Below are 60948 nucleotides of genomic sequence, written 5' to 3'. Positions count from 1 at the left end.
GAACACCATCAGAAAACCAGAAATGGTGCTGTGGCTCAAGTGGTACAGCTGTAGTCTTGAGCACAGAGAGCCTCCGGGATAGAGCCCAGGCCCTGAGTCCAAGCCCCAGGATTGGTGGAAAAAGAAAAATACTAAACATAGATAAAACCTAGGCTGTTTTTTGTTTTGTGCCAGTGTTGGGGCTTGAATTCAGAGCCTGGAATCTATCACGGAGCTTTTTTTTCTCAAGTGTAATGCTCTACCACTTGAGCCACAGCACCACTTGTGGGTTTTGGTGGTTAATTGGACATGAGAGCCCATGGACTTTCTAGTCCTGATTGGTTTCCACTCTCATTTCTTAGATCTCAGATTCCTGAGCTCCTGGATTAAAGATGTGAGCCACCAGCAGCTAGCTGGCTATTAGTACATTTTTACATGTCAGATATTATGCTCCATGTCCTTGTGTACTACGTATATGAGAAGTTCATTTGGAAATACACAATACCAAACCAAAAATTCCCCTAGTCTGTACTGTTCAGTCAGTCATTTTCTTCAATTATTGGTGACATATTTTACATCTTTAATTAGCTTATATTAATTCTACAAGCGGATTTCAGTGGCTGAGGTCTGTAATTCTAGCTTTGCAAGAGGCTGCCATCATAGCACTTCACAGTCTAACTGGGCAGAGGAGCCCATGAGACTGAATCTCCAGTTAATGAACCACAAATTCTGGACTGAAGGCATGGCAAAGCACCACTCCCTGAAGCATCCAAGTGAGAGAACAACCCCTAAACTTAAGCCCCAGGGCCATCACTTACGCACACTTACACACACACACATGCATGCTTGCTCGCACCCACGGACACACATACCTGATGCAGCTTTTACTTTCATTTAATTTTCTTTGCACAGTAGTTGTGTTATTTTTTCTTTTTATACATTTACTTGTGTAAGGTTTCTGCAGCAGCATTTTCACATGCACAGCTTATCGCATCTGTGTTGTGACGCTGAGAGGGAGTTGATTGGGCAGAGACCGATTTGTTTTATGTTCAGTGCGTAACCACCCAGTGGAAGTTTAGGTACATGAGAGGGTATGACCTTTACAGTCATGCCACCCAGTCTCTTTTGCTTTAAAAGGTGCTTGCTGTGTGTTAATAAATGAGTTTGAGTTCCTGCTTGACTCCCTCCTGCATCTGATTGTCTCCCGTGCTCTAAGGGAGGCTGGGGAACAGTCAAGCTGCTGCACTTACCTTTCCACTGACCCCATCTGTTTTCTTTGAATGGATGACCTGACAGTATACTGAGTGCTTCATCTATTCCCTTATGGGGAAAATTACACTAAGTTCAAGCCCTTGGCTCCAAATCATTTATCTTTTAGAGTTTGGGCCACCTACTTGGATCCTTAATTATGTAGGCCAGGAAATTGACATACAGACAAACACATAAACACACACACACACACACACACACACACACACACACACACACACACACACACACACACACACACACACACACACACACACACACACACACACACACACACACACACACACACACACACACACACACACACACACACACACACCACAGAGCATTAGTATAGAAGCTTCCCAGCAAAACAGCCCCACTATGCGTATTGTGAGTGAGAGTGAGAATGGGTGCATCCCCTCTGCTAGCTGTTGAGGGCCTTCTCTGTGTGCCTGTGAACACTGCCCGATCAGAAACCAGCCTCTCCCCACAGTCACCAACAGCCACCAGCATGCGTGGAGAAGTGGAATGAGTGATGATCACAGGATCCTTGGTAAAGTAAGCTTTACAACATCATTTGACACATTTTTCTATTCCATCTCTGTTACATGTCTGCCTCAAGTGGAGTCGGGATGTGTGGCAGAGATGAATTTAGTAGTTTGGTGAACAAAGGGATCATGTAACAATGGTTACTGTTTTCCATGTACTATTTTTTTCTTTTTTTATTGTGAAAATAGTGTACAGAGGGGTTACAATTACATAGTACATGGACAAGGTAACTAGTACATTCTTATCAAGCATTGTTGCCTCCTCCTTTGTTTCCCCTTCCTATCTCTTCCCATCTTCCCGGTCCTACCCACCCACCCCCAACACGTGCCCCCCTCTCCCTCCCGCCACCCCCGTCAAACTTGTAAAGTTCATTTTTCGACCTAACATATTTTACATCTCATTGTTGCAATGGGTCTACCTGTATCCCTATATAAACAATATTTTTTGCCTTCTCTTCCACAGATTATACCAACATCAAATACAGTGAAAACAGGTTATCCCATGGGGGAGGGACATACAAAGCAACAAAGATATCATCTTATACATTTGTTAAAACAAATAGTAAGAAAGAAAAATAACTTTGAGTCCTTAGTACAGGGTACCAAGAACTGTGGGAGCACATCCTGTTGATGCTTAGTTTGTCTCCTATATTGTTCATGTATTTTGTACTGGCACTGATGAAATCAGGGCTAAATACTGTCCCTTACCTTTTTCATTCAAGGCTACTGTTCTATCCCGATCTGCTTCCGGCTTCTTGGGGTTAATTGGATAAAAGAGTGCCTTGAAAGCCAGGAGCTCATTTGGTTTACACGTGTGAACTGAAATACTTAGAAGACAGAGATTGAGGGTCGAGTTTTAAAGCGAGCATGGAGTGAGAAAGATGTTCTCATGTTGTCTTGGAAGCTCAGGAGAGCAAGGTTGGAAAAGCGAGGGGTGGGTGCTTCATTTGAGCCTGGACAGGCTGGTCCCGTGTACAGCTCAAGTCCAACCCCTTAGCCCATTTTACAACAAGGAATCAATGGAAACACCAGCCGACTCAGGCGAGGTATAGTCAGGAGGCCTTCTTGTGTGCTTTTAAGTGTCCATCATGGTATATCACTTTGTCTGTGGTTTTTATTCCAATCAATGGCAGTTACTCAACTTGAAGTGTGGTTCCATTTCCATGTTTGAAAGATCCATTCTCTTTACCATCTTAGGGATACAGTGATGGAGCCCCGAACCTGAATGTGTCCTATAATGTGGAGAGCCTGGAGGCAGGCCTGCTGGAGATGCTGGCAATGAACCTGGTCCCTGTCCACCACAAAGGCTATCTCTTCCCACATAATGACAGATTGTGTGGGATAATAGAGCAAGTGCTGGCTATTCTGTTCAAACAGTGAGTGTCCCCCTTGAGGCCCTGGGCTGCTCAGCCCCTCCTGGCTGCGTGTTGGGAACACTTGGCACCTGTCTGGGCCAGTTGGTTTCCCTGGGGTCTTCTCATGGGAAGGGACAGAAAGTGGGACACACTCTGGCTAATTTCTTAGGACTAGAACATACAGGATTCTGTGGCTCCATTGGAAACATTTTATTTGCCACTCTCTGTGGCACATTTCTCTTTTCCTGAGAAGGCTGACACTCTACATGCATTTCTAGAATTTTCCTATTTTACTAAAGAAGATCGTGTCTAGGAGTTGTCTATAGAGGTTGAGTGCAACCCAGGAACCTCAGCAGCCTCCTTACTGAGCGGCTAGGATTACAGGCATGAACCAAAGGCAGCCAACTTCAGACCTCACATAGTTGAGGCCCTGGGAAAGCACATTTATCATTGGTAAATAAGGCTTCAGAAGCTGTATTGGAGGTCTTGTGGTAACTTACCCAGAAGAGGGATGGGAGGGGTGGCCTGAGCACCCTGTGCCTACTGAGCCATGAGCAAAGGATTATATTGGGTTTGCTCATTTACAAACCCCTGAAGTACTTCTTTATTTTTAGTTTTAGTTTTTGAGCGCTGATCCTACAACTTCAATTCAGAATATAGGATTTGTCTTGATTTTTGTGGGCAAAGTTAGCACTCTATCACTTGAGCCAGAGCTCCATGTCTGGCTTTTTAATGGTGAATGGATATAACAATTTCTTAGCTATTTCCTGCCCAGTCTGGCTTTGAACTGTGCTGCTCAGATCTCAGCTTCCCAAGTAGCTAGGATTAGAGGTGTGTGGCACTGCCACCTGGGCTCTCTCATTCAAGCCTCTTATAATTTTCACAGGACTGTATAGACATATCTCACCTGACTTCTATTTTTATATTCAGAGCTGGGCATTATCCAAACCCATAAGCCTCTCCTAGTTCTGAACAAGAGAGTCATAGAGCCAGGTGATGGTGCTTCACGTCTGTAATCCTAGCTCCTCAGGAGGCTGAGATTGAGGATGGTGGTTCAAACCAGCCCAGGTAGGAAAGTCAGTGAGACTTTTATCTCCAGTAAACCACTAGAACACCAGAAGTGGCTCTGTAGCTCAAGCAGTAGAGCACTTGCCTTGAGCTGAAGAGCTCCGGGACAGCGCACAAGCCCAGAGTTCAAGCCCCACGACCAAACAAAGAAAATAGAGAGAGTCATAGAGCTGAATTCCTCCTCTCTTCCCTCAGGTTGAGATCCCTCTGCCCTAACTGTGCGGAAGATGAGCAAGTGAGGAAGTAAGTGGCCTTTGGCAGAAAGGGAAGGGCTGTCCTCCAAACTGGGATATTTTGAGCTTCTGACTCAAAGTGCAAAGTTTTCCTTTGCACACCCCTTGTGTTTTCACCAGGAAGCTGAGGCTTGGGATGTGAGTGGATGGCAGAGGACAGAGCAGTGGTGTGGTTGTGGACTCTCAGGCATGACAAGGAGGGCTGTGTGTACGAAGTCAGATCCTGTAGGTAAACCACCTTCTCATTGCCTATCACAGTGAGAATTGTGGAGAATTGTCCTTTAGAAGTTTCTAGAAGTGGATTGTGAGGAGCATCCTGCTTACAGGAGTTTCCTCCTCCTTCCCTAAATGCAAGTCTGGGTATAGGATGAACAGCTACAGCATGGGAGTCCTGGCAGAAAGGATCTGTGGCAGGCTCAGGATGGGGAAGGTGGCCTCTGATTCTCCTTGTCCCCAATCTGCCCACAGCACCCTTTGTTCTGTCTTCACCATGTGGATGGAATTTGCCCCGATGACTTTTATGAAAACTAGAATAGAGACACTCTAAATGAACTTATGCACTATCTAATGCACAACATGCCCATCTCTGACCAGCTTCTCCACTTACTAGCTCTTCCAGAGCAGTTGGAGGAGCCCGTGACTAATCAGAACAAGCCATCATTGCACTGCACCAAGTGTGTGGATGGAATGTGGTGACTTATTTCTTTTTTTTATGGTGAAAATACTGTACAGAGGGGTTACAATTACGTGGGCAAGATAATGAGTACATTTCTTATCAAGCATTGTAGCCTCCTCCTTTGTTTCCCCTTCCTATACCATTCTCCCCCTACCTTCCCACCGAACCCTCCTCTCTCCCCACCAAAGTTGTAAAGTTCGTTTTCAACATAATGATTTGTATATCTGGTTGTTGCAATGGGTCCACCCATATCCCTATTTAAACAATTTGTTTTTTCCCTTCCCCTCCGCAAATTATAACAACATCAAATACAGTGAAAGCAGGGGTTATACCATGGGGAAGGGACACACAAAGAATCAAAGAAATAATCTTATAGATGTGTTAGAAACAATCGCATAAAAGAAAACACACATTTGAAGACAGATCTAAGGGTTCATTTCCCTAAATCAACTTAACTGACCTTTTCTGCTTGAGTCAGACATATACTAGTTCTTGCAAATAAGGGAAACCATGGACCTATGTTTCTTTGGGCCTGGCTTACTTCACTTAATATGATTTTTTCCAAGTCTTTCCATTTCCTAACAAATGGGGCAATGTCATTCTTTCTGCTGGAGCCATAGAATTCCATTGTGTAGATATACCACATTTTCTTGATCCATTCATCTACTGAAGGGCATCTGGGTTGGTTCCATATCTTAGCTATGGTCAATAAGGCTGCAATAAACATAGTCGTGCTGATAGCCTTAGTGTGGTCTTTTTTGTGAACATTTAGGTAAATGCCAAAAAGGGGGATTGCTGGGTCATAGGAGAGCTCTAGGTGGAGTCTTTTGAGGAACCTCCATACTACTTTCCAAAGTGGTTGAACAAGTTTACAGTCCCACCAACAATGCACTAATGTTCCCTTCTGTCCACATCCCCTCCAGCATTTGTTATTATTAGAGTTCTTGATTATAGCCATTCTAACTGGGGTGAGGTGGTATCTCAATATTGTTTTGATTTGCATTTCTTTTATGGCTAGAGAGGTTGAGCATTTCTTCAGGTGCCTATTGGTCATACTTCTTTCTTCTTCAGAGAAGTTTCTCTTTAAGTCTTTAGCCCACTTATTTATTGGGCAGTTGTTTCTTTAAGGATTTGTTGTGGGGGATTTAATTTTTTGAATTCCAGGTATACTTTAGATATGAGACCCTTTTCTGTTGTATGGCTAGTGAAGATCTTTTCCCAATTCGTGGGCTTTCTATTAATCTTGCTAGCTATGTCCTTTGCCATGCAGAAGCTCTGCAATTTCATGCAATCCCATTTGTCGAACCTTTCTTTGATTTGTTGTGTTTCTGGGTCTCTATTAAGAAAATTGTGTTTAAAAAGTGAGTGTTCCCCCTTCAAAACCAGGGATGTTCAGCTATTCCTGGCTGAGTTGTGGAATACTTGGCACCCCTCTGAATCTGTTGACTTCATGGCGGTCTACTCACAGGAGCTTGGCATGAAACAAAAAGTGCATACCCTGCGTAGTTTCTTAGTAGCGGTCTGCCCAGGACAATTCCCAGAAAAGCTACTGGAACCTCAGAAGCTTGCATACTGAGGGGCTGGGATTATAGGCATGTGCCCCTGGCACCCAACTTCTGCCCTCACCTAGGTGAGGTTCTAGGAAATCACATTTCCCATGAGTAAATAAGGTTTCATTAGCAATTGGATGTCTGTGAATAATGTAGAACCAGGTAAGGCTGGGGTGTTGGGGAGGTGGGTGAACTGGAGGCTGAATCAACTCAGAGACCACAGGGAGGGATTCTATTGGCTTTACATATATATAACTCCTGAAGCTTTTATGTTTTTGTGTGTGTGCCAGTCCTGCAACCTGAACTCAGGGCCTGAGTGCTGTTTCTTTGGTGCTCAGAGCTACCACTACAGCCTTTGAACTATAGGTGCAATTCTGGTCTTTTAAAAATTAGTTTTTTAGACTTTTACTGACTAATGTCTGATTTGAGTGTGCACCTCAGATCTCATGTTCCTGATGAGCTAGAATTTGAGGTATTAGCCACTGGCACATTTTCCTTGGACCAAATGCATATACCTCTCATAGAAGAATTTTCACTGAACTGTATAGACATATCTCACTTGTTTATGTGTCAGATTCCATTCCCGTCTGGGAATGAGCCCATCCTATATGTGTCCTGTGTGGGCAGAAAAGGAGAAGCGGAGAGGTGACTTCCTCCTGTGCTCCCATAGGTACAGATTCCCGGGCTGTAACTCCGAGGAAGATGAACAAGTAAAGAAGTAAGTGGACTGTGGCACAAAGAAAAGGCCCCTTCTTGCAAAATGGTATCTTTGAGGCTTCTGATTCATAGTGCAGATTTCTCCTTTGCACACCACTTGTGCTTTCCACTAGGGGGCAGAGGCTTGGGATTAGAGTGGTGGCAGAGGACACAGCTGTGGTGTGGTTGTGGACTCTCAGGGATGACAGGGAGGGCTGTGTGTACAAAATGACTTCCTTCTTGTTACCTATCACACTGTGAATATTGGAGATTTACCTATCAGAAGCTTCTAGAAGTGCCTTGAGAAGATAAACCTGCTTGCAGGATTCTCCTCCTGCTTCCCAACATGCAAGTGTGCATATAGCAGCCTTGCAGAAAGGGGCTATGGGAGGCCCAGGAGAGGGAGGGCAGGCACTCACTCTTCTTGTCACCCATCTGCCCACAGCAGCCTTTGTTCCATCTTCACCATGTGGATGGACTGCTATCGTGCTGATTTCCGAGAGCCCCAGAACAGACACCCGGTGAAAGAACTTACCCACTATGCCACGCTCCACATGCCCTCCTCGGACCTGCTGCTCCACCTCCACATTTTTCTGGATGAGCTGGAGGAGATAGGGAAGAATGAAACCAAGAAACAGAGGAAGAAGTCCCTGTGTGGTCACCTCAGAGCGTGTGAGTAGGGATGGCGCCTGGGCCTCTAGGGATGGTCCTAATTGCCTGAGAGCCCTTATTACCCCCCAGGTTGTAAGAATATCTTTGTATGATACTCTCTGCCAGGCAATGTTTGTTCTATTGGTGAAAGCACTTGGGCTTAGCCACTCTTAGGAAAGACCTTACCTTCTCATCAGTGTCCAGTCCAAAGTAAACTTGTACAGCTTCGTCCATTAGAGCCTCATGGAAATTGAACTCTACCTTAGCATTCAGAGACCACTGTCAAAATCGTTTACCTATTTCTCTTTCTCAGGTTTTGGCCTCCATAGAGCAGCTTCTCATGATGTCCAGAGAAAGAAGCCTTCGGTGATGTCAGTGATGGTGATGGATGGAGATCTGGAGCCATCACTGGACTCCACAAAGCATGTGCATGTAGAGGGGGTGCATGCATCCAACTGCACATGTGACACACATGAACCTGGAGGGACCCCAAAGGAAGAAGAAGATAATATGAAATGTCTTCCTCTGACTTTCACAGTCAGTCCAGATCAGCTCAAAAAGGGTCAAATCAGCACTCCTCCTGGGGTGCTGGACGGAGTAGCACACGTGGGGCTGATGGAAAATGTCCCCAGTCTGTGCTCAGGGGAACCAATGAGTGAGGTCCCAACGTTAGATGCAGTTCAGGAAAGTGAATCTCTCCTCCCAGAACATCTGGACAAATCTGTCCTGCTGCAGCAGAACCAATCTCCAACTTGGAAGTTAGAATCTGCCACTCTCTCAACTCCAGGAGCAAATCCTATCTTTCATGAGGAGGTAGATCCCTTAGAGGATTCTGAGGTAGAATTTATGCCTGAAGGCAACTTAGAAGCCGACCTAGACTTAGAGCTTCCCTCCCCTCTCCATGGGGATATCTCTCTTTTTCTTTTTGTCCTAATTGTTGTAAAATGTTCATTCTTTTTATTCTTCTAAATTTATTAAAGGTATATGTTTATGTTGTACAATTTATGGATCCTAAATACTGTGGGTTTTTAAATGTACAATCTGATGTCCCAGACACTTGGGTCCTAAGTGGGGGCAAAACACAGTGACCGGGAGCTGTCCAAGAGAACTTACTGGCTATACAGGGAACTGCTCAAAACACAGGGGATGGCAAGGAACCCAGTCCATGCGTGCATGGGGTGATCAGGCCACTACTAACATTCTAGGACATAGCAAACCAGATGCCCTTGAAAGTTTTTCTGTCTATTGGGACAAATGTCAGACCAAATGTAATTTATGGAGGAATTTTTTGTAACAGTGAATTCAAGTGTTTATGCACACCCATTGTGCTTTGTGCAAATATGTAAGTAAATTTCACCTGAAAATGACATTAAATAGTTCCTTTGGCGGAAAAGTAGTTGACAAAATACATCGGCATTAGGTTTACTGAAAAGTAAAAGCCATCATCAGTGGAAGAAAGAACACTTACTCAGAGGGACTTACTCAGAGGACATGGCAGGTGTCCTGGCTCATCGCAATTATTCTGTCTTCCAGACTGCCCTGTCCTTCCTCAGGAAGGAGGTTCAAATCAACCCCCATAGACAAATGTGAAAGACATTGACTGAGCCAGCAAAATCAGGAACTTGTAGCATGGCTCAAGTTGTATGTTTAAGCACTGAACAAGAAAATAAGCAAGAGCTCAAGGCCCTGAGTTCAAACTCCACTACTGGCACAAAAGATAAAGACATCTAAACCTGAAATGTGTGCAATGGTAGCTTTAATCCAAGGGAAAAGAGATGTATAGAAATGGGAAAATTACATATTAGGTTAAGCAAAAAGGCCAGACTTATACATTAGGTCCAGATATGAAATAGAAAAAAGAAATGTAGTTTCCCCACACACATCAACTCCTGGCCATCAATTTCGTCAAATAGGCACAATACTGGGTTTGAATGATTCATTGCTCTTAATATTAGAAACTCAAAATATCTCTAATTAACCCTCAAAAAGAATGAACTGGGGGCAGCCTCAAGTGGCAGAGCACCAGCCAAGAGCAGAAACAACTGAAGAATAAGAAAACAGCAAAGAAACTTGCAGACCACAGCTGCTATGCTAAGGCTGAGTCTTGTCTCTTTGGGGATCAGGACATGTAGTGTTATTTTTCTATCTCCACCTACTTCAACCTGAACCCTAAAATGAATCACTAAAATGAGCCTCTGTTGAGACTTTGTGTACCTGTCTTTTGTGAAACACCCTATAATGTTAATCCCATGTATCTGAAGGACCAGTGATGTTTGGCTCAATGGGTAGATGCTAGCCTTGAGCAGAAAAGCTCAGCAATAATGCTAAGGCCAGTGCCGACATGCCGAAGAACCTATGCAGTTTGCACACATTTATTTCTCAAGGGCTTAATGAGTTTAAAGGTATGTTTAAAGGTAGGGTTTATTTCTTTTTAGTTAGGTGAGATAATTCCTAGTCATTGTATATTCTGAGTTTCATGGTTCCATTCTGCGTTTTTTTCTTCAAAAATGCTCTGCAGATAAGGACCATTTAGAATATATTTGTTAAAGCAAAGCAGATTTTTTTTTCTTCATGAATCAAAACATTTTATATTTATGCAAATGGTTTAGTAGTGGGTGGTCCATGTGTGCATTATTGAAACCTTATACAGCTATACTTGAAAAGATGATGAAGCTGACCATGGAGATGGTATGGAGATATTATTGGCTTAACTGTAGAATAACCCATTGGTGAGTGGGGGTGTGGCTGTTCATGTTCTATGGGAGCATGTGGAATGATGTATAAAACACCAAATAGATTCCAGCTAGCCAAATGCGGATCAGGATGATGTGGTACTATGTAGTTAATTGTGAAAGAATAGGAAAAACATCTTAGATATCCAGATACATTTTCTGAATGGAGTTATGAGGGATTTCTCTGTCTGTCTGTCTGTCTGTCTGTTTGGTCGTGGAGCTTTAACTCATGAGCCCTTTTTTCCCAAGGCTAATGCTCTTCTACTTTGAGTCACAGCTCCCCTTCCAATTTTCTGGTGACCTGAGTCCTGTGTCACTAGATAAAATAAAGTAGTGTCTAAGGCCTTCCAGAGGGCTTTGTGTTCCCAGGGCTGTGGGAGGAAGAGGGTGGGGCCTCTCCACCCCGCCCCTAACCCCGCCCCCACCCACCCCACGGAGAGGAGCTGGGGAGGACGCCTTCCCTAGTGGCCCAGCCGAGCCACAGCCCCGCCCCTCGCCGCCCAGCCTGAAGTCCCGCCCCTCCCGCCCCTCCTGCCCCGGAAGCCGGGTCTGCTCCTCTCCCGACGCCGATGGTGCTGGGCTCCCTGTGGTCCCGCGGCCCTTATAGTTCCGGTTGTGTCGCCCGGGCGGAAAGTTGAAGCGGACGGACTGTGGCCGGCGATGGGCTTGGGGTGAGTGGAGGCGGCGGCGGCCTGAGGGTCGCGTTTCATCGGTTGTAGGGATACAGGCGAAGGGTGAGGTGAGAAGAGCCGCGCAGGCCCAGCGCCCGGCCATCGCGGCCTCCCCGCGCCGGCTCTGGGGCGCCATTCCCGGGGTCCCTGCGCTCCGCGACCCGGGACTGCCGAGCGCTGTGTGAACAGCCACGTTTCGCCCCGTTTTAGGCCCCTCTCTCCCCGCTTTCCTCAGGAGGGACTTCCCGGTCTCGGATTCTTTTCACTGATTTTAGAGCTTGGTGGTCGGTTGTTTGGGGGGGGGGGAGGGCACCTCCCGTCGCCGTCCGTATGGAAGCACATTTGCAGCCAGACGTCTGCCCGGGAGAAGGCTGACAGGTAGCTGCGGCCTCCGCGGCGGCTGCGACACTCAGACGAGGCCCACGCTTTGAGGCTCGCCCCCTGAGGGGTTTGGTTTTGTTCTAGCGCTGGTTCTGGGGCCTTGAACTCAGGGCCTGAGCCCGTCCCTGAGCTCAAGGCTAGCGCCCTACCACTGGAGCCACACTTGCGCATCCCGTGTTCTTTGGTAGGTTAATGGAGATTAAAAAAAAAGAAAGTCTCAAGGACTAGGATTCCTGGCAGGGCTAGCTTCGAACCACCATCTTCACCTCTCAGCCTCCTGTTGATTACCGACGTGAGCCGCTGATGCAGGCCTTAGCTGCATGGTGTTCTGTAGAGCTGCTTAGACGCTTCAATCACTTTTCTTCAAGCATCCATCCAACACCGTGTTCTGTCACACACAGAGAGAACATGACTGAAGAGCGAAGCAGCGGTGCTGCTACGACATTTTTAACAGGGTTATGTTGAACAAACAACTTTAATAGGCAGAGATGAGGGAGACAAATTTAAATTTGTCTATCAAAGTAGTTAAATATTTGGGACTTCTCAGGAGTGAATTTTTTTTCTGGTTAGTCTATTGATGTGGAAATCTGAACTCCTATTTGAAACATATCTATGTCTATTATGAGGTTTAAAAAAAAAACGCTTTTGCTGTTTAACCTGTGTTCCTAACCCCCTGTTTAAAACATTGTTTTCAGTCAGGTTTAATTCTAGTTACTTAGCAAGCTGAGACTTAGAGGATCACATCTCAAATCCAACCCAGATGGAATCCTAGAGATTCCCATCTTAATACTGGCACACTCACAAAATTTAAAAAAATTCTATGCACAAAAATAAAGAAATAAGAAATACAGAGACCCACTAATGTGGATACAATTTGTTGATCCTCTGTTAAGAAACTATACTGTGCTGGGCACCAGTATCTCAAGCCTATAATCCTAGCTACTTAGGAGGCTGAGATCTGAAGAGTTAAAAGCAGTTAAAAGCCAGCCCTGGAGCTTGGCGCCGGTGGCTCACACTTGTAATCCTAACTACTCAGGAGGCTGAGATCTCATGATCAAGGTTCAAAGTTAGCCCAGGCCGGAAGGTCTGTGAGACTCATCTCCAATGAAGTACCAGAAAACCAGAAGAGTGGCTATGGCTCAAAGTGGTAGAACTCTAGGCTTGAGTGAAAAAGCTCAGGGACAGCGCCAGGCCCTGAGTTCAAGCTCTGTCACGGAAAGGAAAGGAAAGAAGGGGAAAGGGGAAAGGGAAGGAAAGGAGAGAGAAACTGTAGTCTGTTGACACAATGAAATAGCTTGTAGTTACAAATAAATGACCCAGCTAAAAAAAAAAATACATAACTAAGGAAAGTGGGTTACAGGACTATATGTGTATACTTCGTACAACTTCATACTCACATTGCTTGTGTCCTATACAATTGTGGAAGACTTTAGGTAGATGTGAAAACATTATACAAGGTTAATGTTCACTGTTTGTTTTTTGGAATTCACTTCAAAATGTTTAACAATAGCCAGACTGCTTGCTGGTACAATGCCCAAGCACGGATGTGTGAAATTCTAAAATTCAAATTATAAGGGAGCTGTTGGAAACTTAGAACATAGTGGTTCACAGGAGCCAAATTACATTTTATTTATATATATATTTAATTTTACTTCGAGGCTGCTATTGGGGCTTGTATTCAGGGCTTCATGCTTTCCCTCAACTTGCTGGTTCATGACTGATGAGCAGACTGGCTCCAAAGTGAAAGCCTCTGACCTTAGCTTCCTGAGTATCTAGTATTACAGGCCACCAGCATTAAGCTATAGTGTGTGTGTGTGTGTGTGTGTGTGTGTGTGTGTGTGTGTGTGTGTGTGTGTGTGTGTGTATCTCTCTCTTCCCCCCTCTATATATGTATATGTACATAAATGTATATATGTATGTATATATGTATATTTATATAAATAAATACATATTTTATATAAAAATTGAAAGTTGGAAGTAAGGCCTACCTTTAATGCTTTTTCCCACTGGTAATAAGGTAGCCCTTGATTCACAGGTGTAGATAGTGTGTTTTGAGTGTGTCTGGGAGTGGTCTTCCCAGTGAATTAGGCTGCTGTCTTCTTTCTCCCAGAATTCTCTGCAGATTGACCTATATAGGGGTCACCTTGCCTTATTTCTGGAAAATTGGTTACAGTTATGGTGAAAAGATACTGCTTTCCTTCTGTGACACTTCTTTTTTTTTCCCCACAGCATTTCACTATTTGTAGCTTGTTGTCTGCATTCTGACTGGGCTCGCTTGGATTCTGTTCACCATGCCAACAGTGGTGGTGATGGACGTGTCCCTCTCCATGACTCGGCCTGTGTCAATCGAGGGGTCTGAGGAATACCAGCGGAAGCACCTTGCAGCCCATGGGTTGACAATGCTGTTTGAGCACATGGCCACAAACTACAAGCTTGAATTCACAGGATTAGTGGTTTTCTCATCGCTTTGGGAGCTGATGGTCCCCTTCACAAGAGATTATAACACCCTGCAGGTACAAAAAGGAATAAAGACCCAAGTTCATTGGAAAGAAAGCAGTATGATAATAGTGTACTGATTTTAGACCTTAGAATTATTTAATACTAAATATACAGGCACTTAATATGCACAGCTATAAAGCATAATTCATAACCAATAGGTCCTAGGCCTTTCTTTTGTAAAGCTATGAGGTAGAGAAAGTGGTCATGGGTGCTGGGAAGGTGGCTGACTGGTAAAGTGCTTGCCTCGCATTCATGAGGCCCTGGGTTGGATTCCTCAGCACCACATAAGCAGAGAAAGGTCAAGGTCCATTTTCTGGAATTCTTAGGAAAGGTGAAGATTTCAGCATACCATGCTTCAGTCCCTAAATTCAACATTTTTTGCCATTCTGCTGTTTTCTACTTTCTCATACAATTTTAAGGTAATGAAAAATAGCCCTTATTAAAAGACACACACACACACACAAAATTTCTTCTAGAAAGTTCAGAATGATGCTTACTTTCCAACAGATAGTATTCATTTATAGATGCCAAGATATTATTTTTTATCTTTTTCTTCCTTTTTTCCATCCTGGGGCTTGAATTCAGGACCTGGGCGTTATCCTTGAAATTTTTGCTCAAGGTTGGCACTCTACCACTTGAGCCATAGCTCCACTTCCAACTTTTTTGCTGGTTGATTGAGATAAGAGTCTCATGGACTTTCCTGCCCAAGGTGGTGTCAAATGTCGTTAGATCTCAGCCTCCTGAGTAGCTAGGATTACAGGAATGAGCTACTAGTACCCAGCTCAATGTTGTCATTTTAAAATCTTAATAGGTATTGTCTTCCAAAGATATTTTTCTGAGATAAGCCAGATGTCTTTATTTTTTTTTCAAATTCTTTATTGTGATTACATAATTTTCCAAATTTCACTGTATTTCGAGATAGTGATGCTTAGTTAAAATCCCAAACACATTTTAATTTCATGGGGCAAGTTGTCTGTCATGATCTATAATATTTATGAGTTCTATGAGCTAGCCAGATGTCTTTAAACCATTAATATCTCCTATAGTTCTTAGCACAGTGTCTTGGCCAGTGAGTAGACAATAAGTGTTTCTGAAATTAAACTGAGCAATTAAATAATTGTTGGGCGATTTGGAAATGCAGGATTAATGCAGTTTGAATTCTTAGTAATTTTTTTGTTGTTGTCTGTCGTGAGCCTTGAACTCTGGGCCTGAGCACTGTTCCTCAGTTCTTCAGCTCAAGGCTAGTGCTCTACCACTTGAGCTACAGCGCCACTTCTGGTTTTCTGGTGGTTTATTGGAGATAAGAGTTCAGGCCCTATGACCGGCCCTCCCATGCAAAAAAAATTCCTCATTTAAAAGTAGAGTGAACAATGGTAGGATGATTAAATCCATGTAAAGTGCACAGAATGTGTTTAGGAGATTATGGTTAATGGTCCATACATTTTGGTCATTACTTCAAGCTTATTTCATTGTCCTTTACAGTTGAGGAAGTCTGTTTTGCTGTGTTTGTGTGTGTGTATGTGTGTGTGTGTGTGTGTGTGTGTGTGTGTGTGTGTGTGTGTGTGTGTGTCTGTGTGTGTGTGTGTGTCTGTGTGTGTGTGTGTGTGTGTGTGTGTGTGTGTGTGTGTGTGTTTTCTGGAACCTATGCTTTGGGGCTTACAGAAACTCAGTGTTCGCTGTATGATACTCAGACTTCGTACAGTTTATGTTGTTTCTAATAACAAAACAGCAGAGAATAATGAGCAATTTTTTTCTCGCCCAATAAGGAAGCACTGAGTAACATGGACGATTACGACAAGGCATGCTTAGAGTCCGCACTGGTTGGTGTCTGTAACATTGTTAAGCAAGAATGGGGTGGTACTATCCCTTGCCAGGTAATGCTTAGTTTTTTTTCAATGTCCTTAGTTAATATCATTAACGAGCCAGGCACTAGTGGCTCACACCTGTAACCCTAGCTACTAAGGAGGCTGAAATTCAAAGATTGCTGGTCAAAGCCAGTCCAGGCAGGAAAGTATATGAGCCTCTTATCTCCAATTAACCCAAAAAGAAAAAAAAAAAAGTAGAGTTATGACTCAAGTGGTAGAGTGGTAGCCTTGAGCCAAAAAAGCTCAGGGACAATGCACAGGGTCTGAGTTCAAGCTTTAGGACTGGCACCAGCAAGAAAGAAAAAAGGAAGAGAAAATATAGACCCCCCAAACTGGCCTGTAAATCTTAGGTATTCAAGAGGCTGAGATCTGTGGATCTCAGTTTGAAGCTAGCTGAGGCTAGAAAGTCCGTGAGACACTTGTCTCCAGTTAAGTAGCAAAAAGCCAGATGTGGAGCTGTGGCTCAAGTGATGGAGCACTAGCCTTGAATGAAAAAGCTAAAAAAGGGCTAGGAAATGTGGTTTAGTGGAAGAGTGCTTGCCTAGGCTGCATGAAGCCCTGGGGACGATTCCTCAATACCACATCAACAGAAAAAGCCAGAAGTGGTGCTGTGGCTCAAGTGGTAGAGTGCTAGCCTTGAGCACAGAGAGACTCAGGGACAACACCCAGACCCTGAGGTTAAGCTACTAGGAGTGCATGTACACATGCATGAGCACATGTGCAAAACATACAAATCATTAACCACTGTAGTGTTGATTTTCCTCAGGCTCTAACCGCCTACGTTATAACTCCACAAACTACATTTTACACTATTTGTACAGTTTTTAAAGAAGGCATTAAATCACTGTAATCGTATCACACGAATTTACGTCATACTAATGTGTTCAGAAAGCAGACCTATGCCTCGAGGAAAGTATTTTCCTGGTAAATTGATGTACTGAAAATTTATATTGTTTATAGAAAGACAAAAGGCTCACAGTAGAATTTATAACTATTCACTGAAGGACGGATTATAATTTTGTGTGGTAGAATTGTAAACACGGAACAAGAGTGTCTATTCTTCATTATCTCAGTGTAGCAGTTATTCAGCAAATTTCTAACCATCTCAACTGAGTTGTCTAAAAAGTGAAGAGTATCATAAAGACTTGCTCTTGTGGGACACCAGTGGCTCACGCCTGTAATCCTAGCTACTCAGAAGACTAGATTTGCGGATCTCCATTGAAAGCCAACCCAGGCAGGAAAGATGAAACTCTCATCTCCAGTTAAACACTAAAAAGTTGGTAGTAGAATTGTGGGCCAAATGGGAGAGTGCTAGCCTTGAGCAGAAAAAGCTAAGGGACAGTACCCAGGCCCTGAGTTCAAGCTCTAGTACCTGCATTTTTGTCTTAAATGCATAAATTCAAAATACATGATTTGGTCTTGTCTATGAGGATGGATGTTAAGGAGAGCAGAGAGAGAGAGAAAGAATGGTGGACAAAAACAGTCATAATATTCAATGTACGTATTGAAACTGGGACTAGAAAACTTCAGATGGATAAGTTTGGAGTACATGGAAAAATGATAGAAAGGTTGACACTGATCAAAGTGTATTCTACATATCAATTGATGTTGAATTAAAACCCTGTGGTATAACTAGTTAAAAGATAATTTTAGCTGGGGGCTAGTGGCTCACATGTATAATCCAAGTTACTTAGAAGGCTGAGATCTGAGGATCCAGGTTCAAAGTTAGCCGAGCAAGAAAGTCTATGAAGCTCTTATCTCTAATTAACCATCAGAAAACCAGAAGTGCAATTGTGACTCAAAGTGGTAGAATGCTAGCCTTGAGCAAAAAGAGCTCAGGGATAGCACCCAGGCCCTGAGTTCAAGTACCATGACTGACAAGAGAAAATAAAGACAATTAAAAAAAATAAGCCAGGCATCAGGGGCTCATGCTTGTAATCCTACCTACTCAAGAGGCAGAGATCTGAAGCTCATGGTTTGATGCTAGCCTGGGCAAGAAAGTCTGTGAGACTTTTATCTCCAGCTAACCAGTAAAAAGGCAAAAGTAGAGGTGTGGCTCTAGTGGAAGAACACCAGTCTTGAGCAAAATAGTTCACAAATAGAGCCCAGGGCCTGAGGTCAAGCCCCATGACCGGCACATACACAAACAAATAAATCACACAGTTTGCTAGATTTTCACAAATGGAAGCATGTATGTATATCCTTACTACAATTAAGACCCAGAACATACCCATCACCCCACAAAGCTCCCTGCACATTCCTGTGGCAGTGAAAGCAAACCTGGGTGGAGCTGTTGGGCATGTGGCTAATGGATACTTGTCCTCTGCACACAGGTCCTTCTGGTGAGGGACGGCTGTCTTGGCATTGGTAGAGGGTCCCTGCGACGTTCCCTAGTGACACACAATCAAAGGAGCGACAGCAACAGGTTCCCGCTGCCTTTCCCTTTCCCGTCTAAGTTATACATCATGTGCATGGCAAACCTGGAAGAGGTAATGCCTTCTGCTAACTGCTTTGTAGATGGTTTAGGTAAATCCCAGGGCTTGGTTTATTTTTCAGTATATTCAATGAACACTCTTGCGTACGGTATAACATTTAGCTTTGAAAACACTTGATTTCACATGCTCTTTGACATAACAACACTCACCTCTCCGAGAGTATAGCTGGAGATGCCCATTCTGCTGATGACCATGAAGGGTTGAGATGGTCTTTTTGTTTTGTCCGTTCTTCCAGAAATGTTGACAGAGGTATACTTTAGGTTTTTTCTGTTTTGGGGAGGAGGGTTTGGAACGGGGGAACATAGGTTTTTTTGTTTGTTTGTTGTGGTGCTGGTATTGGGGCTTAAAATCAAAGCCTGGATGCTGTCCCTGAGCTTTTTGCTCAAGACTAGCACTCTACCATTTTGAGCCACAGCTCCACTTCTGGCTTTTTTGGTAGTTTAGTGGAGCTGAAGATCTCACAGATTTTACTACTCAGGCTTGGCTTCAAACTGCCATCCTCAGCTCTCAACCTCCTGAGTAGCTAGGATTACAGGCATGAGCCACCAGCACCTGGCTTCTGATGTGTTTTATTAAATACTTCCTGCTTTTCCCATTGAGTCAGGAATTATTTCACTTTACCTCAGTTTTTCTCTCTATAAAATGCTGATAATTGATGGCTCTTGCCAAACCATGTCAGGATCAGGTTGTAGGGAAGATGCTGTATGGCTACTAACTGTGGTCTCCTGAGAATCTGCAGAACTACTTATGAATAAAGTACCTCTTGTAACCTTGAAGCAGATTGCAGTAGTTGAGGTAAGAAAGTCCATGAGACTCAGTATCTCCACTAAACTACAAAAAAATCTGGAAGTGGAGTTGTGGCTCAAGTGGTAGAGTGCTAGCCTTGAGCAAAAAGCTCAAGGACAACACCTAGGCTCTGGAATTGAGCCCAGGAACTGGCACACACACAGAACAATTGTTGTGTTCCTTCCTTCTTTATTTGTATTTTTTTTTGGGGGGGGGTGCGGTCGTGTGGCCTAAACTCTGGGCCTGGGCGCTGTCCCTCAGCTCTTCAGCTCAAGGCTAGCGCTCTACCACTTGAGCCACAGCACCACTTCCGGCTTTTTTCTTTTTGCTTATGTGGTGCTGAGGAATCGAACCCAGGGCCTCATGCATGCAAGGCAATCGCTCTACCACTGAGCCACCTTCCCAGCCCCTGTAGTTACTTCCTTCTGATATTGACTGTTAAGAAAATCATCTCATGGACTCAACACCCGTAATCCTAGCTACTCAGGAGGCTGAGATCTGAAGATCATGGTTCAAAGCCAGCCTGGGCAGGAAAGTCCATGAGACTCTTATCTACCAAAACTACCAAAAAAACTGGAAGTGGAGCTGTGGCTCCACTTGAGACTTGAGACTCTTATCTCCAATTAACGACTCAAAAAAACTGGAAGTAGCTCTAGGCTGAAGTGGTAGAGCACTAGCTTTGAATACATAGAGGCTCAGGGACAACATTCAAGCCCTGAGTTAAAGCCCTGCACCTGACAAAAAAAAAAGTGTAAGGCCTTGAGTTTAACCCCCAGTACCAGAACCAAAAGAACAAACCAAACAAACCGTTTATTGCCCATTTTGTTACAGTGGCTGTGGCCTTGGTGTGCTGGTAGTGATGTGGTGATTTGTTCTACTTTAAAGGTGTCCTCTCTTGCTTTGTAGCTTCAGAGCACCGATTTCCTGGAATGCCTTGAACGTCTCATAGACTTCAACAATGGTGAACGGCAAATTTTTACTATTGATGGCCCCCTGTGCTTGAGAAACGTGCAGTCTATGTTTGGGTGAGTATATGCCTTAAAGTTGTTTTTTGAGGGGTCGGGGGTGGGGGCTTCTTTACAATCTGATATTATCATTTGACAACCAAGAAGAACAGTTACTGTATTATTTCTTCAGTCTAACGTTCTCCCAACTGAGCTATTTCGGCGACCTCTCAGTTACTGTATTATTTCTAACAGTGGTGAGTCCATTTTCCCAAAGTTGCCGGTTTCTCAGGTAAAATAAGGTGGTCATGCTTTAAAAAGACTCAGCTGTTCCCAAGTTTAACTTGCTCTGGGGTTTCTCTCTCAATTGAAATTTCCTCTTTAAAAACATCAAAATGTTTTCCGTTTCACAAGTAGATTTAGTTTTGGAATCAGTGCGAAGGTTTAACCAACTTTACATCTTGAAATGTTACTTTCATGTGTACAGTCCTTTTATGTGTACCACATGTGAACTCTTCCTCCCTTAACAAGTCATGATCATCTTCTAGAAAGCTGATAGACCTGGCATATATGCCTTTCCATGCTGTGCTCAAGTGTGGCCACCTGACCGCTGACGTCCAGGTCTTCCCCAGGCCAGAGCCATTCATTGTAGATGAAGAAATCGATCCTATCCCAAAAGTCATTAAGACAGGTAATGCATTAAAAATTCCCTCCTGACCTTCCTCTTTTCACTGCCCTCTTTTCACTTGTGACTTACTTTCTCCCCATCTAGGAGGGTTGGAAAGAATCTTGTATTCTCACAGGGAGGTGCTATTGTCATCAGCCCTTGATTTTTTTCTTCTTTTTTGCTGGTCCTGGGGGCTTGAACTCAGGGCCTGGGCATTGTCCCTGAGCCTCTTTTGCTCAAGGCTAGCCCTCTACCACTTGAGCCACAGCACCACTTCAGACTTTTTCTGTTTATGTGATACTGAGTAATCAAACCCAGGGCTTCATGCAGTCCACAGGAGAACCTTCTTAGGTGATTTGTCTATACTGAGATAATGCTTTCTGCATAGATTTCAATCCACTCTATCACAATTACTCATTTGGAAGTGTTCTCCTTTCCATCATTTTTTCTGATTCTTTTACCAACCTTAGTGTGCCAATGAGTCAGGCCTGACCCTGAATGTGCCACACAATATATGGAGCCCGGAGGCAGGCCTGCTGGACATGCTGGTGATGAACCTGGTCCCTGCCTACCAGAAAGGCGATCTCTTCTATGTTGGAAACTTCCTCCACAATTATAGACAGTGGGGGACAATGGAGCAAGTACTGGATATTGTGTTTAAAAAGTGAGTGCTCCCCATTCCTTCGCATCTTGGTCCGTTCAGCCCCTCCTTGCTGAGTTGTGGAATACTTGGCACCCCTCTGAACCTGTTGATTTCATGGGGGTCTTCTCACAGGAGCTTGGCATGAGACAAAGAAGTGCACCCCCTGCCTACTTTCTTAGTATGGTCTGCCCAGGACATTTCCCAGAAAAGCTACTGGAACCTCAGAAGCTTGCTTACTGAGGGGCTGTTATTGCAGGCATGTGCCACTGGCACCCAACTTCTGCCCTCACCTAGGTGAGGTTCTAGGAAATCACATTTCCCATGAGTAAATAAGGTTTCATTGGGAATTGGATGTCTGTGAATAATGTAGACACAGGAAAGGCTGGGGTGTGGGGAAGGCAGGTGAACTGGAGGCTGAATCACCTCAGAGACCTCAGGGAGGGATTATGTTGGCTTTACATATTTATAACCCCTGAAGCTTTTATGATTTTGTGTGTGTGCCAGTCCTGCAACCTGAACTCAGGGCTGTTTCTTTGGTGCTCAGAGATAGCACTACAGCATTTGAACCATAGGTGCTATTCTGGTCTTCAAAAATTAGTTTCTTTAGACTTTTACTGACTAATGTCTGATCAGACTGTGCACCTGAGATCTCATGTTCCTGATGAGCGAGAATTTGAGGTATTAGCCACTGGCACATTTTCCTTGGATCAAATGAATATACCTCTCATAGAAGAATTTTCACTGAACTGTATAGACATATCTCACTTGTTTATGTGTCAGATTCCATTCCTGTCTGGGAATGAGCCCATCCCATATGTGTCCTGTGTGGGCAGAAAAGGAGGAGCTGAGAGGTGACTTCCTCCTGTGCTCCCATAGGTACAGATTCCCGGGCCGTAACTCCGAGGAAGATGAACAAGTAAAGAAGTAAGTGGACTGTGGCACAAAGAAAAGGCCCCTTCTTGCAAAATGGTATCTTTGAGTCTTCTGAATCCAACTAAAGATTTCTCCTTTGCACACCACTTGTGCTTTCCACTAGGCGCAGAGGCTTGGGATTGGAGTGGTGGCAGAGGACACAGCTGTGGTGTGGTTGTGGACTCTCAGGGATGACAGGGAGGGCTGTGTGTACAAAATCAGTTCCTTCTTGTTACCTATCACAGTGAGAATATGGGAGAATTATCTTTCAGAAGCTTCTAGATGTGGGTGGTGAAAATTATCTGGCCTGCAGTAGTCTCCTCCTGCTTTCCAGCATGCAAGTGTGCATATAGCAGTCCTTGCAGAAAGAGGCTATGGGAGGCCCAAGATAGGGAGGGCAGGCACTCACTCTTCTTGTCACCAATCTGCCCACAGCACCCTTTGTTCCATCTTCACCATGTGGATGGACTGCTATCCTGCAGATTTCCGAGAGCCCCAGAACCGACACCCGGTGAAAGAACTTACCCACTATGCCATGCTCCACATGCCCTCCTCAGATCTGGTCCTCCACCTCCACATTCTTCTGGATGAGCTGGAGGAGACTGGGAAGAAAGGGACCAAGAAACAGAGGAAGAAGTCCCTGTGTGGTCACCTCAGAGCGTGTGAGTAGGGATGGCGCCTGGGCCTCTAGGGATGGTCCTAATTGCCTGAGAGCCCTTATTATCCCCCAGGTTGTAAGAATATCTTTGTATGATACTCTGGGCCATGCAATGTTTGTTCTATTGGTGAAAGGAGTTTAGCTTAGCCACTCTTTGGAAATACCTTACCTTCTCATCAGTATTCAGTCCAAAATAAACTTGTACAGCTTCCTCCATTAGAGCCTCATGCAAATTGAACTCTACCTTAACATCCAGAGACCACTGTCAAACTCCTTTACCTATTTCTCTTTGGCCGCCATAGAGTAGCTTCTCCTGACCTGCCAAGAAAGAAGCCCTCGGTGATGTCAGGGATGTTGATGGATGGAGATCTGGAGCCATCACTGGACTCCACAAAGCATGTGCATGTAGAGGGGTTGCATGCATTTACAGTGAGGCCCCAACGGGTTGTGAGTCCTGTGGATAAGACACTGGTTCTGAACCCTATATGCGACAGAGATGAACCTGTAGGACCCCAAAGAAAGAAGGAGGTAATAGTGATTGTCTTCCTCTGACTTTCACAGGCGGCCCAGATCAGCTCAAAAGGGGTCAAATCAGCAGTCCTCCAGGTGTGCTGGAGGGAGTAGCACAGGTCGGGCTGATGGAAAATGTCCCCAGTCTGTGTTCAGGGGAAGCAATGAGTGAGGTCCAAACGTTAGATTAAGCTCCGGAAAGTGAATCTGTCCTCACAGAACATCTGGACAAATCTGTCCTGCTGCAGGAGAGCCAATCTCCAACTGAGAAATTAGAATCTGCCTCTCTCTGAACTCCAGGAGCAAATCCTATCTTTCCTGAGGAGGTAGATCCCTTGGAGGATTCTGAGTTAAAATTTATGTCTGAAGACAACTTAGAAGTCGGCGTAGACTTAGAGCTTCCCTCCCCTCTCCCTGGGGATATCTCTCTTTTTCTTTTTGTCCTGATTGTTGTAAAATGTTCATTCTTTTTATTCTTCTAAATTTATTAACATGTATGTTTATGTTGTACAATTTATGTATCCTAAATACTGTGGGTTTTTTAATGTACATTCTGATGTCCCAGACACATGTGTCCTTAGTAAGGGCAAAAGACAGAGTGACCTGGAGCTGTCCAAGAGCACTAACTGGCTATAGAGGGAAGTGTTCAGTGAACTGTGAGGGTTAAGGAACCCAACCCATGCTTGCATGGGGTGATCAGGCCACTACTAAAGCTCTAGGACATAGCAAACCAGATGTCCTTGAAAGTTGTTCTGTCAGACTAAATGTACTAAATGGGGGACTTTCTTCTATTAGTGAAGTCAAGTCAGTAAGCACCCCCATTTTGCTCTGTGCAAATATGTAAGAACATTTCACCTCAAAATAACGTCAAAAAGCTACTTTGCAGGAAAAGTATTTGACAAAATACATGGGAAATAGGTAAAAGCCATCATCAATAGAAGAAAGAAAACTTAGTCAGAGGGACAAAGACATGCCAGGTATCCTGGCCCATCTCAATAATTCTAGTTTCAAGAGTGCTCTATACTTCCTCAGGATGGAGCTTCAAGTCAGCCCCTGTAGACAAATCTGAAAGACTTATCCAATGAGCCAGCAAAAGTCAGGAACTGCTAACATGGCTGAAGTTACATGTTTCAGAATGGAACAAAAAGTAAGCAAGAGCTCAATGTCCTGAATTCAAATTCCACTACTGGCACAAAAGATGAAGACATCTAGACATGAAATGGGGGCAATGGTAGCTTTAAACCATGGAAACAGAAAAACATACGAATGGGAAAATTACATATTTAAGCAAAAGAGCCAGACTTACAAACCATTGGTGAGTAGGTGTGGGCCTGTTCATGTTCTATGGGAGCGTGTAGAATGATTTATGAAACTCCAAATAGATTCTAGTTAGCCAAATGTGGATCAGGATGATGTGGTACTATGTAGTGAACTGTGGAAGAATAGGAAATACATCTTAGATATCCATATTCACTTTCTAATTGGAGTGGTAAGGGATTTCTCAGTCTTCCTGTCTGTTTTCTTGTGTTTGTCTTTCTGTCTCTGTCTCTGTCTCTGCTTCTCTCTGTCTCTGTCTCTGTCTCTGTCTCTGCTTCTCTCTGTCTCTGTCTCTGTCTCTGCCTCTGTCTCTGTCTCTGTCTCTCTGTCGCTCGCTCTTCTCTGTCTCTTTCTCTCTCTGTCTCTTCCTCTCTTCTGTTTTGTTGTGGAGCTTGAACTCATGTTGTGGGACCTGTCTCTGAGCTTTTTTTGCACAAGGCTAATGCTCTTCAACTTAGAGTCACAGCTCCCCTTCCAGTTTTCTGGTGGTTAATTGGACAGAAGAGGACTTTCTTGCCAGATATGGCTATGAACCATGATCCTCCCATTTAGACTCCTGACTAGCTAGCAGTACAGGCATGATCCACAGTGTCCAGTCAGGGAATCTTTTTGTGTGTGTGTGTGTGTTAGATCTTGCCTCCCTCCTCTCTGGACAAATGCCTGTTTTACTATTTATTGTTTTAACAGTTTTAAAATGTCCATGTTTACATGATGTTGTAAAATTCTTGAATACAAAATACTCTGGTCTTTTTTACCTCCAGTCTAATATCTTGGGCACATGTGGCCTGATTGGGAGGAAGCAGAGTGTGCTGGATGTGGGGAACAAATCTGCTGGATTTACAAGGAACTGGTGACTAGAGGGAGCCACAAGGAATGCAGGCAGTGGAGGATGCAGCCTGTGCCGAGATAGGACCCTTGATGCTGAGAGACAAAAGCTCTGTGTGATATCAGAACAGGTGTCTTTGAAAACTTGTCTCACTTGAATCTCAAGCCCCCACCTCTTACTAGGGAAAACTTCCCCTTTCCAGCTAGTCGGGTAAATGTGTTGATGTTTGAAGCTCTCTGCCAACAATGAACAATTCTGCACTGTGCAAATATAGAACATATAAATTTTAAAAGCTAGAATTAAATATTTGGTGCTGTTTTATGCTCTTTAGATGTTCCTTGCATTGGGTTTTCATGAAGAGTTTCTAAGTCTGCATGAGGGTGGATATGGACTGTAAGTCATCAAGATGACACAATAAGAGACTCATGCCTGCATTTGGAGAATGGTCTGGAAATGAGCTTGCTGCACATATTAGCTTACTTGGGCTAGGCATTTTTCTCTGTAAGAAGTCATTTTGGCTGCCTTTTCCCGTTCATTATATCAGAAGCTACAACCTCTAACATGTAAATAGATGTACTTTGATGTAACATTTAAGAAAATCTGAGGGAATATTTAACAGTATTTGGAAAATGGAGTCGTTTGTGGTAGTCAAAAACTTATATTCTAACCATGTTGGCATTGTTCTACACAAATAGATCAATGTGTCTCTGTATACCAGGTGAGGAACAGTTCTGAGTCTCCCTGTCTTGAAGCACACGTTCTGTGAATGCTTGAATTTCATCTGCTCTCTATCCCAGGGCAGAGGATTCTGAGAGGAGGCCGGGGCCCTGTAGTGTGGCAGAGGTGCATGTGCAGAGGGAACATGTCTGGTTGGCATGCTGGAGTGGGAAATCCAGAAAGTCTGTCAATCACCAGTTCAGTGGACAGAGGGTTTAGGAAGGGACTGAGTGAAGAGTGTGCGTATAGGGGGCTTGTGTACAGAATGGTGGTGCTTGAACTTAAAAGCTGGCCACTGTCTCTGAGTTCTTTCACTCAAGGCTAGCACTCTACCACTTTGAGCTACAGCTAGAGATAATCTGATAGCATTTCCTGACCTGGCTGGCTTTGAACCATGATCTTCAGATCTGAGCCCTCTGACTAGCAAAGAATACAGGCCTGAGCCAGAGACACTGATCCATATCATTTTTGTGTGAGACAATTGGTGGTAAAGAAGACTCATTTATTCAAGAACTAAAAAATGACTAACGAGGGAGATTGTTGATGAAAATCTGCATATCTAACAGAAGACTTGGGTAACATTGTGACAGGAAAGGCTAAATTTCAAAATTGGGATTATTTTCTGTGTTCACTATATACATCACTTACATATTATATATAACATAATATATATAAATATATAATATACTACATAATAATACATATATTTGAATGTATTTTATAGGAGGACTAGCATATGATATTATGGGTCTCAAATATGTTGTTTCACAAAATATTAATGTAAAAGACATTATTGGGGAATTCAGTGATATACCATTGATTCCCATATATTGTGTAGGTATATCTGTCTTAAGTCAACATAGTTAAATTCACCAAATGCTATTGCAAAAAGGGGTCATGTGCTGGACGCTGGTGGCCCACGCCTCTAAGCCTAGCTACTCAAGAGGCTGAGATCTGAGGATCACAGTGGAAAGTCAGCCAGGCAGGAACATCCATGAGACTCTGATCTCCCAATATGGAACCAGAAAACCAGAAGTGGTACTGTGCCTCAAGGTGGTAAAGCCCTAGCTTTGAGGTGAAAAGCTGAGTGACGGGTCCAGGCCCAGAGTTCGAGCCCAACAAACAATCCCCCATCCCCCAAAAAATGTGCGATGGCAGGTAATGAGCTATTCATATATAGCTCAGGCCTGTGATCCCAATTAATCAGGAAACTTGGTTCTGAGTTTCAGAGGTTCTATCCTCAGGGCACTAAGTTTTGAGAGAAGACTTGAGCCCCTCAAGGGACACAAAGAGACATGTGCAGTGGAGGATGGCTTGTGTCTGTGCTTGGATGGGAAATCCAGAAACTGAACAGCCATTGTCACAGTTGAGGAAAGATGAGGCTGAAGAGGAGCAATGACCATGCTGGGTAGGAAAGTTCCACAAATCTCTCATCTCCAGCTGACTACAAAAAGCTCAAAGTGGACCTGTGTCTCATGTTGTAAAGCACTAGTTGTGAGGAAAATTGCTCAGGGATAAGGCAAAGGGTCCAAGATCAGAAATGCACACACACACACTCACACACACACACACACACACACACACACACACACACACACACACACCCACATAAACCACAGTAAATATTGTATTTTCAATTCCTATGCAGAGACTGGACAACAGCTCAGCAATGTGAAATTCTTCCTCCCGTTTGTGTTGAGGAAGGAGGATAGATCATGCGACACAGAAGCAAAGACTTCAGAGGCAAATGACTATCTCTAAATGATTAGCTTGTAAGACGTAAAGGAGCAGTTTTCTACCTTAAATACTACATTCCTTCAAAGCTATAGTAAAACAAATCCTAGTCATCATAAAAAGACAATGCAGCAGCTCTTTCTTTCTCTGCTTGCCTCCATGAAATATTTCAAGTATAAAAAATAATTTTCTCACTTACAAAAATGGATACCTGTGGCTGAGAAGGTAGCTCAGTGGTAGAGTGCTTTCCTAGCATGCATGAAGACCTGGGTTCAATTCCTCAGTACCACATACACAGAAAAAGCCAAAGTGGTGCTGTGGCTCAAGTGGTAGAGTGCTAGCCTTGAGCAAAAGAGCTCAGGGGAGTGCCCAGGCTGAAGTGAAGCCACAGAAATGGCCAAAAACATAGACACCTGTAATAAAGGCTGATTATATATGTAATGTATGTTTTCCACTATTCCTTTCAGTTTCCCATCTCTATTTGCATTGGCTCCAGATGACACCAGAGAGGGGTTCCAAGGACAAACAGATTAGGCCACAGAAAGTAAACAATGACCTAGGATGTTGATGTCAAAATATGTGCCAGAAGGATGTGGCAGTCACAGAAGGCCCTGAGAGGCAAAATAATTTGAGCCAGATAAGAGGAATAGTGACAGATATGCCATGAATGTGACCTAGGAGCAAGTCCTGGAAGGTGAGAACCTAGGAGTAGCAGATTAGGATTGGACAAACCAGGTGTGATGTTAACTGTGTCTACATGTACACATTGCAATATTGGCTGGATGGGAATATTTCTTGTATGAGTAAGCGGCAGAGGTCATTGGCCCCTGACAGGTGACCCTGCCTCCTTCACAATGGAATAGAACATGGAACCCTGATAGCTGGCCACGGTAACTCACAGTTGGCTCATGCCAGCTCAGTTGGCCTGTGACTCAGGAACCAGAAACATGTTCTTGTGCTGTATTCGCAGGTCTCGAGACTCTGGTCTCAGCCAAGAGCAGTATGGGTGCCTCAGTCAAAGCTGTAGACACTGGATCAGTGGCAAGCCACGAACCAACCATCTCAGAGATTTGTCCAGAAAGAAACCTAGGAAATCACAAGGCAACTCAGGCAAGGTATACTCATGATAGAAAACCTACTTAACCCTAACCTGGTCCACAGTAGAACCTTCTTATGTGATTTGGGTTTACTGAGATAATACTGTCTGCATAGTTTTCAATCTACTCTATCACAATTACTCATTAGGAAGTGTTCTCATTTCCATGGTTTTTTCTGATTCTTTGTCTCGCTTCAGTGTGCTAATGCGTCAGCCCTGAGCCTGAATGTGCCATGCGATATATGGAGCCGGGAGGCAGGCCTGCTGGACATGTTGGTGATGAACCTGGTCCCTGCCTACCAGAAAGGTGATCTCTTCTATGTTGGAAACTTCCTCCACAATTATAGACAGTGGGGGACAATGCAGCAAGTGCTGGATATTGTGTTTAAAAAGTGAGTGTTCCCCCTTCAAAACTGGGGCTGTTCAGCTATTCCTGGCTGAGTTGTGGAATACTTGGCACCCCTCTGAACCTGTTGATTTCATGGGGGTGTACTCACAGGAGCTTGGCATGAGACAAGAAAGTGCATACCCTGCATAGTTACTTAGTAGCGGTCTGCCCAGGACATTTCCCAGAAAAGCTACTGGAACTTCAGAAGCTTGATTACTGAGGGGCTAGGATTACAGGCATGTGCCAGAGTCACACAACTTCTGTCCTCACCTAGGTGAGGTTCTAGGAAATCACATTTCCCATGAGTAAATAAGGTTTCATTAGCAATTGGATGTCTGTAAATAATGTAGACCCAGGAAAGGCTGGGGTATGTGGGAGGCCGGTGAACTGGTGGCTTGAATCAACTCAGAGATTTCAGGGAGGGATTATGTTGGCTTACATATTTATAACCCCTGAAGCTTTTATGTTTTTGTGTGTGTGTCAGTCCTTCCACCTAAACTCAGCGTCTTGGTGCTGTTTCTTTGGTGCTGAGAGCTACCACTACAGCATTTGAACCACAGGTGCAATTCTGACCTTTTAAAAATTAATGTCCTTAGACTTTTACTGACTAATGTCTGATCAGACTGTGCACCTGAGATCTCATGCTCCTGATTAGCTAGGATTAGAGGCATGAGCACTGTCACATTTACCTTGGACCAATGCATATAAGTCTCTTAGCAGAATTTTCACTGAACTGTATCTAACTTATTTATGTGTCAGATTCCATTCCAATCTGGGAATGAGCCCATCCCATATGTGTCCTGTGTGGGCAGAAAAGGAGAAGCTGAGAGGTGACTTCCTCCTGTCCTCCCATAGGTACAGATTCCCGGGCCGCAATTGTGAGGAAGATGAACAAGTAAAGAAGTAAGTGGATTGTGGCACAAAGAAAAGGCCCCTTCTTGAAAAATGGGATCTTTGAGGCTTCTGATTCATAGTGAAGATTTCTCATTTGCACACCACTTGTGCTTTCCACTAGGGGCCCAGGCTTGGGATTGGAGTGGTGGCAGAGAACACAGCTGTGGTGTGGTTGTGGACTCTCAGGGATGACAGGGAGGGCTGTGTGTACAAAATCAGTTCCTTCTTGTTACCTATCACAGTGAGAATATTGGAGAATTATCTTTCAGAAGCTTCTAGTCGTGGCTGGTAAAGATCAGTCTGCGTGCAGGAATCTCCTCCTGCTTCCCAACATGCAAGTGTGCATATAGCAGTCCTTGCAGAAAGGGGCTATTGGAGGGCCAGGATAGAGAGGGCAGGCACTCACTCTTCCTGTCACCAATCTGCCCACAGCACCCTTTGTTCCATCTTCACCATGTGGATGGACTGCTATCCTGCAGATTTCCGAGAGCCCCAGAACCGACACCCAGTGAAAGAACTTACCCACTATGCCATGCTCCACATGCTCTCCTCGGACCTGGTCCTCCATCTCCACATTCTTCTGGATGAGCTGGAGGAGACCGGGAAGAAAGAGACCAAGAAACAGAGGAAGAAGTCCCTGTGTGGTCACTTCAGAGCTTGTGAGTAGGGATGGCGCCTGGGCCTCCTGGGATGAGGCTAATTGCTTGAGAGCCCTTATTACTGCCCAGGTTAAAAGAATGTCTTTTTATGATACTCTCTGCCAGGCAGTGTTGGTTCTATTGGAGAAAGCACTTGGGCTTAGCCACTCTTGGGAAAGACCTTACCTTCTCATCAGTGTTCAGTCCAAAGTAAACTTGTATAGCTTCCTCCATTAGAGCCTCATGGAAATCTAACTCCACGTTAACATCCAGACACCACTGTCAAACTTCTTTACCGATTTCTCTTTCTCAGGTTTTGGCTGCCATAGAGCAGCTTTTCCTGACCTTCCAAGAAAGAAGCCCTCGGTGATGTCAGGGATGGTGATGGATGGAGATCTGGAGGCATCACTGGACTCCACAAAGCATGTGCATGTAGAGGGGTTGGATGCATTTGCAGTGAGGCCCCAACGGGTTGTGATTCCTGTGGATAAGGCACTGGTTCTGAACCCCACATGTGACAGAGTTGAACCTGTAGAGACCCCAAAGAAAGAAGAAAGTAATAGTGATTGTCTTCCTCTGACTTTCACAGGCGGCCCAGATCAGCGTATAAAGGGTCAAATCAGCACTTCTCCTGGTGTGCTGGAGGGAGTAGCACACGTGGGGCTGATGGAAAATGTCCCCAGTCTGTGTTCAGGGGAACCAGTAAGTGAGGTCCCAATGTTAGGTGCAGCTCAGGAAAGTGAATCTGTCCTCACTGAACATCTGGACAAATCTGTCCTGATGCAGCATAGCCAATCTCCAACAGAGAAATTAGAATCTGCCTCTCCGGCAATTGCAGGAGCAACTCCAATCTTTCATGAGGAGGTAGATCCCTTGGAGGATTCTGAGGCAGAATTTATGTTTGACGGCAACTTAGAAGCCGGCCTAGACCTAGAGCTTCCCTCCCCTCTCCCTGGGGTTATCTCTCTTTTTCTTTTTGTCCTGATTGTTGTGAAATGTGCATTCTTTTTATTCTTCTAAATTTATTAAATATATGTTTATGTTGTACAATTTATGGAGGCTAAATATTGTGGTTTGTTTTCTTATACATTCTGATGTCCCAGACACATGAGTCCTGAGTAAAGGCAAAAGAGTGACCTGGAGCTGTCCAACAACACTTACTAGCTATGAAGGGAACTGTTAGTGCACTGTGAGTGGAAAGGAGCCTAACCCATGCCTGCATGGGGTGATCAGGCCATTACTAAAGTTCTAGGACATGGCAAACCAGATGTCCTTGACAGTTGTTCTGTCTATTGAGACAAATGCCAGGCTAAATGTTCTGTATGTGGGACTTTCTTCCATTAGTTAATTCATGTCTGTATGCACACCCATTTTGCTCTGTGCAAATATGTAAGAATATTTCACCTCAAAATACCACCAAAATATTACTTTGAGGGAAAAGTATTAGACAACATAGATAGGAAATCAGTAACAGCCATCATCAATAGAAGACAGAGGGTCAAAGACATGCCAGGTGTCCTGGATCATCTCAATAACTGTAGCTTCCAGAATCCCCTATACTTCCTCAGGATGGAGCTTCAAATCAGCCCCTGTAGACAAATCTGAAAGACTTATTCAATGAGCCAGCAAAAGTCAGGGACTCATAGCATGGTTAAAGTTACATGTTTAAGCATGGAACAAAAAGTGAGCAGCAGCTTAAGGCCCTGAGTTCAAATTCCACTACTGGCACAAAAGATGAAGACATGTAGATGTGAAATGTGGGCAATGGTAGCTTTAAACCATGGAAACAGAAAAACATACAAATGGGAATATTACATATTTAAGCAAAAAGGCCAGATTTATAATAAACCAATGGTGAGTAGGTGTGGGCCTGTTTATATTCTATGGGAGCATGTGGAATAATTTATGAAACACCAAATAGATTCCAAGTAGCCAAATGTGGATCAGGATGAGGTGGTACTATGTAGTGAATTATGGAAGAATAGGATATACATCTTAGATATCCATATACATTTTTCTAAATGGAGTTGTCAGGGATTTCTCAGTCTTCCTGTCTGTCTTTCTGTGTTTGTCTATCTCTTTCTCTATTTCTGTCTCTCTCTGTTTCTGTCTCTCTTTCTCTGTGTCTCTGTCTCTTTTTCTGTCTGTCTCTGTCTCTGTCTCTCTCTCTGTCTCTCTCTCGCTTTTCCTCTCTCCGTTTGGTTGTGGAGCTGGAACTCATGTTGTGGACACTGTTTCTGAGCTTTTTTTGCACAAGGCTAATGCTCTTCCACTTACAGTCACAGCTCCCCTTCCACTCTGATTCTCCTTGTCCCTCATCTGCCCACAGCACCTTTTGTTCTGTCTCCACCATGTGGATGGAATTTGCCCCGATGACTTTTATGAAAACTAGAACAGAGACACTCTGAATGAACTTATGCGTTATCTAATGCACAACATGCCCACCTCTGACCAGCTCCTCCACTTACTAGTTCTTCCAGAGCAGTTGGAGGAGACCGTTACTAATCAGAACAAGGAAAGGAGGGAGGAATCCTTCTGCTTGTGAGTAGGGATGGAAACCGGACTCTTAGATATGGTCTTCCCAAGTGGTGATTGGCCGGGAGTTCTTAGTACTCCCCAGCTTGACAAAGAGTCTTTTGATAGATGATCTCTGCCAGGGAATGTCTGCTCTCTATTTGAAAGCACTCAACCATAGCCACTGGTGAGAAAGACCCTGCCTTCTCATCAAAGTTCAGTCCAAACACAAATGCTACCGCTTCTTCCATTACATCCTCATGGCAGTTGAGTCACACCAGAACATCTAGAGTTCACTCTAATCCTCATGTACCTGTTTCCATTCCCTGTCACCCCTGAACCTATGCTACAGAACTCCCAGTGATGTCTGCGGTGATGACAGGTGGACATCTGGAGCCATCATTGCACTGCACCAAGTGTGTGGATGGCTTGTGGGTATTTTTTTCTTTTTTTATTGTAAAAATGCTGTACAGAAGGGTTAGAATTACGTGGACAAGATAATGAGTACATTTCTTTTCAAGCATTGTAGTCTCCTCCTTTGTTTGTTTCCCCTTCCCATCCCATTCTCCCCCCCCCCCACCTCCCTGACAAACCCTCCTCTCCCCACCAAAGTTTTTTTTTTTTCAGGTTTTTTTTTTTTATTGTAAAGATACTATTCAGAGGGTTACAGTTACATGAGTGAGGTAATGAGTACACTTCCTCTTGAACATTGTTACCCCCTCCAATTTTTTCCCCCAACCATCCCCTCCCTCCCTCCCTTCCCTGAGGTTCTTTTTTTTTTTTTTTTTGATTGTGATTAAGTGATTATATAATTTCCGGAAATTCACAGTATTGTGGAATAATGATGCTCATTTAAAGTCACAAGTTCATTCTAACTTTCCTGGAGCAAATTGTCTATCACAGTCTGTAATATATAACGGTGCTCACATGTTATATACCATATATGTGATCAGCAGCATGGGGATATTTGGTAGTGGTTCAACCAGATAAGTGGGAGTTCTTTGTTTCTTAAGTCCTGTTAGTTTTGTCATATCACCTAACATTTTGGATTTAGCATCCACTTATCAGGGAGACCATGTACTGTTTGTCTCTTCGTTCTTGGCTTACCTCGCTCAACATGATTCCTTCTAGCTCCATCCATTTCCCTGCAAATGCCATTATTTTGTCATTTCTAATGGCTGCATAATATTCCATTGTGTATAGGTACCACAATTTTTGGATCCATTCATCTGTGGTGGGGCATCTAGGTTGTTTTCATATCCTAGCTATTGCGAAGAGTGCTGCAATAAACATGGAGGTACACGTGTCCTTGTATATTGGTTCCTGTTGTTCAGGGTAGATGCCTAGAAGTGGTATGACTGGGTCGTAAGGGAGGTCAATCTTAAGCTTTCTAAGGACCCTCCAGACTGCTTTCCAAAGTGGTTGTATAAGTGTACATTCCCACCAGCAGTGTAATACCATTCCTCGTTCTCCACATCCCCTCCAGCATTTGTCATTGGCTGATTTGTGGATGTGGGACATTCTGACTGGGGTAACTTGGTATCTCAGGGTTGTCTTTATTTGCATTTCCTTCACCACCAGGGATGATGAACATTTCCTCATGTGTTTCTTTGCCATTTTTATTTCTTCATTTGAGAAGTCCCTCTTTAGCTCCCTTGCCCATTTAGTAATTGGTTTGTTAGGTTTGGGAAGGGATTAGTTTCTTGAGTTCCCTGTATATACAGGATGTTAACCCCTTGTCTGATATATTGCTGGTAAATATTTTTTCCCAATTAGTTGGTTGTCTTTCTAGCTTGGTTGCGATAGCTTTAGCTGTGCAGAAGCTTTTTATTTTAAGGTAGTCCCATTTGTCGAGTCTCTCTCCAATTTGTTGTGACCCTGGGACTCTGTTGAGGAAGTTCCTTCCTGTGCCTATTAGTTCAAGTGTCTCTCCTACTCTGTTCTGCAGTAGTTTCAGAGATTCAGGTTTAATGCTAAGGTCTTTAATCCGTTTTGAGTTGATGTTGGTGCATGGTGATAGGCTGGGGTCCACTTTTAGTTTTCTGCATGTGGCTGCCCAGTTTTCCCAGCACCAGCGGTTGAAGAGGCTGTGTTTCTTCCATTGTATGTCTTTGGCTCCTTTGTCGAATATCAGCTGGCTGTAGGCCTGTGGATTTATTTCTGGATCTTCTATTCTGTTCCATTGGTCTTCGGGTCTGTTTTTGTGCCAGTACCATGCTGTCTTTGTTATTATAGCTCTGTAGTAGAGTTTGAAGTTCAGCATGGATAGCCCTCCCATATTGTCTTTATCCCCTAGAATTGTTTTGGCTATTCTAGGTCTTTTGTTGTTCCATATGAATTTTTGGACTGTTTTCTGTATTTCAGTGATGTACGTCATTGGGATTTTAATAGGAATTGCGTTGAATTTGTATATTAGTTTTGGAAGTATTACCATCTTTACTATATTAAGTCGGCCTATCCAGGAGCATGGGAGGTCTTTCCATTTCCTAGTGTCTTCTGCAATTTCTTTCTTTAACTTTTTATAGTTCTCATTAAATAGTTCTTTTACATCTTTGGTTAGGTTAATTCCTAAATATTTTATTTTTCGGGAGGTTATTGTGAATGGGGTTGCTCCCTTTATTTCCCTCTCTTCCTGTACATTATCAGTGTATAGGAAGGCAACTGATTTTTGTGGGTTTATTTTGTATCCTGCTATTTTGCCGAAGTGATTTATGATTTCTAAGAGTTTGGGGATGGAGTTTTTGGGATCGTGGAGATATAGTATCATGTCGTCTGCAAAAAGGGATAGTTTAACTTCTTCTTTCCCTATGCGGATCCCTTTAATGTCTTTTTCTTGCCTTATTGCCCTGGCTAAGGGTTCTAGGACTATATTGAAGAGGAGTGGAGACAGTGGGCATCCTTGCCTTGTTCCTGATTTTAGGAGAATTGGTTGTAGCTTTTCCCCATTAAGTATAATATTGGCTATTGGTCTGTCATAAATGGCTTTTATTGTTTTTAGAAATGTTCCTTCTATTCCTATTTTCTCCAGAGCTTTTAGCATGAATGAATGTTGAATTTTGTCAAAGGCCTTTTCTGCATCTGTGGCGATAATCATGTGATTCTTGACCTTGGCTCTGTTGATATGTTGGATTACATTTATTGACTTACGTATGTTAAACCATCCCTGTGTCTCTGGGATGAAGCCTACCTGGTCATAGTGAATTATTTTTTTTATGTGTTTCTGGATTCTGTTAGCTAGAATCTTGTTAAGGATCTTTGCATCTGTGTTCATCAAGGAGATTGGCCTGTAATTCTCCTTTTTGGTTGGGTCTTTGCCTGGTTTGGGGATGAGTGTGATATTGGCTTCGTAGAATGAGTTTGGGATAGCTCCCTCCTTCTCTGTTTCTCTGAAGAGCTTGAGGAGTATGGGTATTAGTTCTTGTTTAAAGGTCTTATAGAATTCTGCTGTGAATCCATCTGGTCCTGGGCTTTTTTTTGTTGGAAGACTTCTGATAGCTTCCTGTATCTCATTATAGGATATTGGCTTATTTAATTGGTTAAATTCTTCTTTGCTCAGTTTGGGCAACTTGTATTTCTCTAAAAATGCATCCATTTCTGCCCGATTTTCTTCCTTTAGAGAGTATAGCTTTTGAAAGTAGTCTGTTAGAATTGTTTGGATATCTTGGGTATGTGTTGTGATGTTTCCTGTGGCATCCCTAATCCTATTAACATGGGTTTCCTCTCTTCTTTTTTTAATTAATCTAGCCAATGGGCCATCAATTTTGTTTATTTTTTCAAAGAACCAGCTTTTTGTTTGGTTTATTTTGGTTATGGTTTTCTGATTTTCTAATTGGTTAATCTCTGCTTTTAATTTGGTTATCTGGCTTCGTCTAGTAGCTTTAGGTCCCATTTTTTCTTGTTTTTCTAGCTGTTTTAATTGCAACATGAGATTATTTACTTGGTCTGTCTCCATTCTCTTGATGTGGGCACTGAGGGCAATAAATTTGCCCCTCAGGACTGCTTTTGCTGTGTCCCACAAGTTTCTTTGTGAGGTGTTTTCATTTTCATTGAGTTGTAGGAAATGCTTTATTTCTTCTCTGATCTCTTCTGTTATCCAGGCATTGTTAAGGAGTGTGCTGTTCAATTTCCATGTATTAGAGAAATTTCTGCAGTATGCTTTGTTATTGAGAGCTAGCTTGATTCCACTGTGGTCAGATAAGATACAGGGGATTATGTCAATCCCTTTGTATTTGCTTAAGTTCCTTGCATGAACTATGATATGGCCTATTTTGGAGAAAGTTCCGTGAGCTGCTGAGAAGAATGTGTACCGTGTTGTTTTAGGGTGAAATACTCGGTAGATGTCAGTTAATTCTGCTTGAAGTATGGCCTCTCTTAATTCGGTAGCTTCTTTGCCAATCCTCTGGTTGGTAGACCTGTCCTTTGGTGAGAGTGGTGTGTTAAAGTCTCCTAGTATTATCGTATTGGGATCTATTTTATTCTGTAAGTTTGAGAGCATTTGATTGACATATCTGGGTGCACCAATATTTGGGGCATATAAGTTGATGATGGTTATATCCTCCTCTTGGATTGTTCCCTTTATTAATATGTAGTGTCCGTCCTTGTCTTTCTGTACTGATTTTAATGAAAAGTTTATTTTGTCAGATATCAGGATAGCTGCACCTGCTTTCTTACTGTGGGCGTTTGATTGGTAGATCCTTTTCCACCCCTTCACTCTGAGTTTGTTTGTATGTTTGGCTGAGAGGTGGGTCTCCTGAAGGCAACAGATGGATGGGTCTTGTTTTCTGATCCAGTCCTCAGTTCGTTTTCTTTTAATTGGCGAATTCAGCCCATTTATATTAAGAGAAAGTATAGAGAGATGCATTGTTGTCCCTGCCATTCCGTTTTTCTAAGTTTTTCTTCTTTCTTTTCCTCCTGTGCTTGCTCAGTTAGACTTTGAGTAACGCCTGTTTGGGGCAGGCCCCAGTTCCTGGATGCTTTCTTCAGGTTGTGTCCCCCCTCTTAGAATTCTTTGTAATGCTGGCTTAATGTTTATGTATTCATTTAGTTTTTCTTTGCTATTAAAAGTTTTCAGTTCTCCATCGAATGTGAATGCTAGCTTTGCCGGGTATATTAGTCTGGGTTGGCAGTTATTGGCTCTCAGGGCTCGTATGGTGCATTCCCAGGCTTTTCTTGCATTCATTGTTTGTGTGGAGAGATCTGCAGTGATTCTTATTTTTTTCCCATTGTAGTATAGCTCCTTCTTCATTTTTGCTGCATGCAGGATTGTTTCCTTATTATTCAGATCTATCATTTTTACTATAATGTGTCTAGAAGTGTTTCTCCTGGGGTCTTGCTTGTTGGGTGTTCGATAAGCTTTTGTGATGTAGTTAGGATGGTCGTTTTTGAGGTGGGGAAAATTTTCATTGATTATATTGTTAAATAGGTGTTGCATTCCCTTGCTCTGGAATTCCTCACCTTCGTCCACTCCAATTATGCGAAGGTTAAATTTTTTAGCATTATCTGCTTGCTCTTGAATATCCCTTTGGTTTAATTTGAGTGATTTTTCCATATCTGTCACTTTTTGGTCCAGTTGGTGTATTCTGTCTTCTGTATCTGACACTCTACCTTCCATTTCATTCACTCTGTTGACAGTGGCTTCTATTGTGGTTTGCATGGAGGAAATGGATCCCTTTATGGATTCAATGTTGGTTCTCAGAGTATTGATCTCACCTCTCAATGAGGTATGCATTACCTCTAATTTGGCGTTTATCTCACTTCTTACTGAGGTTTGTGCAGCTTCTATTTTTGCATGCATCTCTTGTTTGATACCCTGTATCTCTTTGGATAGTTCATCCTTGTGCTCTTTCAATTTCTGATCAATTTCTCACTTTATTTCTTGAGTCATTGCCTCCAGCAACCCTTGGATGTAGCTTTTGTCTTCCATTCCTGCTTTGCTCCCACTGGGGCTCTCCCCTGCGTGGCTGCTGGCTTTTGAGGTGAGCTTGCTGTCCTGGGTGGTGGTAAACCTTGTGATTTTTCTCTGTGATTTTCGCATGGAGGTTCAGGAGACTGCTCTTCAATTTTGTTTTGGTGTGTCTGTCTTTGCTTGGTTGCTGATTCTGTATTGGTAGAGAGAGTCTGTGCCTGATCTGGGTTCTGTTGGGAGCCTATTTCCAGCTGCTATTCTGACTTAGGATTCTCAGCTCTCTGCTGTAGATTGCTGGCAGTTCCCGCCTTTGGAAGGGTTGAGCAGCCTAGATTGCTTGTGTTTGCTCCTACGGGTGCTCTTGTGAAGAACAAATGCTCTGGATGCACTCTCCCAAATACTGGAGTCTGCTATGGGCTCCTGATGTGTTTTTGTTTGTTTGTTTTGGGCTGGTTGTGGGCTTGAACTCTAGGTTTGGGTGCTGTCCCTCAGCTTTTCAGCTCAAGGCTGGCACCCTACCATTTGAGCCACAGCACCACTTCTGACCCTTTTTGCTTTTGTGATGCTGAGGAATCAGATCCAGGGCCTCATACATCCAAGACTATCACTCTATTGCTGAGCCGCCTTAACAGTCTGAGCTCCTGCTTACTATCAGGTGCTGGCAGCCTGTGTTGCCCAATTCCCAGTCTAGGGTATATGGGTGGAGTTTTGGTGGGGTTTGGGCTTCTCTTGTCCTGGGCCTCCAGGTCTTTTGTTGTCCCGGGGAGTGTTGTTTCCTGGTTTTCTCCCCTCTGTTGAGGCGTATGCTCAGCTTTTTACTTCAATTGGGAGGAGTTGGTTGTGTTGTTCAGGCGCCGGATCCCCGGGCCTGGTTCAGGCCCCAGCCTGGAGCACGCTCGTTAGGCCTGTGCTGATGTGTATACAACCTAGGTTATGCAGCCTGGAGAGCACTCGTTAGGCCTGTGCTGATGTGTATACCACCTAGGTTATACAGCCTGGGGGACACAGTTCAACTTTCTTCTACTGTTGGTAGTCTTGACCCAGGGGCGCTGTTCCTGGCTTGGGCATTTAAGCTCCCTTCCAGGGGCGCTCTTGCTCTAGCCTGGCCAGCTGAGCGTGCTCCATGGGCTGGTGGAGCTCTCAAACAGTTCCCAGTTTTAGTGAGTCCTGTGGTCCGGGTGTTGGGGTAGAGAGTCTAGGTCAGGGTCTGGGGATTCCCTCCAGCTCTGGTCTCCCTTGAGGGATACACTACCCCTGTGGGGTACTCACCCTGGAGCTGGTTGTTTCTGTGTAGTGTAGGTCGTCAGTTTTTGTTGCAATCCGGGCTGGGTTGGGCGGTGGTGGCTCTGTGTGATTCTTTTCTATCTATGCCTCTGTCGAAGCTGTCGGGTCAAAAGTGTCCACGTTCAGGCAGCTTCTTCGTGGTACCTCTGGGGCCCGAGCAGGGCCGGGTCTGTTGGGATCGCGATCGGGCGGGCAGGTGGTCTGCCCACAGGTCCCTTTGTCACACTGCTGGTGCCCAGCGGATTTGGCAGGATGGAGCCCCTCTGCTCGGGTGGAGAGTGAGGGGTGGGGGTGGGATCCTCGTGGAGACTCCCGGCTGGTAGGTTTCTCTCTTCCTGGCAATCCGCTGTTCTGCAAACGGGTACCTGGTGATCTGAAAGTGGCCCCCTGTGTCTCTGCTGTGTCTCTGGAGCTCCCGCAGCCCCCCCCGGGCCGGCTGCCCCACCAAAGTTTTAAAGTTCGTTTCCAACATGATGACTTGTACGTCTTCTCCTTGCAATGGGTCCACCCATATCCCTATTTAAACAATTTGTTTTTTCCCTTCCCCTCCACAAATTATAACATCATCAAATACAGTGAAATCAGGGGTTATACCATGGGGGTGAGACATACAGAGAAACAAAGAAATAATCTTATAGATATGTTAGAAACAATCACATGAAAGAAAACAAACATTTGAAGACATATCTTAGCGTTTATTTCCCTAACATCAACCTAACGGACTCTTTCTGCTTGACTCAGACATATACTAGTTATTGCAAATAAGGGAAACCATGGACCTCTGTTTCTTTGGGCCTGGCTTACTTCACTTAATATGATTTTTTCCAAGTCTTTCCATTTCCTAACAAATGGGGCAATGTCATTCTTTCTGATGGAGGCATAGAATTCCATTGTGTATATATACCACATTTTCTTTTTTTTTCTTATTATTTATTCATAAGAAACAAACCAAAAGCCCCCACAATCTACACACTTTTACTATACCACATTTTCTTGATCCATTCATCTACTGAGGGGCATCTGGGTTGGTTCCATATCTTAGGTATGGTCAATAAGGCTGCAATAAACATAGTCATGCTGGTAGGTTTAATGTGGTCATGTTTATGAACACTTGGGTAAATGCCGAAAAGTGGGATTGCTCGGTAATAGGGGAGCTCTATGTGGAGTCTTTTGAGGAACCTCCATACTACTTTCCAAAGTGGTTGAACAAGTTTACACTCCCACCAACAATGCACTAAGGTTCCCTTCTGTCCACATCCCCTCCAGCATCTGTTGTTTAATATTAGAGTTCTTGATTCTAACTGGGGTGAGGTGATATCTCAATGTTGTTTTGATTTGCATTTCTTTTATGGTTAGAGAGGTTGAGCATTTCTTCATGTGTCTATTGGTCATACTTCTTTCCTCTTCAGAGAAGTTTCTCTTTAAGTCTTTAGCCCACTTATTTATTGGGCAGTTGTTTCTTTGAAGATTTGTTGTTGGGGGATTTAATTTATTGAGTTGCAGGTATATTTGAGGTATGAGACCCTTGTCTGTTGTATGGCTAGTGAAGATCTTTTCCCAATTGGTGGACTTTCTATTAATCTTGCTAGCTATGTCCTTTGCCATGCAGAAGCTCTGCAATTTCATGCAATCCCATTTGTCGAACCTTTCTTTGATATGTTGTGCTTCTGGGTCTCTATTAAGAAAATTTTGGGCTGTGCCAAGGAGACCTAGGGTTTCTCCTATTCCATCCTGTAATGTTATCAAAGTGTCTGCTTTGACCCCGAGGTCTTTGATCCATTTGGTGTTGACTCTGGTGCAGGGTGATATATAAGGATCTAGCTTTAGTTTTCTACAAGTAGTTAACCAATTTTGCCAGCACCATTTACTGAAGAGGCTATCTTTCTTCCATTCTGTATTTTTAGCTCCCTTATTGAAGATTGGATGGCTTTAGGTCTATGGGTTCATTTCTGGGTTTTCAATACTATTCCATTGGTCCTGACGTCCGTTCTTGTGCCAGGACCAAGCTGTTTTGACTACTATGGCTTTATAGTAGAGTTTGAAATTTGGTATTGATATTCCTCCAGCAGTGTTCTTTCTGTTGAGGATCGTTTTTACTACTCAGGGTCTTTTATTGTTCCAGATGAATTTTTGGATTGCCTCTTCTATTTCCTTGAAGAATGAGGTTGGGATATTGATAAGTATCGCATTGACTTTGTAGATAGCCTTGGGAAATATTGCCATTTTGAGGATGTTGCTCCTTCCAATCCAGGAGCATGGGAGTTTTTGCCACATTCGAAGTTCTGCTTTGATTTCCTTTTTCAAGTTTTTAAAGTTTTCATCATAGAGGTCCTTCACTTCTTTGGTTAAGTTAATTCCTAGGTATTTTATTTTTTGTGGGGCTATTACGAATGGAGTTGCTTTCCTAATTTCACCCAACCTTTATTCATTGTTGGTATACAGAAAAGCCATTGATTTTTGAGGGTTAATTTTATACCCTGCTACTTTGCCAAAGTTTTGGATCAGCTTGAGTAATTTGGGAGTGGAGTCCATGAGATTTGTTAAATACAAGATCATGTCATCTGGAAAGAGAGAGAGTTTTACTTCTTCTTCCCCTATGTGGATCCCCTTTATGTTTGCACCTTGTCTTATTGCTGTAGCTAGGCATTCTAATACTAGATTGAAGAGAAGTGGACAGAGTGGACATCCTTGTCTTGTTCCTGAGTTAAGAGGAAATGGCTTTTGTTTTTCACCATTAAGTATAATGCTGGCTGTAGGTTTGTCATATACAGCCTTTATTGTATTGAGGAATGTTCCATGGATTCCTAATTTTTCCAGAACTTTCATCATAAAGGGGTGTTGGCTCTTGTCGAATGCTTTTTCTGCATCTATTGAGATAACCATGTGGTTCTTATCCTTGCTCCTGTTGATATGATGAATTATATTAATTGATTTGCGTATATTGAACCAGCTTTGCATCCCTGAAATGAATCCTGTTTGATCGTGGTGTATGATTTTTTGGATGAATTGTTGAAGTCGAATGGCCAGAATTTTGTTGAGAAGTTTTGCATCAATGTTCATCAAAGAAATGGTTCTATAGTTGTCTTTCTTTGATGAGTCCCTGCCTGTTTTGGGGATGAGGGTGTTATGATGGCTTCATAGAAGTGTTCAGTAGTGAACTTTCTCTTTCAATTTCATTGAAGAGTGGGAGGAGTATTGGTGTGAGCTCTGCTTTGAAGGCCTTGTAGAATTCCGCTGTAAAGCCATCTCATCCTGGGCTTTTCTTAGATGGGAGGTCTCATATTGCTGTTTCTATTTCAATGCTTGATATGGGCTAGTTAAGATGGTTTAACTCATAGTGGTTTAGTTTTGGCATGTCAATATTTGCTAGGAAAAGGTCCATTTCTGCCAAGTTCTCACACTTATTAGCATAAAGTTTTGAGAAGTATTCCCTTATAATGTTCTGAATCTTGGTTGTTTCCGTGGTGATGTTTCCATTCTCATCTCTGAGTTTATTTGTTTGGGTGTGTTCTCTTCTTTTTCTGATAAGATTTGCTAAGGGTCTGTCAATTTTGTTAATTTTTTCAAAGAACCAACTCTTTGTTTTGTTGATTCTTTCTATAGTTTTTTTTGGATACTAATTCATTTAATTCTGATTTAATTTTAATTATTTCTTTCCATCTACTGCATTGGGGTTTATCTTGCTGTTCTATTTCAAGGGGGTTCAGATGTCTCATTAAATTGTTGGTTTCAGATCTCTCCAATTTGTTGATGTAGGAACTCAGAGTTATTAACTGGCCCCTGAGTACTGCCTTTGCTATATCCCAGAGGAGCTGGTAACTTGTGTGTTTATTTTTGTTAAATATCATGCACATTGGAATATCCTTTCTAATCTCTTCCATGACCCACTTGTGACTCAGCAGTGTGTTGTTCAGCCTCCATGTGTTACAGGACTTTCTTTGGTGGCTTTTGGTGTTGAGTTCTAATTTTATCCCCTTGTGGTCTGAGAGAATGCAAAATATAACTTCAATGCTTCTGAATTTGGACAAATTTGCTTTGTGGCCTAAAATGTGGTCTATTTTGGAAAATGTTCCATGTGCTGCTGAGAAAAACGTATATTCTGATGCTGCTGGATGAAATATTCGATAGATGTCTGTTAAATCTAGTTGATCTATGCAGCTGTTTAGATCTGCGGTTTCTCTGTTGGGTTTTTGCTGAGTTGATCTATCTAGTGGGGAGAGTGGTGTATTAAAATCCCCAACAATTAATGTCTTTGGATCTATGTGGGATTTCAGGAAAAGTAGTGTTTCTTGGATAAATTTGGGTGCTCCCTTGTTTGGTGACTAGATATTTAGAATTGTAATATCCTCCTGAAGGAGAGATCCCTTAATTAGTATGTAGTGACCTTCTTTATCTCTTCTCACTAATTTTAATTTGAAGTCTATTTTATCTGATATTAGGGTTGCAACTCCCGCCTGTTTATGGGGATCATTTGCTTGGTAGATTTTGTTCCAGCCTTTCACATTGAAAATGTGTTTGTCTTTATGGGCAAGATGTGTCTCCTGAAGGCAGCAGATAGAAGGATCTTGCTTTTTAATCTAACTAGAGACTCTGTGTCCCTTAATTGGAGAAATAAGTCCGTTAATGTTGAGAGATAGGACTGAGAGGTATTTGGGATTTCCTGCCATTTTATCCACCTTCTTGGGGGCAGCAGCAACTGGGTTCTTCCTATGGTCTTTGAGCTCTCAGTTTGGGTGTGGTTTCTTGGCCTTTATTGTGGTCTTGTTGGTTTTCTATGTGTAGGACATCTTTAAGAATCTTTTGTAGGGCTGGTTTGGTGGAGATATATTGTTTCAATTTTTCTTTGCTATGGAAGGTTTTTATTTGACCTTCGGTTATGAAGCAGATTTAGCTGGGTACAGAGTTCTTGGTTGATAGTTGTTTATCTTTAGGGCATTGCATACATCATTCCAGGCTATTCTTGCTTTGTCTCTGCTGAGAAATCTGAGGTGATTGAATTGGTTTCCCTTTATTGGTGATTGATCTTTTCTCCTTGACAGCTTTAAGGATCTTTTCCTTGGTCTGATTTGATCCTGTGTGGATTATAATATGATGGTGGGATGTCCTATTCTGGTCTGGTCTATTTGGAGTTCTAAAAGCTTCTTGTATCTGAATAGCCCTATCTTTTTGCGTGTTTGGGACATTCTCTGCTAGGATCCTGTTAAACATATTTCCTAGACCATCAACATCTGTCTCTAGGTGCTCCTCTACACCCATTATCCTCAGATTAGGCCTTCTGATGGTGTCTTCCAAGTGTTGAATAGATCTATCATATTTCTTGGATTTGTCTTGGATAGTTGGATGGTTCTCTATAATACCTAGGCTATCTTCAATCCCTGAAATTCGGTCTTCTGCATGGTCTAACCTACTATCAAAACTTTTTACTTTGTTTTTTATTTCTTTTCCTTCTAGTTGGTCGGCTTTGATGGCTTCCAATTCTTTATTGGAGCTTTGTTTTAGATCTTGTATGAACATCTTTACTTCCTTAATTTGGTGTTCAGTGTTTATTCTCAAATCACTTAGTTGATTGCTTATGGTTTCTGTGGACTCCCATTCCTTCTGTTGGGTTCCATTCACCATTCCCTTTGTGGTCTCCCTGACTTCTTTCAGCTCTCTGTTTATGGATTCCATGAATACCTTTAGTGATCTTTCTGTATTCTCATCCTGCTCTCTCAATTCCTGTATTACTCTTTGATTAGCTTCTTCACATTCACGTATTTCCTGTAGTTCTCCTTGAGTGTTCTCAGCCTGTTGAAAACATGGTTATTTTCATTTGTAGAAAGACCACAATAGGTTTTCATTCCTTTGGACACCCTATGGAACCAGTGTCCTGTTGAGAACTCAGGAAGAACATCTTGTCTTACGTGTGGTGGTAGATTCCATCGGGGTCCCTGAATTAGTCTTCCTGCCTGCAGGCAACTTGGAAGAAGATCATGTGTTAGGTCTTGCCTCCCTCTTCCCTGGGAAAATGCCTATTTTACTTTTTGTCATCATTTACTACTTATTGTTTTAATGGTATTAAAATGTCCATGTTTACATGATGTTGCACAATTCTTGAATACAAAAGAGTGTAGTCTTTTCAACCTCCAATCTGATGTCATGGGCACATGAGGCCTGAGTGGGAGGCAACAGAGTGTGCTGGATCTGGAGAAAGATTCTGCTGGATTTACAAGGAACTGGTGACTAGAGGGAGCCACAAGGAATGCAGGCAGTGGAGGATGCAGCCTGTGCTGACATAGGACCCTTGATGCTCAGAGACAAAAGCTCTGTGTTATATCACAACAGGTGTCTTTGAAAGCTGGTCCCACTTTAATCTCAAGCCCCCACCTCTTACTAGGCATGACTTCCCCTTTCCAGGTGCCAGGGTAAATGTTTGGATATGTGAAGCTCTCTGCCAACAGCGAGCTAGTCTGCACTCTGCAAATATAGAACCTATTACTTTGTAAAACTAGAGTGAATTCCCCTAACATCAACGTATCTGACAGAAAAGGTCAGATAAGTTGATGTTAGGGGAATGAACCCCAAAATAAGTATTCAAATGTATTTTTGGTTTTTTTTCCTTTCATGCATTTGTTTCCATCATATTTATAAAATGATTTCTATGTTGATTTGTATGTCCCTCCCCCACAGTATCATCCATACTTATAGTGTATTAGATGTTGGTATAATTTGGGTAGGGGAAGGGGAAAAAATAATTTAACTAGAAATACAGGTGGACCCATTGCAACAATGAGATGTACAAGTCGTTATTTAGAAAAATGAACTTAACAACTTTGGCGGGCGGTAGGGGAAGGATTGGAAAGGGGGAGGGAAGGCAGATGGGTAGGGATGGGAAGGGGAAACAGGGATGAGGTAACAATGCTTGATAAGAAATGTACTTGTGGGCTGGGAAGGTGACTAAGTGGTAGAGGGCTTGCCTTGCATGCCTGAGGCCCTGGGTTCGATTCCTCAGCACCACATAAGCAAAAAGAAAAAAGCTGGAAGTGGCGCTATGGCTCAAGTGGTAGAGTGCTAGCCTTGAGCTGAAGAGCTGAGGGACAGCGCCTGGGCACAGAGTTCGGGCCCCACGACTGGATCCAAAAAAAAAAAAAAAAAAAAAAGAAAGAAATGTACTCGTTATCTTGTCCATGTATTTGTAATTCCTCTGTACAGTATTCTCACAATAAAAAATAAATAAAATTGAGAGCCAAATAAAACTGCTCTTCATTAAAAAAAAATTGAGTTAAATATTGCTGCACTTTTATGCTCTCATGATGTCCGTGGCTTTGGGGGTTTTCATGACGATTTCCTAAGTCTGCATGAGGGTTGACATGGACTGTAATTGATCAAGATGACACAATAAGAGACCCAGCCTGGGTTTGAAGAACGGTGTGGAATGAATTTGCTGAACATCTTAGCTCATTTGGGCTAGGCATTTTTCTGTATAAGAAGTCATTTTGTCTGCCTTGTTCCCATTCATTGTATCAATAACAACAACCTCTAACATGTGAATAGATGTACTTTTATATTCTGCACAAATAGAACAGTGTGTCTCTTTATTCCAGGTTAAGAACAGTTCTGAGTCTCCCTGTCTTGAAGCACACGTTCTGTGAATCCTTGAATTTCATCTGCTCTCTCTCCCTAGGCAATGGATTCTGAGAGGAGGCCTGGGCTGTGCCGTGTGGCAGAGGTGCATGTGCAGAGGGAACAAGGCTGGTTGGCATGCTGCAGTGGGAAATCCAGAAAGTCTGGCAATCACCAGTTCAGTGAAGAGGACTGAGGGTTTAGGAGGGAACTCAGTGTGCTCTGTGTGGGGCTTGTGGAGGGGGGAGAGTAGTGATGGGTTTTGTGGGGCTTGAACTTAAGGTCTGGGCACTGTCACTGAGTTCTTTCACTCTACCACTTTGAGCTACAGCTGGAGATAAGAATCTGATAGCATTTCCTGACCTGGCTGTCTTTGACCCATGATCCTCAGATCTCAGCCTCCTGAATAGCAAAGAATACAGGCCTGAGCCAGAGACACTGAGTTCATACTGGTTTTTTTTGGGTTTTTTTGGGGGGGTCCGGTGGTGGGGCCAGAACTCTTCATCTCAAGGCTAACGCTCCACCACTTGAGTCAGAACGCCACTTCCGGCTTTTTTTCTTTTTCCTTATGTGGTGCTTAGGAATCGAACCCAGGGCCTCAGGCATACAAGGCAAGTGCTCTACCACTGAGCCATCTTCCTAGCCCCATACTGTTTTTGTGTATAGCCTATTGGTGGTAAAGAAGACTCATTTACTCAAGAAATAAAAGACAACTTTGTTTCTAACATAATTATAAAGTTATTTCTTTGTTGCTTTGTATCTCCCTCCCCACAGTATAACCCCTGATTTCACGGTATTTGATGTCAGTATAATTTGTGGAGGGATAGGGGAAAAACAAATAGTTTAAATGGGGATACAGGAGGACCCATTGCAACAATGAGATGTCCTTATGTCGAAAACAAACTTCACAGCTTTGTGGGGGGAGGGATGGCATGGGGAAGAGAGGATTGGGTGGGGTGGGGAGGGGAAACAAAGGAGGAGGCTACAATGCTTCGTAAGAAATGCACTCATTATTTTGCCCATGTAATTGTAACCCCTCTGTACAGTATTTTCAAAATAAAAAAATAAAAAGAAATAAAAGACAACTAACAAGGGAGATGGTTGATCAAAATCTGCATGTCTAAAGGAGGACTTGGTAACATTGTGACAGGAAAGCTAAATTCGAAATTTTGGGTTATTTTCTGTATTCACTAGTGATCCCTGTATTGATTCCCATATATTGTTTGTTTTTAAAGGATCCCTGGAAAAATTGTGGTTATTTTTATAGCATTCAGGGATCAGTGATCTCTGTGATTTGTGTCATTTCTTTTCTCTCAGACTCAGTATTTCTTTCTTCAGTTACACTTTTTTTGTTTGTTTCTTTTTAGCAGTGGTGGGGCTTGAACTCTAGGCCTAGGTGCTGTTCCTCAGCTCTACAACTCAAGGGAAGCACTCTCCCACTTGAACCATGGCGTCACTTCTGGTTTTCTGGCGGTTTATTAGAGGTAAGAGTGTCATGGACTTTCCTGCCTGGACTGCCTTTGAACTGGAATCCTCAGATCTCAGCCTCCTGCGTAGCTAGGATTACAGGCCTGAGCCACCGGCGCCTGGCTCAGTTACACATTTCTATGCTACTGTTTCTGCCCACATTGTACCCCATGAATTTTTCCAAAATGCAAGACTCATTTATTGTATATGTTTATCATGTATTTCTATCACAGAGGCAAATCTATTTTTAAAATCAAAGACTATGAAAAGATATATGTTGATACATCTGCTTTCCATTTCTTTCCCTGCAAATTCCCATTTGTCTGGTACAGGGGAACTTGACTATCTTGTCCTCACTTAATTATGAATCCTCTTTTCAGCACTGCATAGCTTTTGCTTATCAAAACAAACATGATTTACTTACACAACACACTGCTAAGGCCTCCTTACTCAGATACAACTCTGGAAATATCTTCATTTACCTATATTTTGTTAATAAGTACATGGATTGTACAGATTTGAGTTGTGGAGGTTTTCTTGTTGGGGACCAATTTCTTGTCTTTTCCCTATTATCTTTGAGGTAAATTTTCATTATTTAGGCTTTATACTCTCATTGATGTGAAAGAATTTTATAAGCATGGTTAATGTATTTTGAGTTTCATTTTAATTGTGATTTTGATAACTGTAGTTGAGTAATTAAGTCAGCTCAGTAATTGAATCAGTTATATATAAATATATATTGTATAGTATGCAATATGATATTACAGATACTTGAATGCATTTTAAAGAAGGAGTGGCCTATGATATTTTGGATCACGAAGATATATTGTTTCACAAAACATTAAAATAAAACCCATTATGGTGAAATTAGTGATTCCATGTGTTGATTCACATATAGTGTTTTTTTCTAAAGGATTCTGGGAAAAAAGACATGGTGGTTGTTTTTATAGCATTCACATCATTATATCAGTGATCTGTGTGATTTTCCTAATTTCTTCCCTCTCAAACTCAGTATTTTTTTTAGTTATGCTCTTTCTTTTTATTTTTCTTTCTTTTCTTTTCTTTCTTTTTTTTTTTTTTTGGCTGTCATGCGGCTAAAACATAGGGACTGGGTGGTGTTCCTCAGCTCTTCAGATTAAGGCAAGCGCTCTAGCGTTTGAGCCATGGCACTACTTCAGGTTTTCTGGTGGTTTACTTAGAGATAAGAGTCTCCTGGACTTTCTTGCCTGGGTTGGCTTTGAAGCGTGATCCTCAGATCTCAGCCTCCTGCATAGCTAGGATTAGTGGCATGAACCATCTGCATCTGGCTCAGTTACACATTTTTTTTTTTTTTGCCTCAGGAAATTTTCCAAAATAGAAGACTCATTGATTGTATATGTTTATTGTGTATTTCTATTTAAGAATCAAAGAATAGGGGCTGGGAAGGTGGCTCAGTGGTAGAGCGCTTGCCTTGCATGCATGAGGCCCTAGGTTCGATTCCTCAGCACCACATAAGCAGAAAAAGAAAAAAGCCAGAAGTGGCACAGTGGCTCAAGTGGTAGAGTGCTAGTCTTGAGCTGAAGAGCTGAAGGACAGCGCCCAGGCCCAGAGTTCAGGCCCCACGAGCAGACCTCCCCAAAAAAAGAAAAAGAATCAAAGAATATAAAAAGATATATGTTGATACATCTGCTTTCCATTTCTTTCCCCGCAAATTCCCATTTGCCTAGTACAGAAGAACTTTATTATCTTGGCCTCACTTAATTATGGATCCACTTCTCAGCACTGCATAGGTTTGGCTCATCAATTACAAGGAAGATTAACTTACACAACACACTGCTAAGGCCGCCTTACTCAGATACAACTCTGGCAATATTTTTACATATCTGTTTAGACTTTTGCCTGTATTTTGTTAATAAGTACATGGGTTGCAGATTTGGGTTGTGGAAATTTTCTTGGTGTGGGCCAATTTGTTGTCTTTCCCCTATCATCTTTGAACTAAATTTTAATTATTTAGGCTTCCTAAACTCATAGATGGGAAAGCATTTTGCAAGCATGGTTAATGTCATTTGATGTTGATGTTAATAACTGTAGTTCAGTAATCCAGTCAACTCAGTAACTAAATCAGTTATATATAAATATATATTATAGAGTATACTATATGATATTCTGTATATTTGAATGCATGTTAATGGAGGAGTGGCATATGGTATTTTGGGTCTCAAATACATTGTTTCATAAAACATTAATATAAAACACATGGATGGAAAAATTAGTTATATATCATTGATTCTGAACAAGTGAATATAGTTAAATTTGCCAAATGCTGTTGCAAACAGGCGTAATGAGTTGGGCGCTGTAGGCTCACGCCTGTAATCCTAGCTACTCCAGAGGCTGAGATCTGAGGACTGCAGCTGAAAGTCAGCCATTCAGGAACATCCATGGACTCTGATCTCCAAATAAACATCGAGAAAAGTAGAAGTGGTACTTCCCTCAATGAGGTAGAGCCCTAGCCTTGAGCTGAAAAGCTGAGGGACAGGGCGCAGGCCCAACTTTCAGGCCCCACAAACAATCGCCCAGCCCCCCAAAAATGTGCGATGGCAGGTAATGAGCTGTTCATATGTAGCTCAGGCCTGTGATCCTAATTAATCAGGAAACTTGCTTCTGAGTTTCAGAGGTTCTACCCTCAGGGCACTAAGTTTTGAGAGAAGACCTGGGCCCCTTCAAGGACAAAAAGAGACATGTGCAGTGGAGGATGGCTTGTGCCTGTGCTTGGATGGGAAATCCAGAAACTGAACCGCCATTGCCACAGTCGAGGAAAGATGAGGCTGAAGAGGAGCAATGTCCATGCTGGGTAGGAAAGTTCCACGAATCTCTCATCTCCAACAGACTACAAAAAGCTCAAAGTGGAGCTGTGTCTCAGGTGGTAGAGCACTAGCTTTGAGCAAAAATGCTCAGGGATAAGGCAAAGGGTCCAAGATCACAAATGCGTGGGCACATTCAGACACACACACACTAACACACTCACACAAACACACACACATACAAGCATTGTAACTATTGTATCTTAAATTCCTATGCAGAGATTGGACAACAGCTCAGCAATGTGTGAAATTCCTTTTTCCCATTTGTGTTGAGGGAGGAGGATGGATCATGGGACACAGAAGCAGAGACTTCAGAGGCAAATATATAAACGATTAGCTTGTTAAAAGGAAAGGAGCAGTTTTCTACCTTAAATCCTATATTCTTTCAAAGCTATAGCAAAACAAGTCCTGGTCATCATAAAAAGACAATGCAACACTTCTCCATTTCTCTGTTTGCCTCCATGAAATATTAAAGTATAAAAAATAAATTTCTCACTTAGAAAAATGGACATGTGTAAAAATAGCTGATTATAAGTGTATTGTATATTTTCCAATACTTCCTTGATTTTCCCATCTCTAAGTATTTGCATTAGCTCGAGATGACACCACAGAGGGGTTCCATGGACCAACAGATTAGGCTACAGAAAGTAAACAATGGCCTAGGATGTAGATGTCAAAAATATGTGCTGGAAAGATGTGGCAGTCAGAGAAAGCCCTGAGAAGCAAAATGATTTGAGCCACATGAGAAGAATAGTGACAGATAGGCCATGAATGTGACTTAGGAATGACTCCTGGAAGCTGAGAACCTGCCAGAACCTAGGACTAGCAGATTAGGATTGGACAAACAAGGTGTGCTGTTAACTGTGTCTACATGTACACATTGCAATATTGGGTGGATGGGAATATTTCTTGTGTGAGGAAGCGGCAGAGGTCATTGGGCCCTGACAGGTGACCTTGCCTCCTTCACAATGGAATAGAACATGGAACCCTGATAGCAGGCCACGGTAACTCACAGTTGGCTCAAGCCAGCTTATTTGGCCTGTGACTCAGGAACCAGAAACATGTTCTTGTGCTGTATTCGCAGGTCTCGAGACTCTGGTCTCAGCCAAGAGCAGTATGGGTGCCTCAGTCAAAGCTGTAGACACTGGATCAGTGGCAAGCCACGAACCAACCATCTCAGAGATTTGTCCAAAAAGAAACCTAGGAAATCACAAGGCAAGGTATACTCATGATAGAAAACCTACTTAACCTCAACCCAGCCCAAAGTAGAACCTTCTTAGGTGATTGGTCTATACTGAGATAATGCTTTCTACCTAGTTTTCAATCCACTCTATCACAATTATTCATTTGTAAGTGTTTTCATTTCCATCATTTTTAATAACTCTATTTCCCACCTCAGTGTGCCAATGAGTCAGGCCTGAGCCTGAATGTGCCATGCAATATATGGAGCCCAGAGGCAGGCCTGCTGGACGTGCTGGTGATGAACCTGATCCCTGCCTACCAGAAAGGCGATCTCTTCTATGTTGGAAACTTCCTCCACAATTATAGACAGTGGGGGACAATGCAGCAAGTGCTGGATATTGTGTTCAAAAAGTGAGTGTCCCCCTTTCTTTGCATCTGGGTCTTTTCAACCCCTCCTTGCTTAGTTGTGGAATACTTGGCACCCCTCTGAACCTGTTGATTTCATGGGGGTCTTCTCACAAGAGCTTGGCATGAGACAAAGAAGTACATACCCTGCCTAGATTCTTAGTAGTGGTCTGCCCAGGACATTTCCCAGAGAAGCTAGTGGACGTTCAGAAGCTTGCTTACTGAGGGGCTAGGATTACAGGCATGTGCCAGTGGCACCCAACTTCTGCCCTCACCTAGGTGAGGTTCTAGGAAATCACATTTCCCATGAGTAAATAAGGCTTCATTAGCAATTGGATGTCTGTGAATAATGTAGACCCAGGAAAGGCTAGGTGTGGGGAAGGCGGGTGAACTGGAGGCTGAATCACCTCAGAGACCTCAGGGAGGGATTATGGTGGCTTTACATATTTATAACCCCTGAAGCTTTTATGTTTTTGTGTGTGTTCCAGTCCTGCAACCTGAACTCAGGGCCTGAGTGCTGTTTCTTTGGTGCTCAGAGCTATCACTACAGCATTTGAACCATAGGTGCAATCTGGTCTTTTAGAAATTAGTGTCTTTAGACTTTTACTGACTAATATCTGAGATCTCATGCTCCTGATTAGCTAGAATTTGAGGTATTAGCCACTGGCACATTTTCCTTGGACCAAATGCATATACCTCTCATAGAAGAATTTTGATTGAACTGTATAGACATATCTCACTTGTTTATGTGTCAGATTCCATTCCCGTCTGGGAATGAGCCCATCCCATATGTGTCCTGTGTGGGCAGAAAAGGAGAAGCAGAGAGGTGACTTCCTCCTGTCCTCCCATAGGTACAGATTCCCGGGCCGTAACTTCGAGGAAGATGAACAAGTAAAGAAGTAAGTGGACTGTGGCACAAAGAAAAGGCCCCTTCGTTCAAAATGGTATCTTTGAGGCTTCTGATTCAAAGTGCAGATTTCTCATTTGCACACCACTTGTGCTTTCCACTAGGGCCAGAGGCTTGGGATTGGAGTGGTGGCAGAGAACACAGCTGTGGTGTGGTTGTGGACTCTCAGGGATGACAGGGAGGGCTGTGTGTACAAAATCAGTTCCTTCTTGTTACCTATCACAGTGAGAATATTGGAGAATTATCTTTCAGAAGCTTCTAGACGTGGGTGGTGAAGATCACTCTGCCTGCAGAAGTCTCCTCCTGCTTCCCAACATGCACGTGTGCATATAGCAGTCCTTGCATAAAGGGGCTATGGGAGGTCCAGGATAGAGAGAGCAGGCACTCACTCTTCCTGTCACCAATCTGCCCACAGCACCCTTTGTTCCATCTTCACCATGTGGATGGACTGCTATCCTGCAGATTTCCGAGAACCCCAGAACCGACACCCGGTGAAAGATCTTACCCACTATGCCATGCTCCACATGCCCTCCTCAGATATGCTGCTCCACCTTCATGTTCTTCTGGTTGAGCTGGAGCAGACTGGGAAGAAAGAGACCAAGAAACAGAGGAAGAAGTCCCTGTGTGGTCACCTCAGAGCTTGTGAGTAGGGATGGTGCCTGGGCCTCTAGGGATGAGCCTAATTGCCTGAGAGCCCTTATTACTCCCCAGGTTAAAAGAATGTCTTTTTATGATACTCTCTGCCAGGCAATGTTGGTTCTATTGGTGAAAGCACTTGGGCTTAGCCACTCTTGGGAAAGACCTTACCTTCTCATCAGTGTTCAGTCCAAAGTAAACTTGTATAGCTTCCTCCATTAGAGCCTCATGGAAATTGAACTCCACGTTAACATCCAGACACCACTGTCAAACTCCTTTACCTATTTCTCTTTCTCAGGTTTTGGCTGCCATGGAGCAGCTTCTCCTGACCTGCCAAGAAAGAAGCCCTCGGTGATGTCAGGGATGGTGATGGATGGAGATCTGGAGCCATCACTGGACTCCACAAAGCATGTGCATGTAGAGGGGTTGGATGCATTTGCAGTGAGGCCCCAAAAGGTTGTGAGTCCTGTGGATAAGGCACTGGTTCTGAACCCCACATGTGACAGAGCTGAACCTGTTGGGACCCCAAAGAAAGAAGAAAGTAATAGTGATTGTCTTCCTCTGACTTTCACAGGCGGCCCAGATCACCTCATAAAGGGTCAAATCAGCACTTCTCCTGGTGTGCTGGAGGGAGTAGCACACGTGGGGCTGATGGAAAATGTCCCCAGTCTGTGTTCAGAGGAAGCAATAAGTGAGGTCCCAACATTAGATGCCGCTCAGGAAAGTATATCTGTCCTCACTGAACATCTGGACAAATCTGTCCTGATGCAGCTTAGCCAATCTGCAACAGAGAAATTAGAATCTGCCTCTCCAGCAATTGCAGGAGCAACTCCAATCTTTCATGAGGAGGCAGATCCCTTAGAGGATTCTGAGGCAGAATTTATGTTTGACGGCAACTTAGAAGCCGGCCTAGACTTAGAGCTTCCCTCCCCTCTCCCTGGGGTTATCTCTCTTTTTCTTTTTGTCCTGATTGTTGTGAAATGTGCATTCTTTTTATTCTTCTCAATTTATTAAATATATATGTTTATGTTGTACAATTTATGGAGGCTAAATGCTGTGGTTTGTTTTCTTATACATTCTGATGTCCCAGACACATGAGTCCTGAGTAAAGGCAAAAGAGTGACCTGGAGCTGTCCAACAACACTTACTGGCTATGAAGGGAACTGTTAGTGCACTGTGAGTGGCAAGGAGCCCAACCCATGCCTGCATGGGGTGATCAGGCCATTACTAAAGTTCTAGGACATGGCAAACCAGATGTCCTTGAAAGTTGTTCTGTCTATTGAGACAAATGCCAGGCTAAATGTTCTGTATGTGGGACTTTCTTCCATTAGTGAATTCATGTCTGTATGCACACCCATTTTGCTCTGTGCAAATATGTAAGGACATTTCACCTCAAAATACCACCAAAATGTTACTTTGAGGGAAAAGTATTTGACAAAATACATAGGAAATCAGTAACAGCCATCATCAATAGAAGACAGAAGACTTAGCCAGAGGGACAAAGACATGCCAGGTGTCCTGGCTCATCTCAATAACTGTAGCTTCAAGAATACCCTATACTTCCTCAGGATGGAGCTTCAAATCAGCCCCTGTAGACAAATCTGAAAGACTTATCCAATGAGCCAGCAAAAGTCAGGAACTCATAGCATGGTTGAAGTTACATGTTTAAGCATGGAACAAAAAGTGAGCAGGAGCTTAAGTCCCTGAGTTCAAATTCCACTACTGGCACAAAAGATGAAGACATGTAGATGTGAAATGTGGGGAATGGTAGCTTTAAACCATGGAAACAGAAAAACATACAAATGGGAATATTACATGTTTAAGCAAAAAGGCCAGATTTATAATAAACCATTGGTGAGTAGGTGTGGGCCTGTTTATGTTCTATGGGAGCATGTGGAATAATTTATGAAACACCAAATAGATTCCAAGTAGCCAAATGTGGATCAGGATGAGGTGGTACTATGTAGTGAATTATGGAAGAATAGGATATACATCTTAGATATTCATATACATTTTTCTAAATGGATTCGTCAGGAATTTCTCAGTCTTCCTGTCTGTCTTTCTGTGTTTGTCTATCTCTTTCTCTATTTCTGTCTCTCTGTTTCTGTCTCTCTTTCTCTGTGTCTCTGTCTCTTTTTCTGTCTGTCTCTATCTCTGTCTCTGTCTCTGTCTCTGTCTCTGTCTCTGTCTCTCTCTCTCTCTCTTTCTCTATCGCTTTTCCTTTGTCCGTTTGGTTGTGGAGCTGGAACTCATGTTGTGGACACTGTTTCTGAGCTTTTTTTGCACAAGGCTAATGCTCTTCCACTTACAGTCACAGCTCCCCTTCCATTTTTTGGTGCTTAATTGGAGAGAAGAGTCTCATGGACTTTCGTGCCTGATCTAGCTTTGAACTATGATCCTCGGATTTAGCCTCCTGACTAGCTAGCAGCACAGGCGAGATCCACAGCATCCACTCAGGAATCTTTTTTAAACCTGATTTTCTAAGAAATCACATACATGTTTCATAGCAAAGTTTGAAGTCTGACTTCAATGTGACAAGAAAAGAATTTTGTCAGCCTGAGACAATTGAAGATCCTGGAGTGTTGTTTGTTGTTGTTTGAGTCTGGAACTGAGACATATACAAGCTTCTGAAGTACTACACCATTAGCTTTACAATCTGAGTCTAGGGACTCAAGTTTATATAAAATGTGAGCTCTCCATCATGCATACCTCCGAGATATGGTACATGACTTCTGCATTTCTATTGGTGTTTCAAAAACGATTCTATTTATATAATTGTTGTTTTGTAAATCTGGTGGTAGAGCTGCACACTTCTAATCAATCAGAGCAACTGGGAAGACAGAAGTGAGAAACTTGAAATTGAATGACATCCGGAGGCCAAAACTCAACAGTTGGTCTGAAAAATAATTGTAAACAAAGAGCCACGGCAAGGACTAAGTCACGGAATACCTGCTTACTAAAACATTTTTGGGCAAAATGCTTATAGAATATTGATTATCAATATATAAATATATAGTGGTGTGTACATATACCATTGATTAAAAATAGATTAATATATATTTGAGTGTGTGTGTGTGTGTATTTATAAAGTGAACATAAGGAAATTCAGTAAACTCTGTATGAAGAAGACGGTGTGAGCTGGCCACCTGAGGCACAGGCCTGTGATCTTTGTGATTTAGGAACCTGGGTTCTGAGTTTCAGGGACTCTTAACCCCAGGGCCTTAGATTTTCAGACGAGGCCTCAGCCCCTCTGGAGCCTCACATGGACATGCGCAGTGGGAGGACGGCTGGTGCGCATGCTCAGACTGGCAATGCAGCCCATCCGGGACCGCCATTGCAGCTTCTAGGAGAGACAGGGGTCTGGAGCAGAGAAGTTGGCGCTGAGGTCCTGTCCTGGGGGAAGCGATGAGGAAGGGCAGCCATGGGGAAGGGAGGCCTGTCAGGAAACCCCGCAAGGCCTTGTGTGCAACAACCAGATATACAAGTCATTATGTTGAAAACGAACTTTACAACTTTGGTGGGGAGAGAGGAGGGTTCGGTGGGAAGGTAGGGGGAGAATTGTATGGGAAGGGGAAACAAAGGAGGAGGCTACAATGCTTGATAAGAAATGTACTCATTATCTTGCCCACGTAATTGTAACCCCTCTGTACAGTATTTTCACCATAAAAAAAAGAAATAAGTCACCACATTCCATCCACACACTTGGTGCAGTGCAATGATGGCTTGTTCTGATTAGTCACGGGCTCCTCCAACTGCTCTGGAAGAGCTAGTAAGTGGAGAAGCTGGTCAGAGATGGGCATGTTGTGCATTAGATAATGCATAAGTTCATTCAGAGTGTCTATGTTCTAGTTTTCATAAAAGTCATCGGAGCAAATACCATCCACATGGTGAAGACAGAACAAAGGGTGCTGTGGACAGATTGGGGACAAGGAGAATCAGAGGCCACATTCCCCATCCTGACCCTGTCATAATTAACTCCTTTCTGGCAGGACTCCCATGCTGTAGCTGTGCATTCTATACCCAGACTTGCATTTTGGGAAGGAGGAGGAGACTCCTGTGAGCAGGATGTTCCTCACAACCCACTTCTAGAAACTTCTGAAGGACAATTCTCCAAAATTCTCACTGTGATAGGCCATGAGAAGGTGGTTTATCTACAGGATCTGACTTTGTACACACAGTACTCCCAGTCATCCCTGAGAGTCCACAACCATACCACAGCTGTGTCCTCTGCCATCCACTCACATCCCAAGCCTCCGCTTCCTGGTGAAAACCCAAGTGGTGTGCAAACGAAAACTTTGCACTTTGAATGAGAAGCTCAAAAATCCAAGTTTGGAGGACAGCCCTTCCCTTGCTCCCAAAGGCCACTTACTTCTTCACTTGCTCATCTTCCTCACAGTTAGGGCACAGCAAACTCTACCTGAGGGAAGAGAGGAGGAATTCAACTCTATGACTCTCTCTCTCTATTTTTTTTTTTGTTTGGTCGTGTGGCTTGAACTCTGGGCTTGGGCGCTGTCCCTGAGCTCTTCAGCTCAAGGCAAGAGCTCTACTGCTTGAGCCACAGCGCCACTTCCGGTGTTCTAGTAGTTTACTGGAGATAAATGTCTCACGGACTTTCCTGCCTGGGCTGGTTTGAACCACCATCCTCAGATCTCAGCTTCCTGAGGAGCTAGGATTACCGGAATAAACCACAAGCACATGGCTCTATGACCCTCTTGTTCAGAACTAAGGGGAGGCTTATGGGGTTGGCTAGTGCCCAGATCAGAATATAAAAATAGAAGTCAGGTGAGATATGTCTATAAAATCCTGAGAAAATTTTAAGAGGCTTG

The 60948-nt window shown here is 43.1% G+C and overlaps 4 protein-coding genes across 7 annotated transcripts; all 4 read left to right on the top strand.

Annotated features, from left to right (window-relative positions):
- Positions 1 to 6797: 6797 nt before the first annotated feature.
- On the top strand, positions 6798 to 8981 carry LOC138808839 (uncharacterized). Its single transcript, XM_069995036.1, has 4 exons — positions 6798 to 6822; positions 7288 to 7378; positions 7802 to 8028; positions 8321 to 8981. Exons 1-4 carry the CDS (start codon positions 6798 to 6800, stop codon positions 8974 to 8976), a joined length of 999 nt encoding a protein of 332 aa, XP_069851137.1. The 3' UTR covers positions 8977 to 8981.
- Positions 8982 to 11319: 2338 nt separating this feature from the next.
- Positions 11320 to 21604, top strand: LOC138808855 (integrator complex subunit 14-like). Of its 3 annotated transcripts, XM_069995053.1 has the most exons (7): positions 11320 to 11410; positions 14021 to 14304; positions 16057 to 16164; positions 18489 to 18644; positions 20343 to 20461; positions 20929 to 21071; positions 21518 to 21604. In XM_069995053.1, exons 2-7 carry the CDS (start codon positions 14083 to 14085, stop codon positions 21526 to 21528), a joined length of 759 nt encoding a protein of 252 aa, XP_069851154.1. In that variant the 5' UTR covers positions 11320 to 11410; positions 14021 to 14082; the 3' UTR covers positions 21529 to 21604. The 3 variants fall into 3 exon arrangements, with proteins under 3 accessions (XP_069851154.1, XP_069851153.1, XP_069851155.1); XM_069995052.1 differs by lacking the exon at positions 21518 to 21604 and having other exon boundaries at positions 20929 to 21447; XM_069995054.1 differs by lacking the exons at positions 16057 to 16164; positions 21518 to 21604 and having other exon boundaries at positions 20929 to 21447.
- A 5798-nt stretch (positions 21605 to 27402) lies between these two features.
- Positions 27403 to 32424, top strand: LOC138808854 (uncharacterized). The gene is made up of 5 exons (XM_069995050.1): positions 27403 to 29479; positions 29659 to 29852; positions 30704 to 30751; positions 31175 to 31401; positions 31694 to 32424. Exons 1-5 carry the CDS (start codon positions 29273 to 29275, stop codon positions 32398 to 32400), a joined length of 1383 nt encoding a protein of 460 aa, XP_069851151.1. The 5' UTR covers positions 27403 to 29272; the 3' UTR covers positions 32401 to 32424.
- A 16278-nt stretch (positions 32425 to 48702) lies between these two features.
- LOC138808853 (uncharacterized) lies at positions 48703 to 57163 on the top strand. Of its 2 annotated transcripts, none has more exons than XM_069995049.1 (8): positions 48703 to 48791; positions 50053 to 50169; positions 52804 to 52982; positions 54077 to 54212; positions 54392 to 54585; positions 55431 to 55478; positions 55902 to 56128; positions 56421 to 57163. In XM_069995049.1, exons 3-8 carry the CDS (start codon positions 52870 to 52872, stop codon positions 57134 to 57136), a joined length of 1434 nt encoding a protein of 477 aa, XP_069851150.1. In that variant the 5' UTR covers positions 48703 to 48791; positions 50053 to 50169; positions 52804 to 52869; the 3' UTR covers positions 57137 to 57163. The 2 variants fall into 2 exon arrangements, with proteins under 2 accessions (XP_069851150.1, XP_069851149.1); XM_069995048.1 differs by having other exon boundaries at positions 52798 to 52982.
- The last annotated feature ends 3785 nt before the right edge of the window (positions 57164 to 60948 follow it).

The sequence above is a fragment of the Dipodomys merriami genome, unplaced genomic scaffold (assembly GCF_024711535.1).
Source record: "Dipodomys merriami isolate MVZ:Mamm:240054 unplaced genomic scaffold, mDipMer1.0.p SCAF_48, whole genome shotgun sequence".
Lineage (NCBI taxonomy): Eukaryota > Metazoa > Chordata > Mammalia > Rodentia > Heteromyidae > Dipodomys > Dipodomys merriami.
Note: the sequence above shows the minus strand (reverse complement) of the source record. Positions and strands in the feature narration are given on the sequence as shown.

Bases quoted from the DNA above. Each gene is read 5' to 3' on its own strand.
- LOC138808839 (XM_069995036.1), top strand. From the start codon at position 6,798: ATGTCTGTGAATAATGTAGAACCAG. The intron at 6,823-7,287 runs GTAAGGCTGGGG...CTGTGTGGGCAG, and splicing joins TGTGAATAATGTAGAACCAG to AAAAGGAGAAGCGGAGAGGT. The intron at 7,379-7,801 runs GTAAGTGGACTG...ATCTGCCCACAG, and splicing joins GAAGATGAACAAGTAAAGAA to CAGCCTTTGTTCCATCTTCA.
- LOC138808855 (XM_069995052.1), top strand. From the start codon at position 14,083: ATGCCAACAGTGGTGGTGATGGACGTGTCCCTCTCCATGACTCGGCCT. The intron at 14,305-16,056 runs GTACAAAAAGGA...TCGCCCAATAAG, and splicing joins GAGATTATAACACCCTGCAG to GAAGCACTGAGTAACATGGA. The intron at 18,645-20,342 runs GTAATGCCTTCT...CTTGCTTTGTAG, and splicing joins GCATGGCAAACCTGGAAGAG to CTTCAGAGCACCGATTTCCT.
- LOC138808854 (XM_069995050.1), top strand. From the start codon at position 29,273: ATGCCAGCTCAGTTGGCCTGTGACTCAGGAACCAGAAACATGTTCTTG. The intron at 29,480-29,658 runs GTATACTCATGA...GTCTCGCTTCAG, and splicing joins CACAAGGCAACTCAGGCAAG to TGTGCTAATGCGTCAGCCCT. The intron at 31,402-31,693 runs GTGAGTAGGGAT...TCTCTTTCTCAG, and splicing joins GTGTGGTCACTTCAGAGCTT to GTTTTGGCTGCCATAGAGCA.
- LOC138808853 (XM_069995049.1), top strand. From the start codon at position 52,870: ATGTGCAGTGGAGGATGGCTTGTGCCTGTGCTTGGATGGGAAATCCAG. The intron at 54,586-55,430 runs GTGAGTGTCCCC...GTCCTCCCATAG, and splicing joins CTGGATATTGTGTTCAAAAA to GTACAGATTCCCGGGCCGTA. The intron at 55,479-55,901 runs GTAAGTGGACTG...ATCTGCCCACAG, and splicing joins GAAGATGAACAAGTAAAGAA to CACCCTTTGTTCCATCTTCA.